The sequence below is a fragment of the Gymnodraco acuticeps genome, unplaced genomic scaffold (assembly GCF_902827175.1).
Source record: "Gymnodraco acuticeps unplaced genomic scaffold, fGymAcu1.1, whole genome shotgun sequence".
Taxonomy (NCBI): domain Eukaryota; kingdom Metazoa; phylum Chordata; class Actinopteri; order Perciformes; family Bathydraconidae; genus Gymnodraco; species Gymnodraco acuticeps.
Window position 1 is genome coordinate 1 of NW_022990368.1, and position 72089 is coordinate 72089.

General features: G+C 41.8%; 2 protein-coding genes across 2 annotated transcripts in view; both read left to right on the forward strand.

The window, feature by feature from the left end:
- Positions 1–1093: 1093 nt before the first annotated feature.
- esrrga (estrogen-related receptor gamma a) lies at positions 1094–35513 on the forward strand (the record flags this gene model as incomplete). Its single annotated transcript, XM_034224368.1, is given in 4 exon segments — positions 1094–1276; positions 25220–25326; positions 25420–25582; positions 29858–35513. Coding segments are annotated over 4 exon segments (698 nt in total), but the record flags the coding sequence as incomplete, so codon positions are not given.
- A 20536-nt stretch (positions 35514–56049) lies between these two features.
- The window catches only part of ush2a (Usher syndrome 2A (autosomal recessive, mild)), a gene marked incomplete in the record, with an annotated part of 193514 nt that continues 177474 nt past the window's right edge, over positions 56050–72089 (forward strand). The window contains 6 exon segments of the mRNA XM_034224262.1: positions 56050–56550; positions 57066–57834; positions 58163–58377; positions 58518–58736; positions 62471–62541; positions 64367–64536. Of these exon segments, the coding sequence (XP_034080153.1) occupies positions 57232–57834; positions 58163–58377; positions 58518–58736; positions 62471–62541; positions 64367–64536 (1278 nt within the window).

Genomic DNA, 72089 nt, shown 5'->3' on the forward strand with positions numbered 1-72089 from the left:
TTGCTGTTTATCTCTATCTAGCTGTCGCTCTCCCCACTCTTCTTGTCTGTCTTTTACAATCTGTCCATTGCTCTTTTTCTACCTGTCTGTCTTCTCCCAATTTTTTCTTTGCTTATCTGCCTTACTCTTTTCCTCTTTCCCTCTATCCCTCTCTTGCTTTTCTATCCTCTGTTATTATTCCCATGCTTGATTAGTCGGTGGATTAATTTGGAAGCAGGGTATCAGTCTGTTACTAATGGGCCATAGAGATCTCATCACCACATGTCACCATTACCAGCTGAGCTGTTTGGCTTTCAGTATTATCTTTCCCTTCTGTATGTATCAGCGAAGCTTCTTAAAGCAGCAATAAAGAAGACAACATTTTAGGCAACCTGAATCACCAGCTGTAATCACCTTAATGGCACCTTGAAGCATCTTCTAAACTGGCTTCAATACATTTCTTATCTTGTGTAATCTTTAGTCGAAATGACTGGAATCAAATCAATTATTTGTTGGTTGATTGTTGCAGAATTCCACAGAACATTACAAAGCATTGTAATCCTCCTAACTGATCTTGTTTCCATTACACACTTTGATATAACAAGACAAAATACCCTCAGCTGGCTGTCAGTCTGTTTGCTGTATATATTATCATTATACTGTACAAAATAGGTATTTGAGATTTAAAAAAAAAAAGGTTTAACATTTTCCATTTGTTTATATTCTTATTTGTATTAAATAATCACACACACACTCTTGTGTAAACACACTTATATATGTTATGTACAAAATGCTGTATGTGTGATATATTTAAACTGGATCTGTGTACCGTATACTATGGAGTATATGAAATGTATTGTGTGTTGCCTTACAGGCTATTTTATTCTAGTCTAACTGTCATGTCAGCTACTTTTTTTGCTGCATATTTCAATACCTTCGGACTTGTTTTATGCCATACCTATGTATTATCTAGAAATCCATGTTAAAGAGACTTTGTATATGACCTTTCACTTGTTTGCACCAGATTGGTGTGGACCAGCTTGCGCCCTAATACGGCAAAAATTCACCATCTCTCTGTCTCTGTGTCTTTCTCCTTGTCTGGTGGTCATGTCAGTTGCCTTTGGCTGCCTTGCAGATAACAAAATCGTCTCTCACCTGCTGGTGGCCGAGCCAGAGAAGATTTACGCCATGCCTGACCCGACAGTACCAGACAGCGACATCAAGGCCCTGACTACGCTGTGTGACCTGGCGGACAGAGAGCTGGTGGTCAACATCGGCTGGGCCAAACACATCCCAGGTAGGAAGACAAATCTGCTGAACCCTGACTTTCACTGTAGACCTAACCTGACTCCATGTTGTGACCGGATCAGACACTCATACGTCCATACATACCTTTTTTTCAATTCCAGAGCATAAGAGATTTCGCACATATACAGGATAGACACACATGCTGTGTTTATTGGCAGAGCACACTGTTGGTATCAGCTGCTCCAGATGCAGTTCAGACACGCATCCTACATACACCTGGTGCTAAGGCGTGACCTTTAACCTTAATCCTCGCACTCAGACGGCCTGAACTGTTGACCCCTCCACCTGACCAACCAAATGCCCTCACTGGTATCACACATTCACAAACACCTCAAACACACACACATTCTGACCTCTTGAACCAAACGGTCCAATCCCCTTACATTTGACATGTGTACATGTGTGTATGGGGATGTTGGTGTGTTGTGAGTCACTGTAACATATATATGACAAAGTCCTTTGAAACTATGACCATAACTTTGTAGAGTTTTTTAACGTCAAGCGATGTAACTCAAACAGAAAGGAATAGTCCAAAAATGAAATCAAACAATAATAGAGTACATTTGAAATGTCACAATCTGATGATTAAAACAATACATGTGATATATAAACAGTAAGATTTGTTGTCCATTTAAGCCTATAGCACATGTATAGTATGTCACCCTACAGGTCAGGCTAATCTGTTTAAACTAATTCCTCTTAATCTGTTCAAAATTGTATTAGGAGTACAAGATGAGCAAATGAAATAATGGCAGGAAACACAAATGAGCTAAACATTTCCTGGAAGAATAAGAAAACAAAAGACTAATGACGAATAAATCTGGCAGTGAAAGCCAAAATAAAGACAGGGAGCGAGACGTATGAGATGAACACTATAATCTGGTTTTGGTTTTAGTGAGGGAGCCTGCTGTGACGGCAGAGAGGAGGGAATAGCGGTGTCTCAGATTAACACAGATTAGTCCCATTGTGGACTGGAAATATTGTTATAGAATAGAATGGAATTACCCCCTGTTGTCAGTGCTAAAACAGTAAAGGGGGTTGTGAGGGTATAGAGCAGGGGTGGGGAACCTTTTTCAATGGTTTCAACATCCTCCGAGGGCCGTATAAATTATTGACCTCTGCTTAAAAATACTAAAATCACAGCCCACTCATTTCACCTTTCTTTCATGCTGTGCAAAGAAAAAGCAACCTCTTAATCCAGATATCTTGCCATGACTCACGTATGCATGCACGTGCAGAGTTGTGGCATGACCACCCAAACAGAAAGATATGGACACAAGATGTGTGCAAATGTATTTAGACTCCTATCCATGTGAACATGATTTAAGTGGGGGGGACCTAACCTCTTCTAGGGGGGCATGCTCCCCCGAGAAGATTTTTTTTTTAATGTTGAAGTTAAAAGCATCAATCTGGTGCACTTTGAGAGCAACATTAGTAGTTATGGATACATCTCTCAACACCCATATGAAACAGAACTGTAAGCAGATTTTCTTTTTCTTTATGGATATTTTACAAATCACTCTCCTTTCAAACTGTATTCTTGTTTATTAATAACAACTTGTTTTTACTGTCATATAGTATTTTATACTTGTTTACTTTATTCTCTTATTTTATAACTATAATGATCATATAAAGATGTGCCTTTACCTCACTACTTGAGGTTGTAGAAAAAGCTTCTTATATTCGTTAGCATAGCTAGCTAACCAGATGCTAATAACAACAACAAAGTTATTGACTGTCTGATCAGTATGACAGATGAACAGATCGCCACTGGGTTTACAACTAAAGACACAGCCACGCAAAAACTGCAGCATGTGTACGGCTCCTTATGGGTACTGACATTTTTGGAAGTGCCGGAGCGGAAAGGCGTTCTGGTGCTCTCCGTCAGAACTACACCCCTGTCAGACGAGACATATACCACGTGATGACACGTTAGGCTTGTGTTGTGTTCAAGGACCCTGACCTTGGCCAGGAAAAACAGGCTCTCACTTGTTTAATTATTTTGCGGTCTAGATTTCTTTAATTTTTTTCTTTTTTGCGTGTGTTTATAAATTACCTCGAGTGCCACACCAAATGGTCTTGCGGGCCGTATATGGCCCGGGGGCCGGAGGTTCCCCACCCCTGGTATAGAGGGAAGCACCAGATTAGAGGCATAAATACCACTCAGTCATGCTGCGTAAATCTATAACAATAAAGTCAATGGCGTTGGATAACAGGATCTCCAAATGATATATTTTATATCTTATCAATAAATGTGAAAATAACAGAGAAAAAGAGATGATGAGAGTGAGAGATAAAAGAGAAAGAGAGATGGGAATATACATTGCTTCTTGTTAGTGTATTGATCCACGTGCTGCTATATGGACAGTAAGCAGACATATATATTGATCCATATACCAAGTATAGCCCTTTGAATATTTATTTGTCTCTTTCAAAACAACATTCCAGCCTCATTCCAATACTATCTCATTTCCTGTAATCTCACTGTCCTGCATTTACTCTTAATGCTTTCTCTTTTAATCCATTTATCTCTCTACCCTATTCTCTCTCTCCTAACCCCTGGGATACACTCAGTGTATATATAACATACACACACAAAAAGAACTGTCAGACACATACAATAAACACAATAACATAGATGAGATGTTTATTTAATGTTTTGTTTTACATTGGGCTTGACGTTTTCTTTACACACACATTTTACAAGTGAATGGACTGAGTTAGCCAGATTATTTGCTGGGGTGATGTGTGTGAGCATGTGTGTGTGTGTGCAGCTTTCTGTGTTAAGGACAGCGAAGCACAGCGATTGCTTGGCGGAGGAGAGAAGATGGCGTGATTAGATGAACGAGAAAGGCAATCCACTGCTCACAGAGAAAGATAGAACTCTTCATCTTCCAAGTGTGTGTGTGTGTGTGTGTGTGTGTGTGTGTGTGTGTGTGTGTGTGTGTGTGTGTGTGTGTGTGTGTGTGTGTGTGTGTGTGTGTGATGTGAACACCTTATGAAATCCTCATTGTTTACAACACTGAACACTGATCTAATACTCTATCGCTCTCACACACACACACACAAACGTACATGTACACACGAAGTGATCTACTATTCACTCAGAGTGGAAAGGATTGTCAGAAAGAAATACGCCTCCTCAACATTCTTTATCAGACTTCTACACACACGCACACACACAAACACACGGCAAATAATAAAGACTCTACAATGACTTAAGTTGTGAATAGAATACAATAGACCTATTAACCTCTTTTTAGTAACTTGTTTCACATCTTGTCGTGTGTGTGTGTGTGTGTGTGTGTGTGTGTGTGTGTGTGTGTGTGTGTGTGTGTGTGTGTGTGTGTGTGTGTGTGTGTGTGTGTGTGTGTGTGTGTGTGTGTGTGTGTGTGTGTGTGTGTGTGTGTGACACTGACTATGTGCAGAGTGCACACATCTCTGCTTGCCATGGTACAGTAATTTTTTTAATCAAATTGATGGAGAGAGACAGAGAAACAAAGAGAAAAAAGACAGAGGCAGAGAGAGGAGAGGTGAAGCCAATTTATGCTTCATGATATGGCTGCGCAGCGCTGCACACACACATACACACACACAGCATTCGCACATACACGCACACACAGGCTGCTAACAGTGGTAACAACGTGTCAAGGCGAGCGCCAGGCAGCTAATTTGAAGTCATTAGATGTCTGCCGTACTGGCAACAATTTGTTACGCTCACACACGCGCAAACACACACACAAAAACACGTCGCATACACACACTGAGTTAAGAGCCGTCTGCGGATAGCGAGGAGGCTAAATTGTAAACTAATTTAAACATCACTCAGCGTTAGAGAGGCTGCCTGCAAGACAGGCCCCCGGATAACAAGGCTAGGGTACGTGTGTGTGTGTGTGTGTGTGTGTGTGTGTGTGTGTGTGTGTGTGTGTGTGTGTGTGTGTGTGTGTGGGTGTGGGTGTGGTGTGTGTGTGGGTGTGTTGCTAGTCATGTTTGACACACAGACTCACCCAACCTTAGAGACTTCTGACAACACACATATACACACATATTTCTTTGATTGGTTCTTTTATTCTGAAGCTGTATGTATGTGTGTGTGCACGCTCATTTCCATACTGATATGGCCTATATGCAAACATTTGATATGTCATTAGGAGAGGAAAATGAGGTTTCAGACCCAGTGTGTGTCTCTGGTTATCCCACAAGGAATGGGACTCCATCACACATGTGCCGCTTACACATGCATATGTGTGTGTCGCAGAGATGAAAAGCAGGCAAGCACACATAAACAAGTATTTTAATTATTTTTGCTGATTCAAACTGCGGGCAACACACATATTGACACATTTAGTAGATAAATATATGAGCAGTAAACTGTCACTCTCGGGGAAACTGTGGGTATCTGGAAATATTATTGGAGTTATTATTCAGAGGGCGTGAAAGGCTTTGGTGTCCAATAATATGGATTAGTGAAGAGAAGATCTCATTGTAATAGCTCTCATAGCCACAACTCAGGTTGCATATTAGGCTGCATGTGTCAGGTGAGAGGAGGCACATATTTAAACGGCAGCGAATGAGAGGGTGAATTAAAAGAAAGAAAGGCCATTCAAACTGTGCCATTTATCTGTCTGTAGAATTAGTCTTTTCATCCCCTCTTTTCTGTTCCTTATTCCTTCACTGTCTCTCTCTTTTTCTCCATAATAACTAAATGACTACCGGGCAGTCATGCCGGCAGCTCTTATCTAGACTTGCCGACACAAAAGAGAAAGACAGACAGGCGAGCACTTGACTTGACGAAAGAGCAAAGAGCGAACAAATGAACGAATCATGGAACGAGAGCCAGAACCTATAACACTGTCGATTTTACCAGAACCAGGGGCCTTGCCATTAAGGTTTTTTTTTTACAACCCCCTCCCCCCTTCATTCTTTCTTTATTCAAGGAAGAAATTGCTCTCAGGCTGCCCCCCACTTCCCCTCAGCTATTCTCTTGCTTCCCTATCTCCTCTTACTTGCTCTTTCTTTTCTTACAGTCTTTTCTCCCTCCCTTTCTTACGTTCCCTTTTCAATTTTGACGCTCAGGATAAGCGGTCTGTGTGTCGGCAGTAACGCAGTATGATTGAGCTGTAAAAAACGGGGGGAAGGGAGGTGAGGGGGGGTTGCTGTCTGTCTATTCATTTAATCGGCCTTTATGGAGATATAGGAGAAGGGGTTTGGGTGCTGGTCGGGGTGACGGGATAGTAGGTGGAGAGGGAAGTCCCCTTGTCTCATGTTCTGCATACTTCATCTTTCTCTTCTTTCGCTTCCTTTCTCTTACTCCTTGTTTGGATTTGGGAGTGAGCACGAGTGTTGAAATACCCCACAGTGATGCTTAAAACATGAATTAGGATTTAGGTAAACTAAAGTGAATGTTTACAAGAGGCATGGCGAGAGAATGGAGAACAGGGAGGTCACATACATTAGCTCAGTATAACCTGGATACTCCCAAAGAGCCTTTAATACAATACTATTGTGACCCGGTGGCTAAATATCCCCCACCCCTCCAACCTCTTGTGTGACCTCCCTCTTTCTCTCTCTATCTACTACTGGCTCCCCTCATTTTCTCCCCCTCTCTGATCTGACCTCCCACCCTCTCTCCCTCTATGGTATCCTTAACCTCTTCATTATCAAGTCAACCTCATCTCTCAACCCCTCTCCCATTTCACACCTCCCTTCTTCTCTGATCGTCACCATCCTTCTGTCTGTCTGGATCTCTCTGCTGATTAAGCAATTGGGGTTTATTGAGTCCAAGTGTAGCTCTAGATTTAAAAACTGAATTATCGACTCAATCAATTGTATTCAAATATACGTTTTTGTCTATTCACAAAAAAGCCCTTTCTCTTTAAGTCATGGTATAACTGGGTTTCACTTAGAGATGAAGTCAACCAGTTGAACAGTTGGTCCTTCAGACTGCCAGACAGTCCGTTAGTTAGCCAATCAGACAGTCAAGTAACTGCACAGCCAGTCAATCAACCAGAAACACAGCCAGTCAGTCAGCAAATATTGATTAATAGAAGTGTCCTGCTCCTTTTAGCAAATCAAATGTTAAGTCTGAGCAGCCAAGGGGAACCTCTACACACACACATGCACATGGATACACACATCCTTGACTCGGAAAGTGCAGCTTTCTAAATGAACACAGACACACATTATAACACTTCAAAATGAACTTGAAGACATACAGAATTGCGCTGTGTGTGGGTGTGTGTGTGTGTGTGTGTGTGTGTGTGTGTGTGTGTGTGTGTGTGTGTGTGTGTGTGTGTGTGTGTGTGTGTGTGTGTGTGTGTGTGTGTGTGTGTGGTGTGTGTGTGTGGTGTGTGTGTGTGGTGTGTGTGTGTGGTGTGTGTGTGTGTGTGTGTGTGTGTGTGTGTGTGTGTGTGTGTGTGTGTGTGTGTGTGTGTGTGTGTGTGTGTGTGTGTGTGTGTGTGTGTGTGTGTGTGTGTGTGTGTGTGTGTGTGTGTGTGGGTGTGTGTGACATAGAGAAATGTAGAATCCCAGACTAGTGATGATGTCACTCTCTGGCCCTCCTTATTAACTCTGGTGTTGTCATCAATCAGCAAAGAGGTTTGTTTGGCTTTGGGTAGTAAATCAGATGAGAAACATCTCTCCAGCACCACTCACACAAACAAACACACACATTTTATTATTTTCCGATTGCTAAGTCAATGAGTTTTATTGCCATGAAAGTTCTGATACAATATTTCATACTCCTTTCCTTATTGCTGTCCTTCCTCTGTGGTCTTTTTGTCTCACAGTGCCATTAGTCTCTATAATAAAACAACTGGTCTAGGTACACTGGTGCATGTAAACACATGAAAACCGCTACACGGAAATACACATGGACACGCAGATACACACACAAACGCACTAGCAGATTTGCCCCCATTCTGTCGTCTAAGGCTAGCTTCACCTTGACAGTCACAGCATGCTGGGTGCCGTCTTAAAACACAAACACTGCACGCATATATACAGTCCATTCACATAGACATTCAGCACAGTGTAAATACAACAAGGCAGTGTTCAGGCATAGACATAAACACAAGTTTGTTCAGGCAAAACAAGCATAAGGGAAAAAATAACACAATGTTTCAAAAGATAAGTGAGGGTATAACATTTTAAAAAAGCACATAACACCATGTGTATTTAGTAAAACGTAATTTCAGGTAAAGATATAGATAGTCTGTCGTTGTAGTGAAATAACTGATCTGCACTTTCGAGATTCAACTCATAAATATTACAAACATTATGAACTTTCAGAATCTGATTTAGTTCATTGCTTCATTCAATTGAGTTTCTTTGTGCTCTCTAGTACATATCTTCCTGTTTGTGTTTCCAGTTGCTGTTGATTTTCTCTGAGATTTGTTGGGTGTGTTTGATTTCCATTTCAGCTCATCCCTGAGCTACATAATATATTTAGAGGTTGATGTCGTCAAGTATGTGTGTTTGCTTATGTGTGTGTGTGTGTTTCATTGTCTACATTTGTGCATAAGAGACATCTTATTTTCCAATGCACAATCACCATGGTTTCCTCTTGCAACCCATACAAACAAACACACTCCTGTTTGCAGATGAAAACAAATATTGATGAAATCAAATTAGGAAAAGAATATTTGATATCTGAGCTTAATGTTTGGATTAAGTTGGGCTTTCTTTATTGGATTAGGCCTGTGGATATTGGAAGGCTGTCATCCATTTGAGATAACAGTGGAGGGAAAACCTTTTCTTTTGTCCTTTCTACTCTACTTTCAGTTTTTATTTTTAAAATAAATGACAGTAATTCTGTCAAGTTGTATTGTCATATAAGGGTGACATTAGTGTAATGGTTACACAAACACTGCAATATGAATTTTGCAAATAAGAGCCCACATTTTGTAAAAAAAATAATATATTGCTCCCATATTGTTACATATGAATGATACATTGTTGTTATCGCAGGTATAAAAAGGGTGCAATAATAACAATAAAATACATAGATAGATACAAATGTCAGTTGTGAAGGAAAGTTCACCCCCCATTTGTTTGTGTGAAATATCTGCAGATTTATAGACAACAAAAAGGTTATTTTCTCTGTAGTCCTGGTTTTGTGAAGGAAATTGCATTATTTGATAAAACCACTAACACACATTCACACATGCCTACATATTCAGCCTCTGGTGGCACGTTCGGTCTGTGTTGACTCTCATGTCTGTCCGATGCCCTGTGTTTGTTTTGTCCTCACCGTATTGACAGTGTTTCCATGACAATGTGCCTGTGATGACACTTGAGAACACATAGCTAAAGGTGCTAGCTTTAAAAACACACTTTGTTTTATTCACACACACACACTAGTTTTACCTCCATCAGGTCACACCTTGGTGGCGCCATATACCTTATGCCTTTAGAGTTGAGTGACCCGACACATCCTACGGACATGCACACACAACATGCTTCACACATGGTGCCAGCTGTCTCTGAATCCCTGTGTGTCACACCACATCAGACCTGAATTCAAAATGAAAAGTCACTTGAAGAAAATATGATCATTAAAATACCATAATTAACAATACCTTTACTAATATCATCAAAAGTCAGTAGGATTAACAAGTCCATTAAATACACGTACAGTATATTAGGGAAAAAAACTGATTTAAAAGTGTTGTTTTCAGATCACTGCTCTTGATTAATAGTAATTCTGATTCTAATCTCAATCAAAAATGCTGGTCATGAAACGCATTCAGTAAAGTGAGAAAAAAAACACAAATATTGAAGTCATGAGATTTGCGCTCAGCAGCCCATTGCTATTTTTCTTATTAGTTTGATTACATTAGCAAATCAAATTCATTTGTCTATCCGCCTTTGAGACACAGCCTGCAATCTGAGTACACTGACTAATCTGCATCAAATAATGTCTGTCACACACACAACACACACACCAGGGAGAAGCCGCATACAAGCAAGCAAACATCATAAACACACCCATGAACACTCAGACGTACATTTCTAGAGTAGCACCCGTACGCAGTGAATGTGCACGGATGCACACGTGCACAGACGTGCACAGTTTTATAATATGTGACATCAGACAAGCAGTAACAAATAAATCAGCACACCATCTGAGCCCATCATCATCTAAGTCATCACTAGCAAACAGTCAGCTTTTACTACTTTCAATTTGCTTGTGTGTGTGTGTGTGTGTGTGTGTGTGTGTGTGTGTGTGTGTGTGTGTGTGTGTGTGTGTGTGTGTGTTGTGTGTGTGTGTGTGTGTGTGTGTTGTGTGTGTGTGTGTGTGTGTGTTGTGTGGTGTGTGTGTGTGGTGTGTGTGTGTGTGTGTGTGTGTGTGTGTGTGTGTGTGTGTGTGGTGTGTGTGTGTGTGGTGTGTGTGTGTGTGTGAAAGAGAGAGAGAAAGATGTGATGTGATATGATATGCTGGCGGGGCATAAAGATAGATGATCATAATTACGCACAGGCCAAACTCCATTTCAAATCATCATCATCCTATTCTATCTGTTGGGGCACACATGTACACACACACACACACACACACACACACACCAAAAGCAATATAAAGAGTTCACACACACATACATGGAGTCACAGACACCCACCCACACATACATATCACACACCTATGCATGCAGCAAATGTAGTGGAAGGAGGGACAGGCTTGTCATGGCATCACATTATTTCTGTAGGTTCATGCAAAGTTCACAAACAGGCATGAAATAGTTATTCTCTCTCAGTCCACCTCCCCTTTATCCATCTACCTTTCCTCTCTGTTTCTGACCCCATCTTCCCTTTTCCCACCTTTTTACTCAGTCTTTCTATGTCTCCTCCTACCTATGCCTTCCGCTCCCTCTCATAGCCATGTCAGTGATCCTCACCTCCTTTTTCTTCTCCTACTTTTTGTTTATTCCTCACTCCCTCTTTACTCTCCCTCTCTCTGCCTGAGGCTCCCCCTTCCACATTCCTCCTTTCTCCCAGCTCCCTCTGTCTCCATCTTTCTCTCTCTACCCCATCCTCCACCCATCATTCTTAAATAACAGTCTGGAGGATTCATCCTTTCCATCAGGGAATAAGCAGGTGGGAAAATAGGATTGGAGCGTGCCTGTCACCAGCTGGGGACGACTTATGGTCGGGGCACACAACACACACACACACTGAGGAAATTATATATTTCATATTTACAGGTATAAACACACAAAGAAGGTAACAAATCGTAAACATAAAGAAGAGAACACCTGCATATAGGCAACAGTTTATATGCTGCCCCTCGTCATGTGGGTGGCCCAGCAGTGTTGGACGAATACATTGTTAATCTTTATAAAACTCAATTCCCACCATCTCTGTTGTGGAGGACCATGTCTGTGGTCTCAGTGTTTCACTGAGCATTCACATGCACACACCAAACACACACACAGAGAAATAACAATGTGTGTATTTTTGTGTCTATTTAATCTTGATGGGATGTTTCGTCTGCAGGCTGCTATCACAGCTGGCTGCCTTATTGTCTCGGTCAGACTTATGGGTATGTGTGAGTGTGTGTGTTTGTGTGTGAGTGTGCTTCTCTGTGTGGTGTTGCCTGTATGCATTTTTCAGTTTGTGTTCACCTTTTAGTCTCATGCATGCTTACCTACAACTTTTATGTCTGCTCTTGTATTGGCAAACAATTTATCTCTGATACATCTAAACACTATATACCTACATGAACAATATGTACACGTGCAAGCGTGTGTATTGTGCATGTGTGTGTGCTGTCCATCAAGCCACACACACAGCCCTACCAAACCATTGGCTTGGTTGCTGATGATGACATATGAGTTCCTGGCCTTGGTAATGGCTGTTAAATCTCATAATTACACGCTTCTTTATTGCAATGCATAATGACCCCGCAGCACTATTGGACAATTAATTAACATTTTCAGCCCAGGCTTTTTCAGGCCCAGATGAGGAGGTGGAATGAGGTCTAATGTTCGTGTCTTGGAGCTAGGACATTAAGGCGCGATGCTGCAGGAGACAAGACTGTCTCTATGTGCGCATTCGTTTTCATCTCTGTCTTTCTTTCAGTCGGGGCATGTCTCTCTCATTCCCTCTGTTCTCTCTCCTCATTGCTCCATTGTTGAGCCCTTCCTCTCCATGCTTGTCCTGGATGATGATATTTGAGACCATATCTCTAATCTGTGAATGGTAAATTAATCCCTGTGGAGTTTCTCTCTCCATGGAAAGCTACGGGGGGATTAGGAAAATAGAATCAACACAGCTTCATAATCTCACATACAGACACCGGGCTTGGACAGGGACCATTGGGTTTTGTTTTAAAGCAACAATCAGCAAGTTTCTATTCATCAATCAATAACCCATTGTATTGCAAAATGCAACAGTGATACAGTGATACAACCTGTGACAACAAAGATTGTTTTATAATCATCTTTGAAAACAAATAAATGTCTCCTGCCTAGTTAAGTTTAAATTAGCTTGTAGCTTGGACTATGGATTTTGTCTTTTCAGTAGAATATGTTATGGCAGGATATTGTTCTGAAAAGGTAATCCACCAAAAGATCAATAGACTGCCACAACCCAGTTAATTGAACAAGCTGGGGAAATGAATTAATCACAGATTAGATAGATAGATAGATAGATAGATAGATAGATAGATAGATAAATAGATAGATAGATAGATAGATAGATAGATAGATAGATAGATAGATAGATAGATAGATAGATAGATAGATAGATAGATAGATAGATAGATAGAGTCTTGAGTGTGTTTTCAGTAAGTAAGTCACATCATATCCAGCTGTCACATGTTATATACTTTAACCTGTACAACAAATATAGGTATTATACATTAGTACATGACCATTGCATGTATGTAATGTGTATTTGTAAAGCGCTTTGAGCATCTGGAAAAGCGCTATAATAAATGTAAGGAATTATTATTATTATTATTATTATTATTATGTCCTCTTTAGTTTTTTCATATTTGTTGTCTGTCACAATGGCAACAGTGCAAAAGGCTTCTCAGTTTTCTGTACACATGGTTAATTTCCCTGACAGATTTGTGTGCACATGCTAACACACTGAGTGTTTCCTGCTTGCATCAGCATTGTATTGAATGATGGAGACAGGATGCAGAGTTAGAGGATGAAAGGAAGAAATAGTGAATAATTTCCTTAATTTACATGAAGTTTATTTCACCAAGACACTCAAGCAGAGCAGACGAGTCACTTGAGCCGCACTCTTGACTATATACAGAGAAAATAAAGACATGGCCCCAGTGGAGCTCGCTGTGGCTCGTGCCCACACACACACTCACCCACACACTCCTTGACATGGCCCTGGCGGAGCTAGAAGTGGGTAATTAAAATGTAAATATTGATATTTTATTATTTGAAATGCCTCCACTGCATTGCTCTTAATGTCACTCCATCTGTCGTCTCCCTAGAGACTCGGGGTTGCCCTCAACGACCGGCTGCCCCCACCCAAGCCACCGCAACGGCTTTAACACTCGACACACATATCTCTGTTGCAACGTCTTCATTTTGGCTCTAATTAAGTGTTAAATATTAGCACCCGCAACCACAGAGGCAGCACACACCACACAAGTGCACACAGAGAATACAGCACACGACCCTCTCTCCACCTCTGTCTCTCTCCCCCTGACTCTCTCTTTCACGCACACACATGGACACACACACAGAGCACTCATCCCCACTACAGCAATGGGAAGATTTTAAGTGTTAATCTTGCAGTGGTGCTGATGGTGTCTAATGTATGCAATTAACAGTCAGCCAGGGCTGAGGGTTTGGTAATTAGCTTGCTGTTCACACTGATTAGAGGCTACTGCAACCCTATGACTGCTCCTCTCTCCCCGAGGCCGCACACAGAAACATGGGGGGTATGGAGGAAGGAGAGGGGGAGGGTGAAAGGGGAGAGAAATAGAGAAAGGAGATTTTAGCCAACAATATAAGAGGGGATGAAGGTGAAGATGATGACAACTTTGTGTGTGCAATATGTGCATTAGAAAAGTAACTGATTGTGTACCAAAATTGGTGTTTTTTACAATATTTGTCAGCTATCATGCTTTGTACATTTACAACTCAAACGCAAGACTAGTATACTGACCAGGCATTTAGTGAATACAATCGATTGTTAAATGATAAGTCCTAACCCCAATCCTAACTAGAATACTTTGATACAAAATGAAACTGCTCATGTGTAAAGGATGTGAACAAAAGGCTTTTTAACATCCCTTTTCGACATGTTTCAAGTTCAACACATGCAAAAATATGTCTGCTTTAATATTAATTTGTGTCTGATATATTTTTTCCACATGAGGGTTGAATTATTTGTTTAAAAATCTTAAAATTAGCATTTCGTCCTTCTCTCCCGTTTGAGAAAGCTGGAATTTATGATATGCAAATCATTTGAACTTCCAACCTGTTGTTTTGTCTCAAAATGCTAATTGTACGAACATTGTTTAAGGTGAGCACTGAGAGATGTTCCTCGTTCGGCAGATTAATGTAAAAACAGACTCCTAGTATCAAACCCTGCACAAGGTGAATATCCAAGTAAAGTACTAAACATTTTTAAACATTTTTGTGAAGGACATCCTTTAATCTTTAAGTTTTCTTTGTTTTTCTTTTGCAACAACGTACAATACATACTCAACTTATTGATAAACAACCCTTTTGATTGTCTAAGTCTAAGAGACTGTGTGTGTATATGGTGTGTGTTTGTGTCTGTTTGTGTGTGTGTGATTGCCCTGTATGTGAGTGTCTTTAAACCCCTCTAAATTAGCTGGTTCTCTTGGTAGATTTGTTTCCATTTCGTTGCGCATCTCTGTGTAATTGGGTCAGCTGGTGTGTGTGTGTGTGTGTGTGTGTGTGTGTGTGTGTGTGTGTGTGTGTGTGTGTGTGTGTGTGTGTGTGTGTGTGTGTGTGTGGTGTTGTGTGTGTGTGTGTGTGTGTGTGTGTGTGTGTGTGTGTGTGTGTGTGTGTGTGTGTGTGTGTGTGTGTGTGTGTGTGTGTGTGTGTGTGTGTGTGTGTGTGTGTGAGACAGCATTTGCCAGCGTGGTTGTTGTGTGCGTATATCTTGTGTGTTTTGTTTCAGCTTGGCCAAGGCCATCACAGGGGGTCCGTGTTCATTTGGGCCGGCGTCTGGCCGTATGGTACAAAACAGTTTGAAATGTGCACACACACACTCACACACAAACACACATTCAAAAAGCATCTCAAGGGAGCACTTGTGTTACACAGCATGCGACAATGTGCACCTACACAAATTTAAACACAAACACGTACAAGTGGTATGAGAGAGAACACTGAAGCATTATAACACAGGGTGCATACAGAACACACACACACACACATGCAGTGCAGCGATGTGCTGGTAACTGTTGGACACTTCACGTGTCCTAATGCAATCTCTCTCTCAGTGGGCCAGAAGACTTAAGTCTGTCCCCTGCCGAACACAATATGTGTACATGCTGCACATAGACAGTTCCACTATTCTCCTCGCACATACAATGAGCAGCCGTCATAAAACAGTTTACATCACAGGCCTGTGTTCATCTTTTATAATGCCTCCTTACTTTACTGCAAAGATGTTTTACTTTTTAAAATGACAATATGGTAAGTGTTTATTACATGTCAATCTCACATGTGACTTACATTTGTTGTGGCATTGTTGGACAGCACATGTGCTCAATGAGGAGCTCTCGGCCAGGAAGCATTCACAGTAGGGCTGCACGGTATTGAAAAAAAATGACATCGATTTTTTTCCCCCTTGCGGTATATATTGCGGGTTTTTTTAACCTGTTAAACCCAAAAGTCCCGGCGGGTACTTTACTTTTTTTTTCACGACAGTGTCTCAGGGGATCGTAATATTTAAGAACCTATTAATGTTTTATACCAGATTAACGGAAATAATCTCAGCTAACTGACGATACAAACCATTTTTACCAAAACAAAACACAAGTCTCATAAGAAGCATCTAAATGACCCCTGAGCGAAAAATGCTAACGCACTTTGGCACAGAACTCAAGATAAAAGTACCCTTATTATTACTTATCGTAGCTGCACTTACAATATATCCGATTAAAGCTGAGGTTCCACAGATTATTTAGGTATATAGTATCATCACTGAGTGATCTGAACTCGGACAGGGGAAGCAAACACAGACATCACAACACGTACCTTTACGTAGCTTCTAGGGGAGATGTCTCACCGTAGCTGTCAATCTGATCAAAAGACGTGTTCAATGGCATTAAAACAAGAAAGAAAAAACGCGGCTGAATCGGTTAATCCATAGGTTTTTAACGTCTCTGTATAAAAAAAAATATTTAATTTATAATCCATAATTCCATTTTTATGTAAATATCGCAGAGCAAAAGTTAGCTGCTAAATGGTAGCCACCAGAGTGGCTGCTGCTTCCGGTCTTGGCTATGCGGAAGTCTCACACACACACATTACCAAATAAGGACTGTGTGATTTCCCCTCGATTCCATTGGCTCTGACGGTCAGAAAGAGATGTCACATGTCAAAATCCAGCAAGGTGGGCCAGAGATATGGAAAATCCACCCAAATGGCCCCAAAAGAGGGTTTTTTTGTGCTAAATCTGTCTAAAAAGGTCAAATATCACTTGTTTTGCATCAATCTTGATACAGAATGATTGTGATTGGTGGTTTGCTGTGCATGCAGGGGAAGTTCTACACACACCAACACATGAACAAATAAGGAGTGAGAGTGACGCGTAGCCAAAACCGGAAGCTGCATACACTCTGGTGGATACCATTAGCAGCTAACTTTTGTGCTCCGATTTTTACATAAAAATGGAATTATGGATTATAAACAATTGCTTCAAAGCCACAGATACATTATCAACCTATGGATCAACCGATTCAGCCGCGTTTTTTGTTTCTCGTTTTAATGCCATTGAACACGTCTTTTGATCAGATTGACAGCTACGGTGAGACGATCTCCCGTAAAAGCTCCGTTGTGATGTCTGTGTTTGCTTCCCCTGTTGCGAGATCGGATCGCTTAGATACTATACTTAAATAATCTGTGGAGTCTCAGCTTTAATCGGATATATTGTATGTGCAGTTTCGATAAGTAATATAAGGGTATCTTTACTTTGAATTCTGTGCTAAAGTGCGTTAGCATTTTTTTTTTTTTTAATGAATAAAACCGCACGTCCCTGCGGTGTGAATACCGCGCATGCGCATACTGCGGTTATCGCCATGACACTTTATATCGTTCAGCCCTAATTCACAGTACACATCCACTACACCAGGGCTGGCCAACCAGTCAGAGGTTAAGAGCCACATTTGTTCTATGTTTCTGCAAAGAGCCACATCAAACACACAGTCACTGATACTGCTTGTTTCAGTTTTTTGTTTTCTGGAGACAAGATTTCAACCACGTCACTGATGCATCTTTGTGGCATTGGGATATATATTTTTGAAATCCTCTGGAGCAGAGAGGAGCTGTGGATTATTGTTATTGATTAATGCATCAGTGTTTCTTAGGGTCAAAAACACTAAACTCACAACTTAAAATGAAAGCGTTTAGTTTATTTAATAAAAGAGCACATGTTCAATGTGAAAAGTGACAGTAGTTATAGATTATTTGGAATTTGGTGCTATATATATATTTAAAAAAAAAAAATTATATATATTTTTTAAACACCTTGAATTTCAGGGGGGGGCGCGGGGCTCCGTTGGCGGGAAACACTGGATAGTGTTTAATCAACGATAGGTTTCCCCCCCCTCAAATTGGTTCACTGCATCGCAGGTATTATTGTGATTGGCTCTTGGGCCACATCAAAATTAGACGCGCTGTCATCCTCTCATACTGACACCTGACACCACACATACACAAGTAGGGAGAGCCGGGACGAAAGTAACACGGGACGAAAGTAACACGGGACGAAAGTAACACGGGACGAAAGTAACGGAGCGATTTTATCCGAGCCCAAACAACTTTGACCGGCCAAATTACGTCAGAATTATCAGCATTCAATACTTAACAGACCTACTAAATATCAGGTTTAACTGTCAGGAGTAGCTAGCTAGTGTTGTCACGATACCGACATTTTGGTTTCGATACCAAGTCAAGAATTGCGATTCCGATTCTTTTTCGATACTTTTCTTAAAAAAAGGGAAACAGTCTTAAATGTAATTTATTGTGCTTTATTTCACACCAGAACCATAACCATAACACAAACTTTTAAACAATGAGAACAATATATAAAATAAATGACAATAATTTGTATTAAATACAATTAATACATTTCTCACAGACGGGCCTCGTGGTGTCCGTAGGCACACCCACTGTCAGAGATATAGCTAAAATACTTCCAAATTTCGCTTCTGGCGTCTTTTTTGTCAACAAGCCGAGGCGCAGCGGCAGTTGCAGCCATGCTTCTCGTTTTCTCACATGCTCTGGCAGCTAACGCGTGCACGAGAGAGGGGAGGGACTTGAGTGTGCTTGAGAGGGGAGGGACTTAGAGCGTGCTTGAGAGGGGAGGGACTTAGAGCGTGCTTGAGAGGGGAGGGACTTAGAGCGTGCTTGAGAGGGGAGGCACTTGAGTGTGCTTGAGAGGGGAGGGACTTAGAGCGTGCTTGAGAGGGGAGGGACTTAGAACGTGCTTGAGAGGAGAGGGACTGCAGGCACGGCTGCAGTGCAGGGAGTGGAAGCAGAGCGCTGAACACACACGGCTCTTATTAAAACGGCGCTTTCTCACCGGAGTACTTTCCCCCGTCATTCTTAAAGTACCGATATTAATGAAACGGAGGAATCGTAACGTTTTTAACGGCAGGGTATCGCGGTACCTTTCAAGTATCGGTACACCGTGCAACACTAGTCAGGAGTCAGTGTCTCTCCCCCAAACTCACACATAGGCTATACAATTCGATATGAACTGAAGAGCCGCATGAAACTAGGCAAAGAGCCGCATGCGGCTCGAGAGCCGCGGGTTGGCCACCCCTGCACTACACCCTTACGGAGCTTAGTATGAATTCAGATTTGCTTTATTGTGTTACATTTCTATGACAATGTGTGAAGTTCATTCTTACAACCTTAAGACCGATAACTAAGTGTTTGAGTTTTCGCTGTTAAATTGTAGAGACAGACTGAGAAGTTTCCTGTTAAATATTTCCCGAGGCCATGATCAAATAGGTCAGAGAGCAGTGTCGCTGTTAACAGAGCAAGCAGGTGCTCAAAGAATGTGTAGATGCACAACAGAAACATTTATTAAATGAAAAGCATGGGGAAAGAGGCACATTTTGATCAAATCAAATGGTTACTGAAAGACCATATAAAGAATCCGTCCGCTTCAGCCAAGACACAAAACCAGTAACCGTATTTACTTATTTTCCGAGAACAATTGGAACGTTTATAAGAAAAATGCATAAATGCCAACACCATCTCTCTCCCCTAATTTGCAACTATCATAGACTGCCTTTTTGCTAAAAATGTGTGACGACATTGTCAGAGCTTCTGAAAATGGACACATCGTCTGATGGACTTTCCGAGCACTAATGGCTTATTCTGTCCATGCCGCAGTGTCACACCGGGGGTTAAGTTGTTAGTTGGCTCATTCAAATCAAATGTGGTCCAGCAACGCCGAGCTGACCTGCTTCTCTACTGGCAGCACCCCGGCCATACACACACACACACACACACACACACACACACACACACACACACACACACACACACACACACACACACCAGGGCACACACCTTCCTTGTCTTTTTGAAATGTCAGTTTCAATTCCCAACAATATATTAAGCTAAATCAGCAATCAACATGTTGTTGTGAGGTAAAAATCAACACTGGTATTCATTATTCATTTTGAATGTGATGTTGTCGTTTTTATATGGCTTTTTGGCTTCAGACTCATGACAAGAACAACATAGTTACCAAAGGTACCCAGCAATAAATCACAATAAGGATTACAAATAAAATCATATTTTCTATTCTACTCACAATAATAATGGCATTGCTTTAATATACATATTTAGCTATATATGTTTGGCTAATGTCAATTATAATGTGTATATTACAAATATGATTTACTTTCACTTATTTGATTTTGATTGACAGTTCCTTTTAAAAGAAAAAAGCTTAAAAATAACAACCACATTTATGCCAAACGTCCTTTTTACTGCACTGACAGAATATGAAGACTAGTCGTGTGTTAATAACCTGGACCAGATCAGCATTGCAAACAGTTTTCACACCTGTCACATTAATCCACACACTCTCTTTCTCTCCCTCCCTCCCTCCCACACACACACACACACACACACAAATAGCTCTACAATATGCCAGAAACAGTACACACACAAGTGCACATGGACTCATAAGCATCACAATCGGTTCTCACTGGTTCCCATTTGCCCTGTAACCACAAGAAAACAAATATAGGCCTCTTGGATATGTGTGTTGGTGTGTGTCTTTGTAGTAACTGGGGCGTGAGAGAGGGCTATCCAGTGTGTGTGTGTGTGTGTGTGTGTGTGTGTGTGTGTGTGTGTGTGTGTTGTGTTGTGTGTGTGTGTGTGTGTGGTGTTGTGTGTGTGTGTGATGTGTTTGGTGTGTGTGTGTGTGTGTGTGTGTGTGTGTGTGTGTGTGTTGTGTGTGTGTGTGTGTGTGTGTGTGTGTGTGTGTGTGTGTGTGGGTGTGTGTGTGTGTGTGTGTGTGTGTGTGTCTGTGCCAGACTGTTGTGCGGTCTCGGGTGTAAACGTGCAGTCAGGACTCATTTGGCAGACAAACAGGCCGCAGGGTGGCTTGGGAATCGACGTGTGTTTGTGTGTGTGTTTGTCTTCATGTGTGTGTCTGATAGAGGAAAGGGAAGAGAGAAAAAAGGAAAAGAGCGCAAGAGCATGCAGCAGAGGTTAAGTCTGCATGACTGCACTGCAGCCTCTTTCTGTCAGGCCAATGTATGGCACACACACATGCCTACACACACTGCACCCATTTTACCTCTGTACCTCCATACATGGAAGAATAGATTGTTTTACGGCCCGTCCACACTTCAGCTTCGACAGCTTCAAAAACGGTTTCCAACGCGTCTGCCTATTCACTTTGAATGGGGTGACGTCACTTTTCGCCGAACTGCATTGTGGGAAGCAGAGCGGAGCTTTCCTGGCGTTTCAGGCTGCAAAAGTTGAGCAATGTTCAACTTTTGAAGCTTCTGAAGCTTTCGGTGGAAGCGTCAGCCAATCAAATCATATGCCAGTACAATCTCTAGCCAATCAAACTGCTGCTTGTGTGTCAGGGGCGGGAGATTCATGTGATTGGTTGTTGGTCGAGCTTCAGACACGCCCAGCTCCAAGCTTTTTTAGAAGCTGTAGTGTGGACGTGCCGTTAATGTTCAGGTAGGCACGCCCAAATCCAACAAAAAACAAATGTGCGTGACCTTATGCTCTGTATACCAAATCCCAAACTTTATGTATACACATATAAGTAACAAAACAATTATGTATCAACCCTTTCTCTTAGAATTTAGGTTGCTGTTCTATTAAAAGGTGCTGCTTAGTAGGAGAGTTAATCCAGCACAGGAAGTGTTACACTTTGTACGGCCCACAAGCTGTACATACTGAAGACACAAACATACATCCAATAATGGAGTCCAGGGAACACGTGCAGATCCGACCTTTGGCCATTTTCTTTCATTTAAAGTTGATATTGATATGTTTAAGCAAAGCTTTAAACTTTATTTTAACTGTACATCACTTTACATTTTGCTTAGCCCCCCCAACACCAAAGTAAATGCACGTTGTCCAACATCCACACACACATAAACACACTCAAACTACCACACATAGCACGAGGTGTCTTATCAACAATGGGCAGAAAGGAAATGTAATTAGAGCCAAATAGGGAACCTTCTTTTGTCAAGTGAAATCACAGGTATGAAAGAAAGGTCTTCCCACCTCCACCACCACCATCTCTCCTTCCAACACCTCTCCCCCTTTTACTTTCTTCTCTCCTCCATCTCGCTCTTTCTCTCTCTCTCTCTCTCTCTCCATCAATACCTCTCTCTCTCCATCATCAGCACTAAATTCCCATTGATGTTTCTTTTCTTCTGCTGTATCGATCGCTTCATGAGAAGGAGGGGAGGAAGGGAAGAAGGGAGAGATGGCGTTATCTGTTAATTAATTTGTCCTGAAGCTGGCCGCCTATTAATCAGACAGATAAGAGGCATTGGATGGCTGAACAGCGCAGACAGGCTGGTGGGAAGGGGAGGGGCTCGGGAAGGCACACACAAACACACACAGAAACACACACATGCAGAAACTCATAGAAGCTTATGTATGGCAACTTACGTAAACACAAGTAATCCAACTATGCTGATGGCACAACCAGACAGCACACGGTACAACGGTACAACATTTCTATATAATAATATTATTAAGTACACAATAAAAACATATACATATTCACAACACTCAAAGTGCTTTCACACAACACAATCCTTTACACACACACACAAACCACATCCTGATAAAAATCGTTGACGTACTTCAATCAGAAAAGACGCACTTTCAGCTCAATACATTAATCACAGGGGTTTTAATTATTGGTGTTTCCTTTGTGTGAGTTTGTGCACATATGTGTGTATTTCATGTGTAATTAGGGAGAAGTTTGAAGATTTTGAAGATATTTACAGTTTGTTTTACCTTGTGTGTATTTGCTTATTTGTGATTGCGTGTGTGTGTGTGTGTGTGTGTGTGTGTGTGTGTGTGTGTGTGTGTGTGTGTGTGTGTGTGTGTGTGTGTGTGTGTGTGTGTGTGTGTGTGTGTGTGTGTGTGTGTGTGTGTGTGTGTGTGTGTGTGTGTGTGTGTGTGTGTGTGTGTGTGTGTGTGTACACTTTTTGAGCCATGTGTGCTCCACTGGATCAAATTCCACCAGAGGGATGTGCTGGCATTGATTGAACCCTGCGTGCTGTTCCAAATACCAGAGTGCTGAAATCACACACACTCACTCTCTCTCTCTCTTTCTCTCTCTCACACACAAATGTAAAAAAACACCCAACCAGTGACATCGTTTAATGATATTAACCCCTCACTCGTGTCTTCTTCTCTTCACTTGACCCCAGGGTTTAAACAGATTCAATAAGTGTGTGTGTTAATTTTAGACGTGCCCACGCTTATTCCCTCTGCCCTGAATGAGTGGTGAAGTCCTGAGGACCCCCTAAAGACATCTGCCTCTGTGAATGAGATGTGTGTGTACGTGTGGGTGTGTGCATGAAGACCCCCTTAAGAAATTCACCTCTAATCCCTTCTGATGATTTCATTAAGTAGAAGAAGACACTGCCAGTTGGCAACAGCACTGCTCCCTTCACTGAGCTGTGTGTGTGTGTGTGTGTGTGTGTGTGTGTGTGTGTGTGTGTGTGTGTGTGTGTGTGTGTGTGTGTGTGTGTGTGTGTGTGTGTGTGTGTGTGTGTGTGTGTGTGTGTGTGTGTGTGTGTGTGTGTGTGTGTGTGTGTGTGTGTGTGTGTGTGTGTGTGTGTATTAATCAAAAAACATTTGGATTTATTCCAGTATGTTCCTTTACATTCATGTCTATGCATATCTGATACTGTATGTGTGTGCAGCGGTGTCTACTGTATTTGTGTGTGAGTGTGCATGTGTGTGTGTGTGTGCGTGCGTGTGTGTGTGTGATGGAGATTTTAACAGTTGCAGATATAATGAATTACAGCACATTACACACAACAATAGCCTGCAACCTGGACATAATGAGACGCCTGCCATTACCCATCAACACACTGTGAGATAAGAACCCCTAATGCACATGCACTCACACACACACACACACTCACACACCTACCATCTCAAGAGGAGGCACATGGCAGCAGATGTTGTTGAAGAAATATCTTCCTTCTCATCTGCCTGCTTGTCCTGGCAGGATGCTCCTCCCTGACACACACCAAACACACACACACATAAACACACACACACACTGGAGGGCTGCAGTGAGGTCTGACAGGTGTGCTCACATGGGCCACTGTCTTTGCCTTTCCTATGAAGGCTTGCACACACACAAAAACGCAATGTAGGCAGACAGCAGGTGTGAATAGACAGGTGTGTGAGGAGAGGACAGCTGTGAGGAAAGGTGTGAGTGGGCAGGTGTTCCATTAAAGAGATAGACAGACAGAAAGAGAAAGGAAGACAGAGAGGGGGAGACAACCAGCGAGCGTCTAGTGCACTTAAACAAGAATGTAATATAAATATTTTAAATGAGGAAGTTAAAATAAATCAAACAAAATGATAGTAAAAGTACAGTACAGAAAGTGAAATGCAGACATGCAACAAGCACAACATGTGGAACAGAGAGAAACCCAAACATACAGGACATGAGGCTGAGATGTATTGAGATGGATGGAAGAAGGTGAAGCCAGAATCAGACACACAGATGGTCAGTCGCAGATAGACACTGACAGATAAAAAAGTCATGGATTGCGATTTGGAGAGACAGACAGATAAAGACGTAGGCAAATAGAAAGACATGGATTGACACCGGAGAAAGCAGGACTTTTGAGGCCATAGCGGCAATTAGTGTGTGTGTTTGAGTGGTGCAGAGCAGCGATGGCCAGCATTGATCCATGGAGGCTGTGTCAGGGGGAGATAAGGCCTGCCTCTCCCCAGAGAACAGCCCTGGGCACAGGAGAGAGAGGAGGATGATGAGGAAGAGGAGGAGGAGGAGGAGAACTCTGGTCAACCGGAATGGATGGAGGGTGGAAAGGGAGAGGAGCTGATCTTGACCCTCTTGATAGCTTTAAAACAAGCTTCACTCTCTTTTAGTTTGACTGTTTGACAAGTAAAACAAAACATTCCTTAACTCTTAGATTTCTGTTTTGGAGCAAACCATTTTAACATCTCTTGCTTTTCTTCTGCTTCTGAATTGTCCTCAGGTTTCTCCACGCTGTCTTTGGCAGACCAGATGAGTCTACTGCAGAGTGCATGGATGGAGATCTTGATCCTTCGTGTTGTGTACCGCTCACTTTCCTTTGAAGACAAGGTGAGCATCTTTGACTTTAGTTTGCTCCTAGCTCTAGAGAAATACATTAAAAAAATTAGACATGTTTAATACAATCTCTCTGCCTCTCTTTAGTTGGTGTATGCTGAGGACTACATCATGGATGAGGACCAGTCGAAGCTAGCTGGACTTCTGGACCTGAACAATGCCATCCTTCAGCTGGTCAAGAAATACAAGACTATGAAGCTCGAGAAGGAGGAATTTGTCGCTCTGAAGGCCATCGCTTTGGCTAACTCAGGTTAGAAATTCTTCACTTTTATTTCTGTCTGTGTGTTTGAGTCAGCAAGCACGCGACTGGTGGAGGAAGAGTTAATCCTTGGTATCTCCTGTCCCTCGGGACTCATTTAAACTGAACCATCAAAGAACTGATTTCAATACTCAGCATCCAAACACACTCACACACACACACACACACACACACAAACACACAACTGCGACACATCACCATTACTTTCACTCACAGAGACACTTCTTCTTCTTTTCTTTTACTGCACCTGCAGCTGTCAAATATCCAACTTTAACTGTTAAACCCACACATGAGTCTCTTCATACACTTAAAAGTCTCTCGTTCTTATTTTAAAAAGGTACCCAAAGGTACAAACACACACACACACGTCTTCAACCAGAAGCCCACCTCCCACCCCCAAACAAAGTGGCGATCCCTTTTTACAATTAGCATAGTCGTCTCTTCAGATGCCTGTTAAATAAGCTAAAATCATTAGAACCCAAAGTCTGTCGATAAAGCCCCCTCTCTGATGTGTCCAGCTGCATCGACAGCTGACTGACACACCCGCACACACACACACTCTCACACACACACGCCTTCTTCCTCCCATGACTTGTCTTTTGAACTTTGTCTTGGAAGCCGGCCAGCTCTTCAGTACTCTTTAATTACAAGGGGGGAGCTGTCAATACAATGTGTTTAAATGGGAGAATGCAATGCGAGAGCTTTGAATAGGACGGGAGGGGCCTTTTGTTCTGATTCTGCCATCAACATCAACACAGATACATGCGGCAGACAAACACATTTGAAAAGCTTTTTCTCAAATATGCCAATTTCATCTCTCTGACTCATGCATAAACACATATTCAAACATAAAACATTAGTGCGTACTTAAATGTGAGCCACTGAACAACGATTTCCCACACGCATAGAGCACATACTGTCATGCACATGCAGAAGATATTGACATGTTGTTTTCCTGTGGGCTATGTGACAATCAATCTCTTGGCTCTGCCTATTTGTGTATGTGTGAGCATGTGTGTTTGTGTGTGTATCGGTCTATGAAATGTGAGAATTCTGGCTGGTTCTGCCGGCTAGACACAGTGTTGATGGTCATGTTGATGGTTATGAATATTCTGGTCCGCAACAACAGCACTTAGGAATTGCTTATTTTGTCTGATTGACATCAAAAACTGAGGAAATGTAGTTTCCCAAAGATATACAATTTATAAAAACACCAAATCATGTTTCACAAGCTGAAATCGGAGAATATTTTCTTGTTAATTGTTAAAATGATTACCAAATGCATTAATGTAGAGACAATAATCGCTAAATCAACTGATGGTGTAGGCTCTTGAATCCAGGTCTGCTGTCAAGTTCAAGGCAGTTGAAGAGCTGGAAAGATAGACGACTAATTGAGTAAATATCAAATAGAGTATATATTTTCTATTCTGTAGACAGAAACATTGCATACTGTTAAAAGCTCAAATCCTTTGCCTTGCAATTAAAAAAATATCTAGATCATTTCAGGGAGGATTTATCTATCAAAATAATGAAGTCACTATGGAGAAAACTCACATTTGAACAAGTCGTTCCTTTAACTGAAGGCAATGGAAACAGCTGACGCCCAAATAAGAACTTTGCTTCATTGCCTAGACTCTCTAACTGCTCTTCAAGACAACAGAATGCTAGCATTAGCATTTTGAAGGGCACTGACACTAATTAATTCACAGGATGCTAATCGTCTGCATTAATGAAGCCAAGCCTTAAGAAATGTTAGCAAACGTGCCCCACATGTAAAGACAGCTAAACTAGCCATGGGAAACAAGAGGCACGTGTGTGTGTCTTTGTGTGTTGTGTGTGTCTGTGCATTCATTTACGTGTGTGTGTGTGTGTGTGTGTGTGTGTGTGTGTGTGTGTGTGTGTGTGTGTGTGTGTGTGTGTGTGTGTGTGTGTGTGTGTGTGTGTGTGTGTGTGTGTGTGTGTGTGTGTGTGCGTGTGTGTGCGCGCGTGTGTGTGCGTGCGTGCATTGTGGGTGTGCATTGTGTGTTCTGTGTTAACATGTGTGTTTTAACAGCCTTATGTGCTCGTGCTCATTAACGTCTGCTGTTTTACTTGTGAGTGTACTGCGGGTCAGAGCACAGGCAGCAGCCATGTCTACCAGCTTAAATACTTAGCACACAGCATTAATCAAAAACAATGTGAAACTCATTAAACTTCATTTAAACTTACTGCTATTATAGGCTGTAATTCAGGTAACCACTTATTCAAATCCAGATTCATAAGAAAGAAGATTGTTTTAATTGAGATAAACAGTAATACTTTGAATTGGTACATTAGGCCTTTTATCATGGATTGTTTCACTTTGCGTAATATACTTTTATATAATATATGTATATAAATATTTCTTTAATAAAAAGCAAATGTATAAGGAATGGCTAAATATAGAGCCTGCAGATGTTCACATACGAATATATTAACGAAAAGCACAAAAAAGAGATCTTAAAAACTCTGGTTTTTCGATTATATGTGTTTAATCAACGGAAATAACAACCATCCTTATTAACCTTAATACATATATTTTCCCTATTGCGTTCTATTATATGAAAAAAAGGACCACTCACTATTTAAACTGGGGAAAAAGTAAAACATCGGAGAACAGATAGAAGCTGAGTTTTCTATTGATCCCTAAAGAATCCAACACAGTGACTGGTTTGGTCCTGCATACTGATACATGCATTACGCTCTATAGATCCAACACATGTGATTGTGTTTGTGCACGTGTAAGTGTGCATTTCTTTGTGTGTGTTCACACATTTTATGTTGAATTTATTTGATCTGAACAAAACCATTTTTAGGTTTATGTTTGATATTATGCATGTTTTCATAGATTCTTTGCCTTGGTTTTTTTAATGTGTAGGTGTGTGTCAATCCAGCTCACATGCATAGCGTGCACTGTGAGAAGCACCATAGCATTGTTTTAAGGTGTCTTCATGCACTCATCGGTCTCACCCTCTCTGCAGATCTGGTTTGTGTGTAAGTGTGTGTGTTGGGGCGTGGCGGCCTATCAATAGTTTCCTTGTGATTATTATTTAACATGCATGTAGTCATTGATCGGAGACATTGATCGGAGGTTGGGAGCTAAAGGCCAACTCACATTAAGACTTTGCCTCCCTAAGGGGCAATATGGAGCATTATTATTGAGGGACATTCTCAGCCTTTACTGCCACATGTGCTGAGACGCACCTTACGTGCCAGCTCAAAGAGAGATTACAGATGTGTGCAGACAAATGCTTATGCACACGCACACACACACAGACTCTCTGTTAGTGCGTCTCTCCATCATTCCACAAGTCTATCTCTTTCTTCTCCGCCCACTCGTCTCTTTGTGTGTCCATTCATCACACCCACAAATCCACACTTTAAAGACAGAAAGAAGCAGCGACTGATTTTAAAGCCCTGTTTCTGGCTTTAGTTTTTACTATAAACTGTAAAGTGTAATGACATTTTGAACTAAAGAGTGTTTAGTTTAAGGTACTACATTCATCATTATACTTTTAGAGACTTATTTTGTCTGCAGAACTAGATACTGATGGGCTATATTCGATTGCAATTGAAGTGTTTTGCACTTTTTTATACATACAAATGTCACAGTTTAGTACGCCTTAAACAATATCCAACAATGAGCATGTGGCATTGAGCCTGTTTGGGTATTGGATTGGATCTTTAGCCCCCCTTTCTAGCACTGAGCTTCCTGCACTGCAAACAAGCCTGCATTTATTGCTGGAAAATTCAAAACATAAGCATTCAAAGCATAAGCAGGGCGGTGGTGGCGAAGTCCATAGGGACTTGGCTTGGCAACTGGAAGGTCACCAGTTCAAGTCCCGGAAAGACCAAGTGCTACCGAGGTGTCCCTGAGCAAGGCACCGTTCCCTACACTGCTCCCCGGGCGCTGTACATAATGGCAGCCCACTGCTCCTAACACTAGGATGGGTCAAATGCAGAGACACCTTTTCGCTACATAGTACCTGTACTACGTAATGACAATAAGTTGAATCTAATCTAAAAAAAAGAGCCAAAGAGTTCACTGCACACTGGGAGGGCTGAGGCTTATATTAAATACATTTTCAAATGTTATCATGGTCTAATAATAAATACATCCAACCACAACCTGCTTTTTCCCTTTTTTTGATTTAGCAAAACATCTGTGGGATATAAAACATGCCTTATCAAAGATATTTGTGTCCACTTTAAATGTGTAATGGCGTATTCGTCTTCCTTTCCCTCCAGACTCCATGCACATCGAAGACGTGGACGCAGTGCAGAAGCTCCAGGATGTGCTCCACGAGGCCCTGCAGGACTACGAGGCCGCCCAGCACCAGGAGGACCCCCGCCGGGCGGGCAAGCTGCTCATGACCCTCCCCCTGCTCCGCCAGACCTCCACCAAGGCCGTGCAACACTTCTACAGCATCAAGCAGGACGGCAAAGTCCCAATGCACAAACTGTTCCTGGAGCTGCTGGAAGCCAAGGTCTGAGGATGGAAGGACAGCCAGTCTGAATCTCACTCTGAATGACCTCTTGCTCTTTAACACACACACACTCTAACACACACGCACCCAGACACAAAAATATGTCCCTTAAGTTTGTCTGCTGACACGTCCCCATATGAAGAAACGAGTAACCGAAACCTCTCACCTGAACCCCTGAACCTCCACGGTCTTTGACGAAAGGCGCTCACTTGACCTTTTTGTTTTGGGGAAGATGCTGACGGACTGACTTGACCCCCATATGACGAAGGAAAGAAGATATTTCCTTTTAAAACTCTTATCAATCACTCGACAGTTAACACAGTGAACATTGAAGAGAGCAAAACTGATGCATTAAATAACAATTAAGATGTTATTAAAGACGAACGCTTGAATGAGGACACATTTAAAAAGAAACTGAAAACTCTTTCAGTTCTGAGAGACTCTAAGACTGCACTCGTGTCTCCTTTCCCTCCCTATTTCCCCCAACAGAGTTTTTTTAAGTGTTCAAGAAGAAAACAAGAGGATAAAAAAAGAACACTGAGTATTAATGACATTTGTTGTAAAAAAGTACGTGTACAATGAAATGTGGATGGATGGACAGAAAGAAAAGAAGAGGAGATTTGCCCTGCCAAAGAATGGAGCTCACCCATTCAGAGGATGCCAGCAAACGTTGTCACAACTCAAAACTGTTTCTGGTTAAACTACCGGTTGCTTCTGGTGCTGCTGGTTTTCAGTTTCGCCATTCAAATGTTTCTGGGTGTCATGAAAACCAGCAGAGCCAGGGCCAGGATTAGAAACCACTGCTGTCAACACTCTCTGGTTCTCCCTAAATTCAGATCCTGGCTTCCCGGGTCTCCCCAACTTCAACTTTACTTTTATTAGGATCCCGGCCTCCAAAACCTGTCAATATAACCATAAAGATAGTGTTTGCACACTTGACAAGCTGAAAATGTTTCCAAATATTGAAACCACCTGAGTTTATAATTCAAAAATATTAACAAAATAAGACTTGATCTATACTGTCAAAAACGGATTCCTGCTTGTCCAACTGGTAGGCCCGTCTACATTCTCTGTATTTATTCGGTCAGACCCTCCTCTTGTGTTCTGATGTCTTTGTGAAAGCTTTCAGCGCTCAATGGTTCCGGTTTGTAGCTCTCCACACAAGTCAGTAGAGATTTGAGTCTGTCATCGTGCCATTAAGATTAGTCCAGTCCGTGCTCATTACCCAAACTCCAAAAACCTCAAAGTGTCACTGCAGAACTTCCCTCTCGCTCCGCTGCATTCACAACCTCCAGCTCTCCTCCTGCGTCAGCAGATATTTCTGTCATTCATTCGGAGATTGCAGGGGCGCTTCAGTCACTCAACACAATACAAACCAGAAGGAAAGGTGTGCTGACAAAACTGACTACTGAAGAACAACTATTGTTGCTTTCAAACTCTTATTTATTTTCTTTATTTCTATCTTGAAAATAATCTTAGCGATGAAACCAGTACTAGGGTTGTAAATAATTGTCATCCTGTATATGACATATAACACGGCTTTGTTTTTGTTATTAATATTGTCTTCTTAAAACTGAATCAATCAATATGTCTTTCCTTTTTTCTATCAGCTTGACCACTTTCAGCAATTATCATATATATATATATAAATATAACAAGTAATAATGTATTAACAAATCAGCGTTTATCTTAGAAAACTCTGAGCAATAGTGGTTTTTAAAGGAGGGGTTTGTGCATATGGACTAAGTCTGCAATATTAACATAATGTGCCAGTCTTAAACTCGGGAAAGAGAGAGGATGGGGGTCAGAGGGGAGTTTGTAGCTTCTCATTCTCTCTGTGTCACTTGCCATACGCTATTAGATAACAGTCAATATTTTATTTGTAAGAGGAAGCTAGACAGGAATAAATATGGACCAGAAATGTGAGGATGAGATGCTAACGCTGCCGTCACCGAAAAGCCATGTGAACAACGCATGTTTGGCTGAAGAACTAACACAAGCAGCTAAAGACTAACATGACCCCCAAGTTGCACCTTTGTTGTGACCATGCTCTGTCACTTTAAATCTAATTAAACTAGACGGTTATATATTTGAAATCAGTCCTCAATGCGTATGTTTATTTAGCCACGTGGCCGAGTGTGGGGACCTTCAGAATAACCTGAATCTGTGCTGAGGGAAACAGTGCTACAAACAAAAGATCGCTATTGCACTTGTTGTTGTTTATAAGCATCTATGACAACATCTTAAAACCAATGATCCTACCAAATACAGTAGAAATTGATGGAATTAATTATAGGTAATCTTTAGAGTAAATTATACAAGGGAATTACAAAGATATGACTGATACTCATACATTTGATTTTAAGCTTGTCTACTTGTACTAGTGAAGTACTAAACATGTACAACACTATATGTATTTCAAGTCTCATCAAATATAATTTTTAGGGAAGTTGATTCAATTAAATAATTGAACTTTTAAATTGTCATTTTTTAAAGAGATTTTCCAGGCATTTTTAAAGTCAAAAATGGCCGGTTAAATTGAAGTGCAGGGTTTATTGGCAAGAGATGGAAAGCTGAGCTTACAGGAATCTGTGTGACATTTTACAGTCAAGTGAAGAATCATTGATTTCATCGTTAAAGCAAGATTGTATGGCTGACTGATCACACCTTAAACAGGTGAAGACAGTCCAAGGATTTTTTTTAATGTCGTTTTTAAAGCCGAATAAGAATGCCAAAATGTGTAATGTAGACGACAGTGTAATCTAATATAAAATGGCGACTTGTCACAGCTGAGGAGTGTTGCAGTTTAGGTGTAGTTGATCTCTAACGTCACACGCTCTGTATCAAACATCAGTATTATTAGTAAGGGGTATTTTCTCAGCCTTCTTAAACATTGTATATTGTAAATTATACAGATTATAATTCTAACATAAGACATTTTATTGGAAACAAAATCGAGAAAAAAGAAAAAAATGTAGTTCAGCCTCGATGTGTGTTCCATGTTGGTTGTTTTTTCTATCAAGACAAAAACCTGTTTCTTTAGTTCTATCCGTTTTTTAGTTTTAAATTCTTTCTGTTCGATCTTTTCCTCCTTTGACGAGTCCTCTAAGGCGTTGCTGTGTACTTTGTCTTGTGCTGATTCCCGTTCGTGTGCCGTGTTCTTCTTCTTCTTCTTCAGACTACACGGGGTAGAGCAGAGGCCATGTTGTCTGTCTGTCTGTCGGACACTGGGTTCTCTCATTGAACCGGATATAAGGCTCTTCTTCATTTAACTAGACCACCCAGATCAAATTACAGTATTCATCTTTACCAAACTATACATAATTCAATATTTAGTATCTAAATGAAGAAACACCATACAAGTATTTAAAGAGGGATCATTTGTGTAACTTTCCTGTAGAATAAACAGTATACTGTATATCTTTAGGTTTAAATAACGATGAAGTGAAAAGGACATTTGAGTAATTTCAGATCTGTAGGTGACTCTTTTTTTATAAACACGCTGTACATACCTGCCTTCCATACAGCTCGTCATCTTTAGAGTTTCAGCAGTCAAAAAGAGATAATATGAAGACGAAAAACGTCTCCTCCCCATTGTTGTGTCCGGTTTTCGCTCATTTAGTGGAAAATATCTTGTTTGACAACAGAGAGTAACAGACATGTCAACAATAAGACTTTAACTACTTTGTGTGTTGATGGGAAATAGTCACTCGTTACATTTTGGGACGCATTTCTGCTTTAGCCCAGGACTCACAAAGTCAAGATCTAAACTCAAGTCTCCTTTAATGAACATGTTGATATTCTCATTGTACCTCTTTATACACATTTATCAATTATGCGCTACAAATGGCATTTATTCAAAGACTCTAGGACCCGTCACAATTCTTAAACATTAACATATAATGGTTTTAGGGAAGAAATATGCATTGAAATAATTTCACAGGTTATTTAAATATATTTTCCTGTTTTCATTGTAACTTAAAACACCATGTCATTGTCAGAAAGATGGGGTTTCTTATTATCATCCACTGTACATTAACCTACACACAACTTATGGAAGAAAGGTGCTCTTTTCTTACTATTGTTTCTCCTCTGTTACTGTTTTTAATGATTTGTCAGTTGTCAAACCTATCCTGTGTACTTCTGAACAATTTAATGCGATGAAAGATGTCACACACCTCTCCTTATTTATGCTGAGTTAGAATTGGTTATAATCCATGTTTTCAAAGTAATCAACTGCAAATATGGATATGTATATATTTGTTCGTTTTAATTAACTTAAAAATTGAATTATCCTTGTCAATTAAGTAATTCATTGAAAATGATGGTCCTGACTTCCTTTGTTTTGCTGGTTAAAAAAGAATAAATCTAGCAGCTAAAATCAGGAGGGAGATTGTGTGATTCTTTCCAAGGGTTTGCTAGAACTTGCTGCTCATAGCCAATATATTGTTTAGATATACAAGACGCAAGTGTTTTCATACAACACTTTTTTTCTAGTTTAAAAGCAATATTTTGATAACTGCAATGACGAGACATGATTGCACTTTTTGTGTTTTGTGTTATACATCTAAATGCTGTTTGCTATTAAATTATTCAGCGGTTAAGGTTTAAACCATATAAATGACAACAAACCAAACTGGTGTTTTCTATGAGGAGCGTTGGAAGAAGGACTGTGGGTTTTTGCAGAGCCATCGATAGAAAGAGTTTGACCTGGTTGCACTTTGGGCGCCATCTTATCGCCCGCATCTGGAACTTAGATCCATTAGCTGCAAATACTCAATGTAACAATAGTTTAACTGGAACAGAGGGAGTTTTTTAGGCATAGGGACAAAGCAGGATTGTCCATCTACCATGGCTGCCCCTGAAATCTGCTAAGGCCAAACTGTGTCTACAGCTACAGCTCTACAGTGTTTAGTCATTTAGTTGTATTTAATCCCCAGATGTAACTGCCACTTTGTGCTGCAGATACCCCTGCAGTCTGAATTTGCAAATGTGAAGAAAGTATTAAAGGGAAAGAGAACAATGACACATTTGGATTCAAAGGATATTTAAAAAAGACCGGCTTTGTGGAGAAGAGTTGTGTACGAGAGACGACCCTGTAGTGTTATTAAAAAAATGTCTGTAGATTTTAGATGTGCTTCACATCAGTAAATGAAAAAAAGAAGAAAAAAAAAAGAAACAATAACCTGTATATTTTTGTGACGTGTATCATACAAGTGTGCTCCAACAATAATGTCCATTTGTGTAAATGTATTTATTTCACATTGTATATATTGTTCAATGCAAAAAGAGAGACCTATGATTCTGTAACTTATACTACTATGGGTTGAAACATTACATGTGTTACTCCAGACTATGCCTTTCAGGATTATTACAGTAGAGCAATATCAATTAAAACCAGGCTTCCAGTTTTGACACCTGTCTTTTGTCTTTGATTTATACACACATTTCTCTTACAGTGGTACCAGTGAGCATTTAATTTATGGTGATAGTTCACAGAGCATGCATGTTCTCTCAGTGCTTTACTTCGCAAGATTATGTTTACGCCGCCTCCAGACGGACAACAGTCCTGAAAAACACCGCCCAATTTATTTGAATGAGGCCAGGTCGGGGATGACGCAGAGGCAAATCCAGTTTGTCCCACAAGAAAGGTGAAGCTCTACTTTTGCATCATCCAGCAAAGTTTTGCCTTGGCCAATCAAATTTTCAAACTGGGCTTACTGTACGGATCGTTAGCTGAAGCAACCCACATAAAGGCACCCTTTGTTTTTGTTTGAATAAAGCTCCACCTTATAGTGTGCAAACGGTGCAAACCCACTAAATGCCATGTGTTTGGTTCAGGAAATGAACCATACACAACTAGTCACTTTTGTAAAAAAAATTGAAATTGCTTTGTATGAAATGTTAGCAACTTGCTAAAGTGTACTAGTGCTCGGTAGGGGAGCATGTTTTTTATTTATTTGCTAAATTCTAATTTGCCAATCAGTCTAGAGCATTCAAATGTAAATGTAAAAGTGAATCACAATATGTTTGTTCTTTTAAATGTAGGTGGTTTAGTAAAATGTAAGAGCACAGTGAAAAATAAATGGAAAGAGGAAGGGGGAGGATGGGAGGAGGGGAAAAGGAAATGGTAACAGCTTGCTCCGGTGGGTGGCTAACTACTGTCCATTCTGAATGGCCAGATCTCCTGCTCTTGCCAAGGGCACTAAACAGACACACACACACACACACACACACAGTAAGACATAATGTGTACAACATACAAAAGAAGGTTTACAAAAACATAAACCAACATGACCATAAAACAGAGGCTTTGTTTTTTTACTTTATTGTTTCTTGCTCTGTCAACCTCAAATATATACCTATTTCTCTCTCACACTCCCCTAATGGCCAGCAGCAGTAAATGGGATGCAGAGGCCAGATATTTAGAGACCCGTGAAGAAGCCTTTTTCTAACAGAAGGAGCCCTGACCCGCAGGCAAATATTTTTCAACCAGATGACATAAGAAGATATTAGCAGAGAGAGCAAGATTTTTTATTCCTTTTTTTCTTTTCCACTTCTACAACGTCTCTCTTTCTTTTCTATTTGGGATGTGCCTGGTCACCCGGCTCTGCACATACGTTTTATTTTACTTGCTCTCCTTTTGGAGTTCATTTATTTTATTTTATCTTTGATTCATTATTATGATACGATAAAAGCTACTTGAGCATTTCAGCTGCTGAGGGGCTCTTATCGTTAACCTTGTGGAACGCATGTAAGAGTGGGCTCCACACGCCGCATCGCTAATGGCCAACTTAACTCCTCTCTTCTCCTCCTCCACCTTCTGGCTTCATCTACATCTCTCTTTCTATCTCTGTCTCCCTTTGAGCATCTTCCCTTTATCTTGCTCTTCTCCATTTTTCTATTATCCCCTCCGACCATATTTCTCTTTTTACTAATTGTTTTCATTTTTTATTTTGCATACAAGAAAATAAAACCCAGCAAGGGTTTACTCATTACTCAGCATAATGAGACTGACCAATGAATGGCACGGCTTTTTGCACTAAAAACAATATGTAACCCCAATCCTTCACTGTTGATAGTTGTGATAAGCTGAGTGGTTTAAAACTAGGCCGTCTAGAAAGCCATATTTATTCACCTAGACAATTCATCCATAACATACATTATTTGGGGGTCCCACAGGGTTAATTTTTCAGCCCCATTTCATTTTCCATTTACATGCATAAAGTTTCACTGTTATGCCAATGACACACAGTTATGGCTTCCCATAACACCTAATGGCACCATTAGTCTGGACAGTCGTAGAGGCTGCTTCGCAGAAATGAAGTGTTGAACGTTACCAATATTTCCACTGCTTAATGAATCCAAATGCAGGGCATTAAATAATTTTCTATTTAAATTACTCCCATTACATTCATTACCATAAATATGGTACACCTTCAAAGACAATTCATTAATAAGGGAGGTATACGATTTGACGGATATGTACGTTTTGTTGAGCAAATAGATTGTGGTGAGATTGAGATCTCTTCACATGACAATGATATTCTGTTTGTGTTTATTATTAATAATGTGGCTGGTATACAAAGATGCAGGCCTCTATATCAGTGCTGAAAATTATACTGGGTTGTGGACATTAAATTAGTTGCTTGGTTCATTCCACCTCAACCGGTTATTCTCATGAAGTCTGGGGCTGAAGTCGAATAGTCCATTTAGCTTAGGAACCTTCCTAACGAAGTGAAATGACCCGGAAGTCCCTCAGTGGCAGCCATGATAAGTGCCGTTCCAATTCTCCAAATGAAAGGAAGGGAGGTTTCAAACTTCCTTTATAACCTCCTTTAGCTTAGGAACCACTGGACCTCCCTCACCGAAAGGAGAGGAGAAAATGCTGCCCCACAATGCATTGCAGCCGCAGCATTTGCCGTCACTCAACAGTCGGCCATTCACGGAAACAACCGATTATGACCGAGAAATGATATCATGAAAGTTACGGTGCTTATTAAGCATTTTAAAACGTATGTGGTAAGTTTCCAAAGTGCTTTTTTCTGAACGTTCATCAGTATTATAATCAAAAAGAGAAATATGAACGTTAGTTTTTACTGAAATGATCAAATAAAGTCAACATTTCACTGAGCTGTGTGGGGTTTGTTCAACTTTTAAAAGATGTTTGAATGGTGATATACACCGTGATAGATGTTAAGGACTAACATTTCTAATAAATACATTTGTATTGAGTTTAAGATCTTTTCATAGTTCATACAATCATACGTATTGGGATCATTTGTATTAATGTGGACCGGAGGGAGAGGGTGACGAGCATAAATTTCACTTTCCTTTTTTATTTCAATTCCAACTTTGGTCATGAAGAATATGTTTCTCTGTTGTCCACGTTCATAAAGCATAAAACAACAGCATCAGAGCACGGTGCAGAGTCTCTATATGAGTTTACAGTAGTCCCTCGTTCTTATTAAACATCCATGTTGTAGTCCGCTGTATAGAAAACTATAGGTTACTTGCGTAACCCCAGTTCTCAGAGTAACATGAAGTGAGATGTCTCACTATGGGATGCGCCTCATCGCGGAGCAAACAGAAGCATCAATCTCATTACGCCAATCCTGATTGGCTGGAGATCTTGACGTCAGCGTCAGGGAAATCACCCCCTATAAGTAGCTTGCGCCACAACGCATGCGCCATTCAAAATAAGCACCTCTTCTCGCTTCACCATAGCAAGGAGGGCCGTCTGGTGAGACATCTCACTTCATGTTACTCTGAGAACTGGGGTTACGCAAGTAACCTATAGTTCTCATTCATAACACTCCGTTCGATGTCTCACTATGGGAAATTGTAGCTCCCGTATTGCCAGACGAGCTTATCTCGAAAATCACCAAACCAACCAGAACTTAACAGGTAGAGCTCTGACTCAACCAGGTGCCCAGCACTGCTTGAGTCACACTGGGAGCAGAACGTCCAGCCTGTTAGGAGGCAGACAAAAGTGAGCGGCGAGGACCAGCTCGCCGCTGCACCAATGTCTTTGATGGGAGACATCCTGGACAGAGTCCAGAATGCAGCCAGACTCTGAGTCGAAAGAGCTCGCGGACCCGAGGGTGCCTGCGAACTCTGACTCGTATGAGCCCCAAAGCAATTGCTTCCACAGACCAGTGGGAGAGCCGTTGCTTAGTAACAGGCTTGCCCTTATAAGGGTTAGCCCAGGACACAAGGGGTTGGTCATTATGACAAAGCACCCTTGATCTGTCCCTGTACGTGCGTGAAGCACGGGCTGGACACGGCAAATCCGGCCGCTGTTCCCCGGAGGAATACAGTGGCGGGGAGGATGCCTCAATGTCAAATGTGGTACCCGAACCGACCACCTTAAGATAAAGGCAGGGTCAGGCTTCAACCACACTCTGTTTGCCCTGGGGCAAACTGAGTGCATGAAAACTGTACAGATAGTGCATGAGTGCCACTGGCTCGCTAGGCAGCTGCCAGGGTCAGCGTCATGTCACACTGTATTTAGATTGTACCACTCACGGGCCAGGCCCATAGAGCCAAGCGCTCTGGGTGTGGGTGAAAGATCGCCCCCCCCGCTTGGGACAGTATGTCCCTGCATAGTGGGAGCTGCCATGGCTGCCCGCACAGCAGCTGATATATCTCCGCTAGCCAGTACATAGCTGGCCAGTACATAGCTGGCCAGTGCGGAGCTATCAGGATATGTGTGTGGCGTTGCTCTCTCACTCTGGCCAGAGTTGGGGGTATCAGAGCCAGGGGTGGGAACGCGTACAGAAGGCCCGGGGGCCAATTGTGCGCGAGTGCATCCACGCCTAACGGTGCATTTAGATCGCGCATCGAAAAGAACAGCTGACACTGAGCGTTGTCTTTCGATGCGAACAGATCCACCGCGGCTCTGCCATAACGCACCCACAGCTGGCTCACAATCCTTGGATGTAGAGTCCAGTCTGCATAAAGTGGTATACCTCTGGACAGTAGATCTGCCCCGAGGTTCCTCACTCCCGGTACGTGCGTCGCTCTCAGAGAGAGGAGACGCCTACCGCTCCATAGGATAAGTTTGCTCGCCAGTGTGTGTAACTGGAGAGAACGCAAACCCCCTTGGCGGTTAATATACGATATTGTGGTCGTATTGTCTGTCCTCACGAGGACGTGATGTCCCCTGAGGAAAGGCAGAAAGCGTTTTAGGGTGAGAAACATCGCTAAAAGCTCCAGGTAATTTATGTGCGCCCGCTGGAGGTCTCTGCTCCAGAGACCCCTCAACGGGCGACCTTCATAAATACCTCCCCAACCTGTCAGACATGCGTCCGTGCGCAGCTGGAAAAGAGCGAGACAAGCTCTGAAAGCTTTCACTCTATCCGCTGACAAGCGAGCTGAAAAGGGCACCGAGTTCAGGTGTAAACCCAGGAAGAGTAGCCTATAGTCTGCGCGGGGCACAACATGCTCTTCTCTGTGTTTATTATGAAACCCAGGTTGAGCAGGTGCTTTACGAGGACATTTGTCTGCGTAACAGCCTCCTGCTCCGACTGTGTGAGAAGCAGCCAGTCGTCCAGGTAGGTCGCCAGGCGAATACCCTGTTGTCTTAACGGGGCTATCGCGGCTTCCGTACATCGTACAAACACCCTTGGACTGAGAGACAGACCGAAGGGGAGTACTCTGTATTCATAACAGATCCCCTGAAATGCGAATCTCAGATATTTCCTGTGTGGGTAATATACTGGGATGTGAAAATACGCATCTTTCAGGTCGACTGATGTGAACCAGTCGTCTTGTAGCACGAGCCGCAGCAGAGATGTGTGAGTGAGCATTCTGAACTTATATCTTCTTAGATATTTGTTCAGAGCCCTCAAATCAAGAATTGGCCGAATTCCGTTCCCTCCCCGTTTGGGAACGAGGAAGTACTTGGAATAGAAGCCGCCCTGACTCTGCTCGGCGGGTACAATAGATATAGCCCTCTTTTCTAGGAGAGAGAGAATCTCTTTCTCCAGAATATGGGCTGACTCTCCTCGGGCCTGCGAATGCAGAATGCCCGAGAAGCGAGGGGGAGTGACAGCGAATTGGAGTCTGTAGCCCCGTGTTACTGTCTTGAAAACCCAAACAGATGATGTGAGCATCTTCCACTGCATGCTCCTTAGAGCCAGTGGAGATGTCACATCTCTTCCCCTCTGAGTCTCTATTTGTTGTGTTATGGGGCCCTCTAGTGTCTGAACACAGTGGTGCCCCCTTTCGACAATCCCCACCGACACTGCGCATGCGCATGACGGTGGTGCCTTCACAACCCCAGCCGGCACTGCGCATGCGCGTGGCGGTGGTGCTTTTAAAACCCCAGCCGGCACTGCGCATGCGCGTGACGGACCCGCCACAGACTTCACAGACCCGCCTGTAATCCGCCTTTTGAGAGATGCCGAAGCTGCTCTCAGAAGGGGAACAGTTGACGGGCTGTTTATTGGTTTTATTGTTTTTCTTATCATTTTTTTGAGCTGCGCCCTCGGCCTGAAGCCTGGATGCGTCAGCGGAAAATGTTTAATGACAGAGGAACAAACAGATTTGTGACATGTGTTTTTGCGGACTTGAGGATGGTGTTGAGGCATCTCTCGAGGCGGCGGGAACACATTTAGAGCTGGGGAACCGTGGACTTCCAGCTCTGTCACGGAGGGGAGAAGGAGGGGCTGTCACGCCGCTCGCTTCTTCTTCCTCGCCTGCTGGCCGAAATTCTGGGTTGGCTGCGCCTGAGCTGCAGCCGGAACCGGAGATTTTCTGGGCCAGCTCGCCCTCGTCTCCAGCCTGGGCTGGGGACTCGGGGCGGGCTGCGACCTCTGCGTTTTCGGTGTTTTAAACCGAGCAGGGTTCAAGGCAGCTTGGGCGAAGGACTGCTGCTGCGAAGGCAGCGGCTGGACCCTTCGAGGGAGGCAGAGGTGGAGTGCCTCGTCCTCCCTCTTTTTCGACTCACACCTCCTTTGCATGGAAGCAAGAGCGGAGCCAAAAATTCCCTCGGGAACGATGGGCATATCCAGCACATCCTCCTTTTCCCGGTCTGGGAGGTTGGTGAGGTTGAGCCATCTCGCTCTTTCCTGCACCACCATGATCCCCATTGCCTTACCCGTGGCCTGGACGGCGCAGCGTTGGACACAGAGACAGATGTCTGTGACCGCCGCCATCTCGTCCAGAGTGGCTGCACCCGGGTTACCCGACAGGTCCTCGCAGAGCTCCGCTTGGTAAGCGGTTAGCAGCGAGGCCACATTCAGGGCCCTGGCGGACAACGCTGCGGCTTTGTAGGACCGTTCAGTCATTGTCGACTGAAATCGGTCCGACTTTGCCGGCAGCGTGGGGTTCCTGCTTGGTGACGGGCCCATCCTCGGTAGGAGGTGGGCTGCTACCAGCGGTTCCATCGGCGGTATGCGGAGCAGGCCGAGCTTCTCCATTCCGTCACAGTCTAGGGAGGAGGCACCCTGGATTGGGACCTTGTTGCTGAAGGGCCGGTCTCTCCACGAGACCGACACCTCATCCAACATCTCCGGGAAGACCGGAAGGAGTTGTCTCTTTGTCCGCGCTGCTTGGGGAAAATGTTTCCCTTCGTAGCGGGACCTGGAGGTCTCCTTGGCCATTTCAGGCCACGGGATGTCGAGTCTGGCCGCAGCGCGTTTGCACACGGCCTGCAGGTCCATACTCAGACAGGGCGAAGCTGGTTTGTTATCGTCTGGGAGAGCAGCCCTCGCTCCAGGCTTTGCAGCCTGAGCCGATGACATGAAGATGTCCTCTTCATGTTCATCCGACTCGGACAGGAGGAACACCGAGGCGTCCTCTTCGTCCTCGTCGTAATTCAGCTCGAGGACATCCTCCGCGGGTGAGACCATGGTGAGGTCTAACTGGGAGCCCCAGCTCGGTAAAGCGTGGGGTCCCGTTCCCGCGTGTCTTGCCGCCACCGGGTCCCGGCCTGCCAGGGCGCGGGAATCCGGTTCTGCGGCCATCTCAGATACTGAGCCCCAGACCGACATGGAGAGGGGTTCACTCTCTGTGGCAGATGCCCCCGCGTCTTGACTGCCGGCCGGCAGGTCAGAGGACATGGGGGGTTCCTGCTCCGACAGGCTAGCTTGGCGTGCTAGCCGTCGGCGGAGGCTCTTTACGGTGAAGCGGACACAATGTCCGCACGAGCCGGGGTTGTCGATAGCGCCTCGGGCGTGTTCCAGCCCGAGGCAGGACGAGCAGACCTGGTGTGTGTCTGTGCCCGAGATCTTCAACCCGCAGCCGCAGAGTCGAGCCACCGAGTCCCTGACTCCTCTGGTGTGAGGGAGAGGGGCGTCCATCTTGTTCGCCTCGTGGCGTGGAGAGGACCCGCTCTCAACAGGTAGGTTGGGAGAAAAAGAGGTAACCACCCTGTCCTTAATCCGGAGAAAAGGACGGTGTGGGTCTTTTATTCCCAGAGAATACTGACTGGTGTGGCAGTATGCTCCTTTTAATCCTTTCCTCCTCCGTGGGGAAGAGAAAAGAAAAGACTTCCTCGCTACCGTGGTGTCGGTAGTGAGGGAGCAAGCTAACGCTAGCTTGAAAAAGTCAGACCTAGCTTACTTTCCGGGGAAAGAGAGCGGCGAGGTCGATTTCAACAATAACTAGCGTTAGTAATTACCGTCTTCCTGCTAAGCAGAAGGAGTAGCCGGCAAGCGCCCGTCGACCGAAATGGATATTTGGGTTCAGTCTGTGGACCGTGAAGCTTGTCCGGCTACCATAGAGATGTGCTCTGAAGCGAGAAGAGGTGTTTGAATGGCGCATGCGTTGTGGCGCAAGCTACTTATAGGGGGTGATTTCCCTGACGCTGACGTCAAGATCTCCAGCCAATCAGGATTGGCGTAATGAGATTGATGCTTCTGTTTGCTCCGCGATGAGGCGCATCCCATAGTGAGACATCGAACGGAGTGTTATGAATGAGAACTGTAGTTTTCATAGTTTCCCCACAGCAGCACATTCATGACGTCCGCTGGCGCATCATAAACACGTCGGATAGTGAAAGTGCATTCGGATTCTCTAAAGTACCGCAGTCTCTTCTCCTAAATCCTTTTGAATTCTCCTATCCACTATCCCTTAACCCCGTGACGTTTCACTCAGAGGTCAAGGAATAGACGATAGGGTTAGATGTTAGGAGCTGATTTTTGGATTATCCGACCGCAACCCGGATATTTTCTCATGCATAAAGGTGTCATGTTCAAAGACCAATTAATATGCAAATGTTGCATCAAGCAACACACTTGTTTTTAAGGGAGAGATATGGGCATAAACTTAAGTCTGTTTAGATTTGTTGTAAAGGCAGGAAACAAATCTAGAAATGATGCCAAATGTATTAGACTTTTCTCTGAAAAAGTACTATACCTGTTGAGGAAAAATATTTAATAACTTTTATTTACATTCTCACTTGTATGCAGTTGCAAGTATAATGTTGTTTATATTCATGACTACAATGTTAATATTTTTCTGTGTATGATTTTACATTTCTTAATTTGTCATAGATTATTCATTGTGACAGGTTGAACTGCTCTGTAGACCAATAGTTATTGCAATAAGTAAGAGAGTAGAGGTACAACACATATATCACACTATAATATCTCAGTGTGCAAGAAGACATAATTTAAAGAGCAATGAATTTAAGACGCAGAGAAAAACTCAAATTACAAAAATATAAGCCCTAGGCGTCAAAGGTGCACCTGTCTTTGGTTACTTCTGGTTTGTCACAATTGACAAAGACAAGCCTTTGTCCATCTGAGCTATCACAAAAGACTATACAGCAATGAGTATGGCCTGTTGGGAGCAGGGTATTTAACAAGATATCTGCATTTTTGTTGGAGTTTTTTCCAACAAAGAGCAATGCAGCTCCTTTGTAGTCATGGGGGAACATCAGAAAAGTGTCATTTTTTTTAGATGTGAACCATACGGAAGTAACAGAGTTACAGTAACGGGCATCTTCATTCAGATCCCATAGGGTCTGATCTCATTTCACCACAGTTCTTATTTGGTTTGGGAGAAAGTCTGGATGTGATTCTCTCCTCCTAATACGGTACAAACAGGGTCAGTCTCTAAGGGTGACCATATCTGTTTTAGGCGCTGTGACCTGTAAAGTGCTAATGGTTGGCAGTTTCACACTGATGGTGTTTCAAAGACCTGTTTTGGGGCTATTTAACCCCCTTGTGTGTGTGTATAAAAGTACTGTATATTTATGATCTATGTTTTTTCCTCTGTGCGAAGTTGTGTGTTCATTTTGGCATGTGCAATTTATAATTTTACAATCTTGTGGGGTCCACATTTGGCCATATGTAAGCACAATTTGTATGTGTCTAAAATTCTATATGCTTGTGTGTGTGTGTGTTTGTGCGGGTGTGTGTGTGTTTGTGTGTGTGTTTACCCCAGATCCCCTTGTATCAGTGGGAGGGTTCCCTTGAGTTTCACAAGCCTAGTGACATGGACTCATGGTGGTAATGGCCTTTCGCAGCATCTAGCTCCCCTGACACACAATAGCACACACACACAATAACACACACACACTGATAAGCAATGAAGTGCACAGTGACATATAAACCAATGCACAATATGGGCACAAGGAGAAAAAACAAGAAATATATAATACATTATCTAAAAACAGGGATAAGATAGAAATCATGATAAAGGGGTTGAGAACAGGATCATGAGGAAATAAAGAGTAGCTTTCATGCTACTCCTTCACTGATTTACTTTTAGTTTTCTTTCCCTCTTTTTGTCTTTATTCAACATTTCTCTTTCTTATTCATTTTATGATCTTTCCTTTATTTTTCCTCATACTTTAAAAAAATTGGTATTCACTACAACCATTACCCTGTGTTTGCTTGCCTCACATCTACAGTATCTCACGCCTCTTTCCATTTCTTCAACATCTCATCCTCCTGTGTCATCCAATTGTCCGTCCTTTCAGCTCTCTTTCCATATTCTGTCCCCATCCCTCTATCTCGAGAGGTGTAAAGTGCTTTAGGGGGCTGCACATGTCTGAGCTGCGTAAGCAAGCTATAAGAGGGTCAGCTGTCTATTTGCACTTTTAACGTCTTAACTCTATACGATGGGCCATTCATTCTCACTCTCTCCTTTCTCTTTCCTTCCTTCTCTCTTCCCCTTCACATCTTCTTTCTGTGTCTATTGCTCTCGATCTCTCTCTTAGGACAGTAAATGTTTTAACTCTCCATTCTATGGGCCATTCATTAAGTTAGTGTACTTTAATAAATAGTCTGATGTGTCAATGGCCAGTGAATTAGTGGCACTTACAATTGCCCACTGGTGGCCAATAGATAGCTGGAAGGTTTGATGTGCAGCTGTTGCTTTTCCTCAGAAACCAATTAGAGCTGACAAAGGCTCATACATGCAAAATGCACTTTGTGATGTCTTTTATACATAAATATGTGTCCCCGGTGCGTCGGGGAACTCATGCAGCATCAGAAAATAAAACCCTTTCTCTTTTCCTCCGTACCTAAATCTTTTAAAAACGGGAGTACAACGAGGGGATACAGATTTGCTGCCGATATGACGTAATTTTGGATGGTGGACCCACAGAGAGTTGCTATCAGAAACAATGCCTGACGTGTTTTGGACGTAATCTCGTCTTTGTTTACATTAGCAAACATCGCTAACACTCAGAGCTAACCTGTACTGTAGTAGAGCACATGTGCAGGAAATAAAAAAAGGAACTCACCTTGTGTTAAACCCGCAAGAGAAAAAGCATTTGAGCTCCATTCTGTTTCAGAAATAATCCTTGATGTGGTTTAGAAACAGGATGGCGTTTTATCACAGCAGAATTTAAAGGGCCCATGTCATGTTTTTCTGGTTATTACCCGTCCCCTTGTGTGTTATGAAGGTTTTTATGCATGTAAAGATTGTAAACGGTCTGCAAAGTCACAAACCCTCAAAGTACACCCTGTATCGAGTAAAACTCTAACACAGAAAATACCTGTCTATGCTGCCCCAGAACGCCTCGTTGGAGATTTTTCTTTTTCCAGTTTTTTCTTCCTGGGTATGGTGACGTGCCCATACCCGAATGGACCCATTGGTCCAATCCGTGGAGCTCCTCACACACACACACTCTCAGCGGCGAAACTGTGACTCGCTGGGGGGGGGGGGGGGGGGGGTGCTAGCCTTGCAGCGGCGAAACTGTGGCGTGCTTACACTGTAGGTGCGCCGCATTTGGGGGTGCGGGTGCTAGTGGAGTCCCCCTTCCCGCGTCCATTCGCGATGTCTTGCTGTCTCGCAGACCCCACGAAGCAAGCAGGAAACTAACCCAGCTCACACTGTCCGCTCCTCGCAGCAGCGAGTCACGCAACGTCCCGCCAACACGGCACCCAGACCCCACGCAGCATTCTCATCTGTTTGTCATTACTGCTGTCATTTTCTGGTTGCTAACACCATTGTAACACATAATCACTGATGTTCCGCTGTAACGGTGGTGATCTCATCAGAACAGAGTGGGCGAGCTGACCAATCAGAGCACAGTGGGCTCACAAGGGGGAGTGGCAGGAGCTCCAACAAGCCGTTTAGGACAGAGAGTGAAAACCTTTATATATACAGTCTATGGTGAATACATACAGTCTATGGTGAATACCAGGGCCGGACTGGGACAATAAATCAGGCCGGGATTTATACACCCAGCAGGCCATTTTAAATGTTGGACTTAAATGCATCAATCTGGTGCATTTTGAGGGGGAACTAAAGAGACTACACCCATATGAAACAGAACTGTATACATTTAAATAATCATAAAATCATAAGAACATGGCCATAACCAATAAAATACCATATCCAATATGAAAAAACATTGAAACTTGTTTATTTATTTGTTTTTGGTTCATTTATAGTTGTGAGTGTGTCTGTGCTCCTGAACCAGCCTCATCTGTCTCCCCCTCTCCCCCCTGCTCCTCTTTGAGGCAGCAGCAAAGACTAGTTTTAGCTCTCAACACGTTTTAATAGTTTATCTTACCTTTTTTCACCTAGTTAACGTTTTTTATTTTTTATTATTCATGCGTATTTTACTAATCACTCCCCCCTCAAATGGAAATATGTGTTGACATAAATGGTGACCAAACCGTTTGAGACCCACTGAGATAACTTAGACTAAGTTAACTATCTAAACACTCAGAGTCCTTTACCTCACCTGAGCTGAGGTTATCAGTCTCTCAGTCTGACTGGAGAGGACTCTCCCTCCACCTTGTTGTTGAAAAAGCTCCTTATATACTTTAGCGCAGCTAGCTAGCACCAGATGCTAACAACAACAATACATGTAACGTAAAACAAATCCTCAGGCCAGCAGGCCAGCAGGCCAGCAGGCCACTTAGCAGGCCAGGCCATCGGGAAACCTCCCGGTCCTCCCGATGGCCAGTCCGGGCCTGGTGAATACACATACTATACAGCAGGGGTGCCCAACCAGTCAGGGGAGATTCCCAGTCGATCGCGAGATGTGTCTAAAAATAGAACAACAATATTCTGTTTTATCGTTAAAGGTGGGGTTGGTAATTTTGGAGAAACCAGCTTGAGTGCGCTAGAATTTGAAAATACACAGCTGGAAAAAATCTGCCACTTCCTTACAGAGCCCCCTCCTCCAACACACACAAACGCGCACATGACCAATAATGGCACGAGATGTGCACAGATGTGCACAGATGGAAGGCTGACAGGCAGGTAGGCCATCCAGTTATTTTAGCCGGGCCGGCTAAAATGATTGGTCGTACAGTACTACGGCTTCCACAGATGGATTTTTTTAATGGATTTGTTGTCAAAGCACTTAAGATATTCATTGCTATCGGAATGTTAAGAGCATTCCATGGAATATAACAAAAAGTGTATCTCGAGCCGGTTTCTCAAACTTACCTACCTCACCTTTAATGTCCTATAACATAATTTTCCTGTGCCAGAATAATGCACTTGAACGCATCAAAGCTTTGTGATTGGCCGGCGTGACCCCATGTGTCGGGGCGTGGCTGGTGGGCAGTGGGCACTATTTCGCTGACGTTGTCCGTGTCAACAGGAGTAAAGAAGCCCAAAATATATAATTTTCACTCCGAGTGGGAGGATGATTATTTTGTTATCTATTGTAATTCAAAGTCCATCTGTCTCATCTGCAATGCGAGCGTGGCTTTATCGAAGAAGGGTAATTTAGGAGCGGCATTTCAAAACAGTGCACAAACGCTACGAGACGGAATTCCCTACGCTCCCAAAAGGGGAGGGACCTGAAAGGACAGCTAAATGCACAGCAGTCCATTTTCACCAGGCCCAACAACAAGAGCAAGGCTGCTACCATAGCATCTTATCGTGTCAGTCACGTTCTTGCGAAACACATGAAGTCTTTCAAAGACGGCGAAGTTGTGAAAGTAGCATTCCTGGAGGCTGCCGACGCGCTTTTGGGGGACAGTAAAAATAACAGTATAATTTCAACAGGTTTTTGATATAATAAAAACTCAAGTTAGATACCGTTATTAATCAGCTGTAAGTTTTAGTTTGTTTTGAACTTATTCATTATAATTATTGTACAAAATGGTATAAGAATGCAAACATTAAGATCTGTTCTGTTTAAATTGATTATAGTCTATTATCAATTCAGGTTAAGAAACTAGAGTTGCTTGCATCCTATTTTAAAGGCATTTATTTTTATACTCTACTAAAATGCAACAAAAAAAGGGTTTGATTCTATTAATTGTGTCTTTTTTATTGCACTTTGGCAGCAGATTCCTGAGTAGCTTCAGATCTGAGTTGTCTTATTAGTAAGCCTAATTTATACTTTTGTAGCAACACTATTTTTATATAATGGCAAAGAAAGGGTTCAGAGTATTTTCTTTTTTTCCTGTGTCATACAGTATGTGGCAGCACTGTTCAATGTTTTTTGAAAACATTACCCACTGTAGTATGTGACGTGTGAATAAACTCCAACTCTGTATCAACAACACTGTTGTGTAACTTCAGTTAAATAATTGTATGTGTGTAGATTAGAAAGAGGTAAGATAAAGGATCTGCAGTATTTCATGAAGTATTAATCGTACAAAGGTCAGTTTTATGCAAGTAGAAGTGTGTATTTACCTGGTAGTAGGCTGTCCGTAATGGCTACGCCTCTCTATTTGGACTGGTAGATCTCGGCAGACTGGCAACTTTAAAAGTAGCTCTCGGTTCAAAAAAGGTTGGGCCCCCCCTGCTATACAGAGATGCTGTATGAGAAACCAATGTGAGTTTGGAAAATTGCACAATATAAATCTATTCTAGTATAACGTTGAAAATGAAAACCCTTGTCTCCCCCCGCACCTTCAATGTCACTATTATTGACACCCTGGTACACACATGTAGCTGCTTTGCCTGATGCTGATTTTATTGACTGATTAAACCACAGCAATATTGTTTTAGAGTTTTATATGTTTAACTGCTATGCCTGTCATCTTTGCTCTATGTGTTTGTGTTGTCTCCTGGGTTCTGTAGTGCCCGGAGTGTGTCTTTTTATTTATTTTTTCCTCCCAAACCCCATCCCCTCAGGAAGCCTTTGCCTCCTGTCAGGTCATCATTGTAAATAAGAATGTGTTCTTAATTGATTTTCCTGGATAAATAAATAAAAAATAGCTCAACAATGGAATTATGATCAGGACCTTTAACTTTATCTCCGGTAGAATTCTGATCAGGCATTAGCTCCGCCTCCTCTCTGCGTTACAGGGCTGGAATAGAGGGAAATGAGGCATTTCTAAAATGCATGATCTGTTTGTATTTTGAGCAAAACACATCATAGACATGTTTTTATATATTTGTATAGCCTACTGTATACCTGAGACCCATATTATATGCCTTAAAATAGCATGATAGGTGCACTTTAAAGTAAAAATGATTTAATAAATATAATCTTGGTTTAGAGTTTGTCAACTATGCTGTTTGTGCTGAAATCAATTCAGAAAATTATGAATGTATTTCTCCTTTTAAATGTTTTCAAACGTGTATTAAAATAGTGAGTAAAATAAACACATTCATATTATACCTGTACCACATGTAGGTTGTACACTGAGGGAAATCAAATACTAGATCAAATTAACATTAACAAATTAGTTGGTTTAATCAAGGAAAGATTAAGGCTTGTTATCATTCATCACTTCAGTTTTGAGAAAAAACAAACAGGTACAATATATATGATTTAACACATACAGTTGATTGGTTTATCAAACCCAAACCATTTATTGGTCGAGACTCTTTCCTGATCCTTAAACGATTGTAAATATTTTTAAAATGTCGTTTTTGCTGACCACTAGTGTTTTAAGGGCAATGAAACTATGTTTGTGCCATGAAGTATTTTGTCTGCTTAATCCAAAAATACCTTAACATAAGTAAATTCAGAATTTCTGGTGGCAAATGTTAACTGCAAGACATTGGCTTAGCTGTACATTTACTTTTAAATGTGTTGTGCTCCTCTAAATTCTACCCTTTAGCGCTCAGATATCGATCAGTGCAGCAGAAAGTTACAGCAAGCCGAACTTCGATTTTTTCATTACTTACAGTACTAGACCTATAGTATTCGGGTTTTTGTTTTTTTTAAAGCTAAATAAATAAACAAATTCTGTGCATTTAGTAGGTTGATTCCCATGGGTGAATCTCACTGATAATAGTTGCAAAAGTGCCCATAGCTAATAATAAATCTGACAGGGGAAAGGTGATTGGCATAGACAAAGTGTGTGTGTGTGTGTGAGACGGGATGATTATGTGTATGTGCATTGTCAAGAGAGGCAGGAGGTTAATTCAATCCTATAGAAGCGCAGCATGAAGGGGATTGGACAGCACAGCCCTGAGGGTGTCACTGGCCTCAACCCCAATAGGGGGCAGGAAGTGTGCGCACACACACACACACACACTCACACACACACACACACTCACACATATGGACCCTATAACTTAAGGGTATAAAATCTGTAAAGCAAAGGAAATCCAAATTGTTTTTATATCTAGTTTCTCTCACATTTCATTTAGAGCCAAGGAGGATAAATGATGAACGTGGATTCATATATATTTATATATATATATATATCTATTTATATATATATATCTATTTATAGAAAATGCTGCATAAAACAAGGACAAGAAAGAAAAGGACATTTAGAGAGGAGCAGTGATGGAGAATGGAGAATGTAAGAGGGATTGAGGGCATGGGGAGGGGAGAAGGGAGTGAATGAAAGAAAGAATGAGTGGTGCCTGTGGAGAGAGGGATGTGTGGGAGAGAGTGGAGGACAGAAGTGACCAAAATAGAGTTTAGACAGCAGGATGACGCAAGTGGCAGAGGAAAATGGAAGAGATAGCCTAAATAAACCTTACACCAGCACAGCAGTGTACGTCTTCAGTCAGCAGTTGCCAATTAAGCATTTTGCTTCGGTGTTTGTGAGATTTGATGTTTATGCATATTTGATGCAAGCTAGTGTAAATAAAATGTGAACGATAGACTATAGGCTACAGTATGAAGACGGATGTGAGAAATGTTGCCTATTCCAGTTTTTGTGTGAATAAGGAAGTTAAGGGAATGTTTCGAGCAGTCATAGTGCTGCTGGATCCGAAAGCGCTGCCGAAGTGTTTCAGATTTCAGTCATGTGGTTCTCTTTATTAGTATCACGGCCTACAGGGCATAAGGCCTGGATACTGAATACAGTATTAATATAACTTTTGCAGGGTAAAGCTCCTCTCATGATTTTTTTTGTGAGCTGGCATTATGATAATTTATGCCTTGGAATCGTATCGAGATTAAATCATATATCCAGATATCATGATACACTATAATGTTTTAAAAAAAAGCTGAAATATACAAGCACATACATAAGTAAGAAACAAATCAAGGAAATATAATTTGAAGATTATGGTTTTGTTTTTAAATTAAACTTCATACTCAATGCCAATCGCAAACTGGAATCCAGTTAAATTAAATAATTGACTTCATCACACTACTCTGTGTGTGTAAAAAAAAATAAAATGTTTCCTCCATAATTTTACTTGAAACTAAGTTCCGAATTGAATGAGAAATATTCCATATTTATATATTTAAATCTAGAACAGTGTACAGAATATGTTAGAGCATGTATTAAGGTGTATTTGACCTCAGGGGTATACACAATACATTTTGGTGAAAAAAACTGAATATAGACAAAACATTTGTTTTACTTTAGACAAAAGCTCCACGATTCACGGTAAGCCTCATGCACATACAGTATGTAAACATGCTAATTTACTTTCACAAACACATGTGCACACACACAAAGAAAACTGAAATCAATGGCAGCCACGAGCCTGCACTCAACACTATGCTGTTATTTAAGTAATGCTCTTGAATCAGGCCTAAAAAACGGTATGTGTGTGTGTGTGTGTGTGTGTGTGTGTGTGTGTGTGTGTGTGTGTGTGTGGTGGTGTGTGTGTGTGTGTGTGTGTCCTGTGTGCCTGTGTGCCTGTGTGCCTGGTGCCGTGGCATGTGTGTATAACATTTCCATATGGAGAACCTAATATTGTATTTTGCTAAAAAAACACACAGCCCTACCATCAATTTATTCCACTTCTTGTAATCAGCAGCGAGGCCAAGGATGTCTCCATACATATTCATGCTGCTCTGGAGACTCACAGAGACAATACATTTACAGCCCACATTTACCATATTACCCTTAATGTTATTAGACCAGCAAACACAATTTAGTCAAATATAAGTCATACATAAGTAATTTAGAAAATGAGACAATATTAATTGTGCGATCGTCATCCGGTTTTAATCCCGTTTGTGTGATAGCACTTCAATCTCTGGAATTGAATGTGCCCGGCTGAATAAATTAGTACATCAATGTATGACTAGATTCTCTGTCATGTGGACACACTCTGTGCAAATCTATGCAAATGTCTTATGAGGAGGGGATAAGAGAAACTCTTCTTGGATAACAAAAGCTCTTGATGATCATAGCCTCTATCTGACACAGTGGAGCGATGTCATTTTCACCCTCTCAGAGGAAAGGGAAATAAAATGAGGAAAATGTGGCTACTAATATAAAAAGGTAGGGTTTACAAACTTCTTTATCTAGTTGTATATGTGAATTATTTGCTTTTGTAGAGCTGGGCTTGCCCCTCTCCGTCACTTGCTTGTTTTATTGATGCCAACAAGCATTTAAAATATACTAATGTTGTTAGCCACTGAAGAAAGCCGGTCACAATCTGCACTCATTACTTATTTGTATTCTTTTTCAAATGAATATGTATAAGGTTCTTGTGTATTTATTTTTTAACAATATTTCTGATTAAATCCTTTTTATTCTTAATCCACTTCCTCTTCTCTCCTCCCCTAGTTTTCTTTTACTATTTACTCCCCTTCTCCACCTCTGTCTTTCCTACCTCTATCCTAGCCCCTAGCCACCTCCCCTCTCCTCCTCTCCCCTCCCTTTGCTCCTCTCTGCCTAGTATTGATTAGAAGGTGAACCTCTAATCTCCTTAAGGTCATTAGGAACACTTAATTAAAACCTAGTTAGATGCCTTTGTTCAACCAAAGCAAATTGCAGCTGTTCAAACGCGATTAGTATGATAACGTTAAAACTTGTCGGCAGGGAAAAATATAAGAGAGGGCCTTTTTTGGTGGAAATGTTTTACACAATTTAAATTCTGAGCGCTTGAGCACACAGTGGAAGTCTAAACGACTTGAGCTAGTGCTTCTGCTTTGTGTGTGTTGATGGGATTGTTTATATTTGCTACCGGATGTTCAGCTTGATGAAACTAGAGGATTGATGCATGTAACTGGCGGGTTACCAGATATTTGCTTGAAATCAGTTGTGTTATACAACTGAAGTAAAACAAAGGAAATAAAGGTCAGGTCAAGTATATTAGACGCATGAGATTTAATGGTTATATGTTTCTCTTGTTTATATATAATTTTTGTAAATACATTTGATTATATGGATTTTCACACAAACAGCCAAATTCAGACTAATATATTAAAAAATAAGCATCAACCATAACGCAAGGCCTACTAGTTGTGTCACTTCATACATACATCTCTTCACAGACATGTACTGTAATTAGTAATGTGTGGTTAATTGTTATCAAGACCCAATTTATAGCACACATAGCAGTGCCTCCCTGGTGACTGCCATTAAACTGCTGACAAGGAAAGACACCTTGCCAGCTCATTTGCCTCTCATTATGGAAATCCTGCATAGTAAAGTACCCCCTTTGAAATATTCTTTAAAATGAGCGTCTTTCATTTTAGCTATGTGTGACTGTTTGTTTCAGCAGCCTGGCCTACAGGGGCCATCAGTATACTGAGCTTTGACTTGATTTCAGTTCAGCTGAACATTCCCCCCTTTGAAATGTATAGATTTGTTTTGTTTTGTAGAAAAAAAACACAATGCAATTCATTTCCCTTGGTTTTGTGCTGTGAAATGGGGTGTTTGTTCTCAATGTTAACATGTTATGGTTGAATCTTGTTTTTGTTTTTTTTCTTGTTTTTATGCAAATTGTTCCTTTGGTTCATCGGTGCCAAAAAGATTCTTGTTTCTTGTTTTCTTGTTTCTCTCTTGCTTATACAAGCTTAATAAAACAATAAAACAAAATAGGCAACAAAGCTTTATTTGGAGTTGGTTTAGCTCCATTACTTTAAAGTGCAGATTATTAAAACATGAATTGGACAGTCTTGCATAATAGCCTATGTGTTAAAAGCACTGTCGTCAGTGACATTATACATTGCACCCCTACATGGCGATGAAGTAGCCTATTTATTTTTTAATTTTGTATTGACAGATATTTTATGATCTCCTCCTCACACTGTCTTTGGCCGGAGAGGATCACCGTTGCCTAGCAACGGCAGTAGCGTTCCTCATTTCTCTGAGAGCCACTTGTCTGAAACCCAGACGCATCCCACGTAGGAGGGGGTACAGCATTACTGCCAGGCAGGGGGTATTATTAAGCTTTGTAAATTGCATGTTAATGCCTTGCTGTCATAGACACTTCGTTAGTGGTCTGTAACAGATGCAAAACGGATATGTCGCAGTGTTTTCTCTCCCGCCGTTCCCTGGGCTCTCAAGTTCTCGTTACCTGGCTCTCAACTCTGTAACGTCGCCTCACCGTTCCTTACTTTGCACCCAGTATCCTGCCGCCCTCCAACGCTGCTGGCCAGATGGCGACTCGCAGTAATCTCCTTAACACCGCGTGCTGCATGTTTGAATGAGAGAAGTACGAAAGAGAGGCAACAAGGGGAGACTTTGACAAGTTCAGCTGATCTGTCATTCAGTTTTTCTGTCGAAGTGGGATTGAACGACGGACCAAATAACTGAAATCATGTTTGGAAAGGACTATTTTTTCTACTGGAGCGGCGTCTGCTATCGATGACAGAAACAGGTAGTTAGCTTGTTTTGCACCATGAGCAACAAGTTGTTTGTTGACGCTGTGGTGGGAATAGAGCTCTGTGCTGCTGGGAAGCTCCACCGACAGGTAACCACTACATATTTATGCATATCACAATATCTGCATTTACACATTGTACGGCTATAGCCCCTGTTATTATTAGATACAAGAGGTGCTTTCTTATTTTCCAACGGACAGGCAGAAGGGTCTAAGTAATTCAACACTAGAGATGACTTCACTGCTGGCCTCTTTTTGTGTGTCAAAATGTGAAATTGAAGCTGATAAGTATTGTAATGAAGAGAGCTTTGGCATAAGCCTCAATTTCCAACAAACTTATGTGAAAACCCGTTCAGTTGGATAAAAACCTGGAGGCCAGATGCTAGAGGAAAAAAAGGCATGTTTAATTCAATGGAAAATGAAGAAAAGAGGAAAGCAATGTAGCAGTATCAGTTGAGCTGTGCCTCCATCAAGCTGTACAAGTGTAGGCTTTGGCTAGGGAATAGCCTGCATGGCATTTCACTCTCCTCAGATTTGTCTCTTGTTGGATTTTGGTCTGACCACGTCTCTCTTTCCTTCTCTCCTTCTCTCCTTTCCCTCTCTAGATTGTGAAATCTATCATGTGAAGGCTTTGGTTGTGGTTTGTGTGTGGGTGTGTGTGTGAGCGAGGGAGGGACGGAGACAGTGTAACAGAGAGCTAAGCTTCGTAGCCTCACCCTAGGGGCACTGGCCTGTAACATTTTTTCCCTGTAACCCTGGAACCATGAAACCATGACAGTCATCACTTATTCAAGCGCTGCTGGAAGGTTTCCGAAAAAAATCCAAGTTCTGGAACATCCCTCTGCCCTGGGGAATGTTCCAGAAACCCTGTCCAAGATTGGAGAACATCGGACTATGCTGGACCCCTTGGAGAACCCCACTCTAGAATATTGTGGGGTCAAAGGCCAGAGATGGATAGATCAGAGAGACAACGAGGGAGGAGTGGCGGGAGAGAAGGCAAAAAGGAAGAGACAAACATGGCGCACAGGAGTCAGCCGAGAGAGGATGGAGAGAAGATGGAGAGAGGAGCAGTTTGACTTTAATAGGAACAAATGCATCAAGGAAGTTGGAGGAAAATACATCGAAGGAGAGGACAGAAAAGGGACAAATGCGTCGGGTATTCCTCATGTTATGTTAACCAGAAACACTGAAATCAAGCAAGTGGAAAAAAGCTTGGGGGAAACGAAGAGGTGGTGTGGTTTTTCTTGGCCATTTTACCTGAAAAACATCACAGAAAGAGGAAAAGCCACCATGAAAAGGATAAGATGGCATAATATCTTCCTCTGGTTTACTCTCCTCCTCTTCAGCCTGTGTCCAAAACCTGCTTCCTCACAGGTAAGCTTGCAAGAGCCAATTGAAATGTATGATCAAAAACTGGAATACTAATTGTTAACACTCTGTATTGTATTTATTATTTGATGACCAACAAAAAGGCCTTTTTCATAACACTGTGTACATACAGTATGTGTTACGGTAAAATATTTGCGTGTAAGATATGTTATGCTATATCATAATGTTATCATAGTCCATAATCCATGTTAATTCTCTAAATTGCTAAAATGCCTTTATTGCAGGTAATTTAATGCCTTCACAAATACTGTAAGTAAAAGAGACTTAGCTTGAGTGGAATGATACTAATTTTGAAATGGTCTTTTATTCTTAGGGACATTTCCCACGTATGGAGAACCTTGCCGCCTTTAAACCCGTGTCCACCTCTCCGCCCCGCTCCACCTGTGGAGTTCCAGAGCGGAGCAGCTACTGTCAGACGCCGTCCTCCCAGCCTGAGCTGACGACATGTTATCAGGCCTTCTGTGTCCAGGACTGTCCCTACAGATCCTCCACACCTCCCTATGCCCCGCTGCTACTGCCTGCACACAGGTAGATAGATCAAATTCATTGTCATTCTATCAAGGTGTTTTAAATGTCCTCCCACCTTTCAGTTTATGCAAAATAAAAATAAATAAAAGAGGACCTTTTAGAGAAAAAAAGATTATAGACATGACATTTTTATTTTCCAGGGGTTCCTGTGTGACTCAAGACAGAAATGGCACTCGCCCCGGGACAGAGACGGAGAACAGAACCAATAACAGTTCAGAGGGAGTTCCTGGTGGATCCAGTTCTGTGCTGTTTCGGCCCGTCCAGGATGGATGTCTGGTGTCCCCCCCCTCACAGAAACTAGGAGCCTTGGGTTCTCTCACCCTGGCATTGTGGATCAAACCAAGCTCTTCTGGAGAGATGTGAGTTACTTTTTGTAATTTATAAGAAATCACATTTATCTTTTTGTTGCATAGTTAGATATACTGTATGAGCGTTTCTTTTAATATAATAAATAATGTACTGCTGAGGATTTTTGAATCGATAGATTACCAATGTCATGTTACAGTACACACAAATTGTACTTGGCAATACAAAAGATGTATATCCTTTTTGGATGGATGGATCTAAACTAACTATTTCTCTCTGGACAGTCCAGCAAACTCAAAACAAGCAGAAGTACATTTGCTGTTGCCCTAAATAATATATATATTTCATTTTGTGCAAAGAAGAAAAGTCAAGATATTTAACAGCAGTACATTACAACCAGATTTTGATGAACGTGTGATTCTTTCAAACATGAAATTCCATATTAGCCATGGATAAGTATTATAGAAAACCAATAGATATATTCAGATCTTTTTGAAAAAGTCTGGATTTGCAGTTTCATTTGGCCCAGCCACTAGTTAGTAAAAACCATGAATTAATGCTTTGACAAGTCTGCAGACAGACGGCAGGCGAAAAACCTTTTTAAAATGCGTGTTTTCTGAATGGAGATTGGCTAAGCTAACGCAGTATATGCTCCGACCGTCCACACTCACAACAACGGCGTATACAGACATAAATAAACCAGCGACTGTATTCGCCATGACACAGACAGTCTGTGGTTTGTACTTGTTTAACTTTTGTCTAGTTTCTGAATAGATATGAGGAGCTGTGAGCTCTGTGGGCTAACAGCTAACGGCTGTGTTGTTTTTCTGGGGTTCTCATTGAAGATGACGTCACGGCTCCGCCTACACTGCGTTACTATAGATACTACCCCAGTTCCTAAACCTTAAAGGAAATGCGCCATAAAGTGAGCCAGTCCTAACGAGGCCGAGCGAGGCCGTATAGTGGAAATGCGCCATATGAGCTACACTAACAGTAACATCATGTTTGTTAGAGGCTGTTTGGAAACAATCTCCCATTGCATTTCAATCAGTAAGTTAATTGATAAGTTATACTTCTTGTAGAAATTGTACTTGGGTGAAGATTAAGTAATGAAAAGATAAAATAGACAAAAAAAACAATGCAGGGATCAGATTCAGTCGTTTTAAGTACATTACACAGGATATTACATTACATTACATTACATTACATTACATTACATTACATTACATTACATTGCATTTAGCTGATGCTTTTATCCAAAGTGACTTACAATAAGTGCGTTCGACCAACAAAATACAAACTTGAAGAAAACAGAATCATATAAGTACATCAGGTTTCATAGAGCTAAAAACATTTCAAGTGCTACTCAACTGGCTTTAGATAAGCCAGTCCTTTATTAGTATATAAGTGCTTTGTTAATAGTTCTATCGCTCGAAGTGGAGTCGAAAGAGATGAGTTTTCAGTCTGCGCCGGAAGGTGTGTAAGCTATCTGCTGTCCTGATGTCAATGGGGAGCTCATTCCACCATTTAGGAGCCAGGATAGCAAACCCACGTGTTTTGCTGATGGGAACTTGGGTCCCCTTCGCAGCGAGGGTGCAGCGAGCCGTTTGGTTGATGCAGAGTGGAGTGCACGTGCTGGGGTGTACGGTTTAACCATGTCCTGGATGTAGGAAGGGCCAGATCCATTCGCAGCATGGTACGCAAGTACCATTGTCTTGAAGGTGGATTCTAACAGTTATCGGAAGCCAGTGAGGGAGCGGAGGAGGCGGCGTGGTGTGGGGAACATTTAGGAAGGTTGAAGACCAGGCGAGCAGCTGCATTCTGGATGAGCTTCAGAGGTCGGATGGCACAATGCAGGTAGACCACCAGGAGGGAGTTGCAGTAGTCTAGGCGTGAGATAACGAGAGCCTGGACCAGAACCTGCGTCGCTTTCTGGGTCAGCTGGGGACGCAACCTCCTGATGTTGTAAAGCGTGTATCTGCAGCAGCGGGTTGTAGCAGCTATTTGCAGTGAAGGACAGTTTGTTTATCTAGGGTCACACCCAGATTCCTTGCAGTCTGAGTCGGGGAAACAACAGAGTGCCAATGTTGATTGTTAGGTCAAGAGTGGGACAATCTTTTCCCGGAAGGAAAAGCAGTTCAGTCTTGTCAAGGTTGAGCTTGAGGTGATGATCAGGAACATCCACTGAGAGATGTCAGCTAGAACAAGCAGAGATGCGTGCGACGACTGGGTCTCTGAGCGGGGAAAGGACAGAATTAATTGGGTGTCGTCAGCGTAGCAGTGGTATGAAAAACCATGCGGGCTAATGACTGATCCGAGCGAGTTTGTGTACAAGGAGAAGAGGAGGGGACCAGAACAGAGCCCTGAGGGACCCCTGTAGTTAATGACAAGGGTCGGACTCGGACCCTCTCAAGTAATCCCTGTAGGTGCGGGTCTTTGAGGTATGAGGTGAGGAGGGAAAGTGCAGAGCCTGAAACTCCAAGTGCTTGGAGAGTGCGAAGGAGGATCTGATGATTCACTGTGTCGAATGCAGCAGACAGGTCCAGAAGGATGATGACAGAGGAGAGGGATATAGTATACATATTGTATAGTCAAATGTATGTTCTGATATATTATCTTATATGGCTTCCAAACTTAAAAAGTGCATTGAAGTGAAAGTCCTGTGATGTTGATCTAAACACAAGGAGCAATCAGGTCAGGTCAGTATCACTTTCCAGAGATGTTGACTAATCACTATCTGTCATGTCCTACTTAGACATGTTGTGTGTGAGAGACAGGGGATGAAGTGTGCTGGTATGTTGCAGGTAGGACTCTGATGGTGCAGAGTTACACACACTCAGATCAGCTTGCAGTCACACTCAAACACACGCATACACAAAGCACTGCACGCACAAACAGGGATCAGTTGGCTTTACTTGGCAAGCTCATATCCACCTCCAGCACACAGCAACACTTACATTTAAAGTAGATTGTGCAAACAACATGGGATGCTTTGTCATGAAACTTAAATAAGCTAAACATACATGACGTCTTGGTTTATATTTCCTGGTTTACTATTTGAAAATGTGACTAGCAAAAGATTACTTCACAATTATACAACTGGACTCCTATAACATTGTTAGACTCACAATGGACACTTAAAAAGTAAAAGGATCAAAATGGACTCAGATTGCTTCAATATCTTTTTAATTGTATGCATCCCCTTAATGAAACCTGGGACCTACATTACCCACAATGCAACTCGATCGTTGACAGTTTACACTAGTTAAGTATTTGCAGTACTACTCCACAAGACTTGAAACAGACTTGAATGTGTAAAATCAGTATAATTAATGTGGCTGTTGTTATAAAAAGGATGAACTAAAATGACCCAGGCTTTCTCTTAATATAATCAGAAATGGTTAGACAACGTAAATAAAGCCTGCAGCATTCACATGTTCCATGATGTGCTGCAAAGATTAACGTCACTGAAAGCTTTGCAGTAGTGACAATTCTGAAAAAAGACCTAAAGCAACGCTAAACAGGTTTGGCGTGTATTCTAATAACTCACTGAATGTTCAGTTTAAATGTTGGCCTCAGTTAGATTTAACTCTGAGAAGGAGATTCAGACAGAGATAAATCCCTCCTTTTAAATTCATGCTGGGATTTTGTTTGTGAAGTTGTCTGTAGGGATTCAGATGACAGACTGGTCTTGTTGTCTTGGTTTGCTGAACATGACACCTTTATGCACCTGAATGCATCTGAATGGAGGAATATCTCCCCCTCGCCACTCTCTATCTTTCTGTAGCTGTCGTTGGCCATCAGTCTTTTGTTGTAGAGACGATCATGGCTGCCATCAAAGAAGCCAGATGAAAGGAGGTCTCTATCCTCACCTCTGTCCATCTCTCCTCACCCCTCTCTCTTTGTCTCTCCCTCTCTGTGTGATTTCACATCCCTCTCCTCATCTGAACAATGAACAGAGCCAGCCACCTGTTCTTACAAATATAGTTTTTACTTCACCATGGCTACACTTCCATAAGGTTACACCTATATTTTTTGAGGGTACTCATTTTAAATCGTGAATTATTCTGAGTACATGCAGTTGACTTTTCTCTATGGAGAACATGTGGATGAAGTACAAGTACATATCATAATTATCATAGTTTATTTGAAAACAGTGTTTAACAATGCATATTTTGCCCAACTATCACATTAAATTGCCCTAGCAACATAATGACTACTTTTTCTGCTTGAATAATTTTTACAATGGATCAAGTAAGCATACATTTTTTAAGCAAAGATGCCAAAAGTTTGCTGGTTCAAGCTTCTAAAATATCTGTTTTGCTTGTTTTCTTTGGTGGAGAAATGTACATTTTTGGGTTTGTGTCAAAACAAAAACTTAAAGGGGACTTATTATGCAAAATGCACTTTTATGTCTTTTATACATAAATATGTGTCCCCGGTGTGTCAGGGAACTCACGCAGCGTCAGAAAATAAAACCCTCTCTCTTTTCCACCGTAACCAAATCTCTAAAAACGGGGCTACAACGGAGCTGATCCAGATTTGCGTCCGATATGACGTAATATCGGAAATGTGGACCCGCGGCCCTATCAGAAAGTTGCTATCAGAAACATTGCCCGACTGTTTTGGACGTAATATGGTCGGTGTTAACATTAGCATCGCTAACACTCAGAGCTAACCTGTACTGGAGATCATGTGTGTGAAGAAGCAGGAAATAAAAAGGAACTCACCTTGTGGTATAACCGGCAAGAGAGAAAGCCTTTGAGCTCAGTACTGTTTCAGAAATAATCCTTGATAATCCATGATATGGCGTTTCATCACGGCAGTATTTAGTTTAGACAGTAGCTGCCGGGTCCCGCATGAGCTCAGCCCCCTCCTTTTTTATCAATTTTTTTTTTTTTTTAAAGCTTTATACCCAGAATCAGCACTTTTGAAACAGGAAGTGAAATAGAGGGATATGAGGCATGGCTAGAATGGGTGATCTGTTTGGTATTTTGAGCAAAACACTTCATAGACATGTTTTTTTATATATTTGTATATATCTGAGACCTATGCTATTGCCTAAAAATAGCATGATAGGTGACCTTTAAGATATGTCAACAACAACAATGCTTAGTTGATCGGAGCTTTTATGTGAATATGAAAGCACAAAAACAATTTAGTCAATAACTTCAGTGTTTTAGTAAGTCATCAACTTGTATTCACTTTTTTCTTGTACTCATTATCTCTGTCCTTCTTAATATCTCTTTATCCCTACCTACAGGCACATACTCACACTCATACGTACATAATATGGTCTCTTTTTTTCCCCATGCATACATTTATCCTTGATTTATAGGGTATGTGGCTCTTGGTTCATAAAAGTCATGATTTCCCATAAAATGTCGGCGATGGTGGTTAATATGACATGTGGAGGGTGTGTGTCTGCACCCAGTGTAGCAGCTCAAACCTAGCAGTCATGTAAAATATTGATATTCCAATGTAAATGTCAGAATGAGAGACTGTGTGTGAAACTGTGCGGTGGCTCTCGACTCCATGAGTTTTAGATTCCACTTATCCCTGTCTTTACCTTTTGAATTTAGTTAGAACAATTTATCACTGACAGATATTCAAATAGACTGGTCTATTGCCTGCTGAAATTATTGTGTTTCTTAAAATGTATGTGTGTTTTTGTCTCCTTCAGGATTGTTGCTGGAGAAGAGCTCACGGCAGCGGTTGTTTTTTTCTGTGACGGTGTCCGAGCAGGCGGTCAACCTGCACTATGGCCAGTCCAGCAGTCAGACTCCTCTGACCGCCAGTTTCAGAACCGAGGGGAGGCTCACACCGGAGAGATGGACACACCTTGTTCTACAGGTAACACATCTGGAGGGTTTTTGGGATTCCTATAGGGGCAAGGGAGACAACTGGGCTATTAAACTTGCCATAGTCTGTCAATATGAGAGGCTTGGGATCATGAGCTGTTGTGTTGTGCATCTAAAGGTGAATTTCTCAATCAATCTACCTTAGAAGAACCATCAGGTTTGCCTTTAATTGTTTCACAAGCGTTGTGAAAGCTGAATGCTCTTTGCATCACGGACATGTATCTATCATTTCTTCTTTGTCTGTGTTTCTCTTTCATTCTCTGTCAATTTTTTTTCCCTTCCTCTCAGCGAGCTTGTGGTAATTACACTGGCAAACATCTGCTTTGGCACAGCTGCTGGGGCCAGGGGCACACACAACATCTGACACACACACACACACACACACACCACACACACACACACACACACACACACACACACACACACACACACACACACACACACACACACACACACACACACACGCTGACAGGCAAGACCACACACTTTCAATTATAAAAACATCTATGTATTTTATGGAAAACTAACTTAAATACCCCTGGAAGTTATTCTTTTTTTAGAATCTATTTTGGTCTGTGGTTATTTTGGAAATTGATTGTTTACTAAAATGTTTGGTTGTTTAATGTGTTTTTGTTGATAACACAGTTAAACATTGTACATTATTTATTTATTTATTTGATAAATTCAGTTTTAGAATCTCAAAATAAAATACTAGTTTACATTTAAATCTCTATTTACAGAATAGCATTTGCATCTGTTTGGTATCATGGAGAATATCTTTTCGTGATAGATTGTGTGTGTGTGTTTCTGGTTTGTTATAGAGTATCATTTAACAGTGTATTCCACTTGAGTCTCTTTCTCTGAATAACATCGTGGTACTTGACAAATCATGGTCACCATGACAGCCTAATCACTGTATGCGTATGTTACTTAAGTTGCTACGTTGTTTGTTTGCCTACTTTTTATCAAGGTCACTTGGGGCCCAGTTTTTATTTGACCTGGCATACATTTTAACAGGCTTTACAGAATTTTCACATTACATTTTGTTACCCTATTTTATTGCCCCTCTCTTGTGCTCATTGTGCCTTAGCACACATTAAAATGTCAAACTATAAGGACATTATATATCCCTAATGATCTCATTTTATATCATGCATTCTCAAAGTGAATCCATGTCCTAAAATGTGAAACAAAAAATAAAACAAACAAACTGCTCTCCGGTCATTCAAAATACTTGTTTGCATAAATTAAATGTGGCAAATTAAAAGTCAAAACAGAGATAAGAATGATATCATTTTTGTCTAATTTCTTTCAATAAAGAATAGAAGCAAATTTCCCAAAATTTGAAACTACAACAAAACACAAAAATATTAAACAAATATTAAATTAAAAGTATTAATGTATTGACAAAAAAATGGTCTGACTAATAGATAGAAATACATACCTTTTCTGATTCAGCGGTGCTAAATGGAGGTATATAAATACATATCTACGTCAGTTTGATTCAAAGCACAATTAAGGCTAGAGGGCTAAGCCAGAAATGAGGAAATGATATATGTGGAGCAGAACTTAAAAGGATTGTGAGCAGCCAGAAAATCCAACTTGACAGTTTAGTTTAGCGTCTGGCTGAGCGGCGCTTGGGCAGTCCAGTGTGTTGTCGGCTAAATGTAGGGTTGTTTATGGCTCACTGTGTATGTGTGTGTGTACAGTATGCATGTATACCCTTAAGGGGTTTGTTTTTTTTATATATATTTACAGTATCTATGTGGGGTTATACTTGTCAAGTACTGTAGGAACGGAAAAATGTAAGGCTTCGAGGTATTTGATATAGGTATGTTGAGTTATGGCATTTGAGGTGTTTTTGTGTGTGTGTGTGGTGTGTGCAGTGTGATGGCTGTGGTGTGTGTGTGTGTGTGTGTGTGGTGTGTGTGTGTGTGGGGGTGTGGTGTGTGTGTGTGTGTGTGTGTGTGGGTGTCGTGTGTGTGTGTGTGGTGTGTGTGTGTGTGTGTGTGTGTGTGGGTGTGTGTTGTGTGTGTGTGTGTGTGTGTGGTTGTGGTGTGTGTGTGTGTGTGTGTGTGTGTGTGTGTGTGTGTGTTGTGTGTGTGTGTGGTGTGTGTGTGTGTGTGTGGTGTGGTGTGTGTGTGTGTGTGTGTGTGTGGTGTGTGTGTGTGTGTGCATTATTGTGAATTGGTCGGGCTTTTCACTTAATGGTATAGTGATGTGATCTGTTTTGACCATTCAGAAGAATAACATAATCATCCTTGACACTCAAATATCATTCTCATACTTCCATATTCGTACACACACACACACACACACACACACACACACACACACACACACACACACATACACATACACATACACACACACACACACTTATCTACTCGCTCACTCATTAATACACACAGATACACACTCATAGTTCAGCAGTAATTTGTAGCAGACTTGTCAGCCACAATACAGACATTACCCTATGAAGGAGCTGGGTAATTTAGAAACCTTTCCTGCACACACACACACACACACACACACACACACACACACACACACCACACACACACACACACACACACACACACACACACACACACAACACACACACACACACACGCACACACATCTGTCGGTTTTGAAAAGATCAAAACGCCAAAAAAGACAGTCAAAAGGAATACGGGTTTCCAAGTGCCAGGAGCATTTCTCACACACTGACACACACGCACGCATGTACACACACGGTGCCAGGAGCAAGGTGCTGTAGGGAGGCTGGTGCTCCCTAGGTAGTTGTCTTATCTGATTATGGTAACGATGTCGAGAATTGGCAGAGGAAAAGGTAGCCTCGGGGAGGGAGGGACTGAAGAGAGGAGAGGAGATGGGCAAAGTGAGGGAGGAAGTGGAAGTGTTGTTAAGTGATGGTTACCAAGGTCAGTTTACTGTACATTTCTTGCAGAATTAATTTCTTCTTCTTGTATGTAATAAAATCGCCTGTTCTCCTAGAGATATGGGTATTGGTGTTACTGGCTCTGATGATCTCCATGTAATTAACATAAATTGTTCTCTTCTGGGGTTTTTTATACATCTGAAGAGCCTCTCTTACTCTGATTGCATGACGACAATATGAGGCATTTGACAACTTGAACTGAGCGGTGGGTAGGGAAAATAATGGGCTGCATGCCGTCTTTTTGTCTATCTAAGACCAGACAATGGGATGCTACATTAAGACTGTAATGATCATCAAGAGGCACATATTTTGGCTTTTGAGAAGCAATTGTACTTGCAGGATTCTTGCTGTTTTGCATTCTTATCCATTGCACTTATTGTAAGTCTCTTTGGATTAAAGCGTCAACTCATGACGCTTTGCATGCATTGATGATGCAAAAAAGAATAAGTAAAAGATTGAAAAAAGGGAAAGTAAGGGAGTTTGCGATTTAAATAGGCTTTGGAGTACTATCTTTTGGAGTACTAGTGATTGACTGGGTGCCTGAAGGACCCCCAGAGGGCAAATCAGCATATATCGGATGAGGGCAGTGGCAGGGACAGCCAGTCACACCGGTCCCATCACGACCCAACACGGCAGCATGAATGTTTAACACTCGCACACGTACAGACACTCTTTTTCTTTCTCTTACCATTTAACACATGAACACACCAGTGATGTACGTACTGCCCCCACATACACACAGCACTGCATGCACATACACAGGAACGACTGGTTGATTCTTTCAGAGGGCTCTTACCTGTTGCTAAGACAGAGAAGAGAAAGGAAACACACATGGTAAAAGAAATGATGGAAAAATAGGATAAGTGGGTTAGCGCCCGAGTGTCATAGTGAGTTAAGGTCAAGTCAAGATTTAAAAGACACACACCACATCCATCTATATATTTATTGGAGAGAGTTGTTGCTATCTAATCTACAATGTGTTCTTCTAGACCCTGACAGCTCATCTGCTTCACTACTCTCCCTCCGACAGTGCGGCTTGCTAAACTTCTACTGAATGCCATAATAAACTTAATGAATGTTTTCATGCACAATTACACTGGAAGACTCTGTGCCTGTTTCCATGTCTGTATATGGACTGGTCTGGTCTTGCAGAAGGCGACTAATGTGCACCGAATGATCCGATACCACCACAGTCTTGCTATCTTTGTCTTTCCTTTCGTGCATCGGTGCATGTGCACATGCCCCTATCACTCTATTTTAGACTGATTTGGTCTGTCTCTGTCCTCCTACTGATTTTGGCTTCTCTGTCCTGGGTCTGCCTCTACTGCTCCCGGCGCTCTGCTTTCTCTTTCATTATTTCCACTTTATAGGTTTTGCCAAATATGTAGTTGAAGATGCCAAAAATATAACCGAATAGTGTAAAAATGTGACTTAAAGTTGATTAAAAAGTCATTTATTTTTTAACAAATTGAACCAAAAACATACTGGCTCTTCAGACTTTTCCTCTTTTTGAATTAAAGCTAAATAGCAGCTCGTATTTTGATGTTGTCGAAGGTTATATCTTACAGGTACATGCTTAACCACCTATATATTTCAGTAGGAAGTAGGAATTACTGTATTGTCACTCTAACAGGCTGCACAATAAATGCAAAAAAAGTAGTGTAGTTTCTGTAAGAGAAAAAATAGAAGAATAAAGAACAGATTAATTGTATGTAAAGCCACAAAATTATTTTAAAGTAACTCCTGCTTTTTGGTCAAGGGCTAAAATTGCCCCACACACCAGACCAGTTATCCCAATCCTTTTCCCTCCGTCCCACCGGGATCGACAGAGACAGATTATGAGACAGACTCGTATGTGTGTGCATGTGCATATGCTATGTGTTAGAGCATAGACGCACATTTTTTGCATTTTTCTGGAGGCTCTACATTTGTGGTTTTCTTGCATGTATGTGCACTAAATACAGTAAAAGTATTTGTGGTTGTGTGCATGTGTGTGAAGGTGAGGCAAGGTTGTTTTTTAGGGGTGAAGTGGACGCCTCTATGGTAGCCCTCTGCCCGCTGGCACAGGAGGCGACACAGGGCAACAGACTGGCATCAATTACATAGTGAGAGAGAGAGGGAGAGAAAGGGTGGGTGTGTGTGTGTGGTGTGTGTGTGTGTGTGTGTGTGTGTGTGTGATGTGTGTGTGTGTGGTGTGTGTGTGTGTGTGTGTGTGTGTGTGGTGTGGTGTGTGTGTGTGTTGTGTGTGTGTGTGTGTGTGTGTGTGTGTGTGTGTGTGTGTGTGTGTGTGTGTGTGTGTGTGTGGTGTGTGTGTGTGTGTGTGTGGTGGTGTGTGTGTGTGTGTGTGTGTGTGTGTGTGTGTGTGTGTGTGTGTGTGTCAAGATTTTCTGTCTTGATATTAATTATTTTATTTATATAACATCAGTGTTTCATGCCAGCATGCAGTCTGGTCCAGCTTAATAGTGAGAGCAAGGCACTAACATGGCCAGGGTTAGGGGTTTCATTCCCACTGGAGCTGTGAGATATGAGAGCTAAAAATGTATGCGGCAAGGGTACTGCAAGGTGCTTTGGATAAAAGGATCCACCAAAGAGCATATGTTATGTATGCCCTCTTTAGAAATATCCACGCTAAAGTAGAGGTTGCTTGGCATAGGTTAGTAACCCTATTAAGATCAAAAGCAACATAAAAAGGAACCAGAATATTATGAAACGAGGATGCTCAACAGTGAATATAAAACTAATGATCCTGCCTGGTGTTAGAGATCTGCACTGACCTGAAACTGAGACTGTGTCTTTAAGACCCGAACCTGACTGTTAATGCCACATTTACATCTCCAAACCCCAACCTTACTTCTTCATTAATAATACATTTCTTTGTTTTATTGTTTTATTGTATTTACACACTGCCTCTTTTACTAGTTATTTATACAGACACATTGTTATGGATGCAAACTGTTTGAACAGAATGAACGATGCACTGATCATCTCCATCTATACTCTTCTCAACTCCACTTAGCGACGTCACATACCAGAAATGTAGGAATTAATACCAATAACTCTGAAATTCCGCTTTTCTCGAATCCCAATTTGATACCACAGTTGAAATAAAACAATAAATCCCACGCCCTTCATCATGCACTCTTGTATGACGGTTTACATGAACGGGTGAAAATTCCCTATAGAAAAGCTATTTTTTTAAACATATTTTTATTTGCAGATATCATGAAATGTTTATAATTACTTTTGCACAGCCTCATTTTTAGTGATTATATCTTAAACACATTATAACATGAATTGATGCAACCATGAGTGCATTATGAAACGTATCTGGTATGTAGCCAACCAGCGGCTTAACAGGAATCTAGAACAATGGTATTGCTACTCAGGATCGGCAGATACCCAAAGTTAACGGATAGTTTTAGAGAGAAAATGTTCTTAATGAACATTTCATTCAATAACCAAACATGAACCTGACCATAGAATCACCTAAACCCAAAACCTGACACAGTATTGCTACCTGGTGGATCTAAGGGTTATTACTAAGGCTCCTTCCTAGCAGTTTAATACTGCATGTGCTCCTCCCTCCCTGTATACTCGGATGCTTGGATGACTCTGTTTCTTTAAATGGGATTTTTCTTTGCTTTCTGCTCGGAATGAAAAAGCCTTAGAGACTTATGGTCTTTATTAAAAGGTTGGTGTGTCACCCTATAAATGTCCCCTTATTCTCTCTTTTTCTCTTTATATTTTCTCTCTGCTTTTTTTCTTGAAGATGATTTCTCTTTCCTTCTTTCTCTCTCTCTTTCTGCCTCATCTATCTTTCATTCTCTCCCCTTTCATTGTCTCTCCGTCCCCACCTTCTTTGTCCTTCCCCCTTTCCCTCCCATTCTCTACCACAAACACACACACACCCACAACACACACACCACAACACACACACACACACACACACACACCACACACACACACACACACACACACACACACACACACACACACCCACACACACACACCACACACACACACTCCATCTCCCTGGGGACAATTTTCTTTTCTTAAATAAACTGTCATAGCTAGTGTTAAAATATGGGCCTTACATGGGGTGAGCGCGGCAAGGCAAAGGCATGGGGCCCTGGGCTGGTATAAAACATGGATAATATGCTGTGAGAGGTAATTGTATCTTTTAGCGCTGAGATGAGTAGAACAAATGTGTCTCCTCTCCATCCTCTTTCTCTCTTCCTCTCTTTTTGTATTCCCTTTCCTCCTCTCCTCCTCTTCCTATCTCTTTCTTTACACACTGCAGCCGTGCTAATATGATAGAGAGAATATTGGCTGTACATCAGAGCTGCTAACAATTCATAGTAGGTTAGGGCAAGTATATGGGGGGGGGAGAGGAGTAAGGAGGGTGGGAGAGGCTGGGAGGGTGAATAACAAGAAGAGAGATAACAGGAGTGAGAAAAGAGGAGAGGGAAAGGTGACAATATGCCTCGGGATGTGAAAGTGGAGAGCTGGGGATGCATAAAGTCACATTACACTTTTTGATTTCACATACTTGAGTTTGCATTTGTAGGACAGGCCTATCTGGGAAATCTAGCAAGCTTGTTCCA